Source organism: Quercus suber, unplaced genomic scaffold, assembly GCF_002906115.3.
Source record: "Quercus suber isolate HL8 unplaced genomic scaffold, Cork oak 2.0 scaffold_256, whole genome shotgun sequence".
Taxonomy (NCBI): Eukaryota; Viridiplantae; Streptophyta; class Magnoliopsida; order Fagales; family Fagaceae; genus Quercus; species Quercus suber.
This window is the reverse complement of record NW_027069712.1, coordinates 152,581-224,169: the sequence shown is the minus strand read 5'-3', so window position 1 is coordinate 224,169 and position 71,589 is coordinate 152,581. Positions and strand designations below refer to the sequence as shown.

At 35.0% G+C, this 71,589-nt stretch overlaps 4 protein-coding genes across 7 annotated transcripts; 3 read left to right on the top strand and 1 right to left on the bottom strand.

The window, feature by feature from the left end:
* Positions 1-2,682: 2,682 nt before the first annotated feature.
* Positions 2,683-6,191, top strand: LOC112036361 (29 kDa ribonucleoprotein A, chloroplastic). Its single transcript, XM_024069170.2, has 5 exons — positions 2,683-3,136; positions 3,350-3,451; positions 4,063-4,380; positions 5,397-5,505; positions 5,889-6,191. The coding sequence occupies exons 1-4, from the start codon at positions 2,777-2,779 to the stop codon at positions 5,460-5,462; spliced, it is 846 nt and encodes a 281-aa protein (XP_023924938.1). The 5' UTR covers positions 2,683-2,776; the 3' UTR covers positions 5,463-5,505; positions 5,889-6,191.
* Positions 6,192-9,296: 3,105 nt separating this feature from the next.
* LOC112036363 (protein CNGC15b) lies at positions 9,297-15,054 on the top strand. 3 transcript variants are annotated; one of them, XM_065781081.1, is made up of 8 exons: positions 9,297-10,041; positions 10,561-10,636; positions 10,802-11,348; positions 11,805-12,017; positions 12,216-12,508; positions 12,874-12,985; positions 13,414-13,650; positions 14,029-15,054. In XM_065781081.1, exons 2-8 carry the CDS (start codon positions 10,608-10,610, stop codon positions 14,725-14,727), a joined length of 2,130 nt encoding a protein of 709 aa, XP_065637153.1. In that variant the 5' UTR covers positions 9,297-10,041; positions 10,561-10,607; the 3' UTR covers positions 14,728-15,054. The 3 variants fall into 3 exon arrangements, with proteins under 3 accessions (XP_065637153.1, XP_065637154.1, XP_065637152.1); XM_065781082.1 differs by having other exon boundaries at positions 9,297-10,636; positions 12,877-12,985; XM_065781080.1 differs by having other exon boundaries at positions 9,297-10,636.
* A 27,370-nt stretch (positions 15,055-42,424) lies between these two features.
* On the top strand, positions 42,425-47,597 carry LOC112036359 (cytokinin riboside 5'-monophosphate phosphoribohydrolase LOG3). Of its 2 annotated transcripts, XM_024069168.2 has the most exons (7): positions 42,425-42,819; positions 43,533-43,630; positions 43,795-43,825; positions 44,598-44,697; positions 46,595-46,665; positions 46,854-46,997; positions 47,243-47,597. In XM_024069168.2, the coding sequence occupies exons 1-7, from the start codon at positions 42,700-42,702 to the stop codon at positions 47,333-47,335; spliced, it is 657 nt and encodes a 218-aa protein (XP_023924936.1). In that variant the 5' UTR covers positions 42,425-42,699; the 3' UTR covers positions 47,336-47,597. The 2 variants fall into 2 exon arrangements, with proteins under 2 accessions (XP_023924936.1, XP_065637151.1); XM_065781079.1 differs by lacking the exons at positions 43,533-43,630; positions 43,795-43,825 and having other exon boundaries at positions 42,590-42,819.
* Positions 47,598-66,294: 18,697 nt separating this feature from the next.
* LOC112036369 (BTB/POZ domain-containing protein At5g03250) lies at positions 66,295-71,130 on the bottom strand. Its single transcript, XM_024069175.2, has 4 exons — positions 70,873-71,130; positions 69,023-69,092; positions 67,624-68,841; positions 66,295-66,883 (listed from the first exon to the last, which is right to left on the bottom strand). The coding sequence occupies exons 1-4, from the start codon at positions 70,932-70,934 to the stop codon at positions 66,452-66,454; spliced, it is 1,782 nt and encodes a 593-aa protein (XP_023924943.2). The 5' UTR covers positions 70,935-71,130; the 3' UTR covers positions 66,295-66,451.
* Between the last annotated feature and the right edge of the window lie 459 nt (positions 71,131-71,589).

The window sequence follows — 71,589 nt, the reverse complement described above, 5'->3', positions numbered from 1 at the left end:
CAAGAAGTTGTTTATGGCTCACATCATGATTTTGTTGTCCAAGTTTTATATATATATATATATATAATCATAGGTTTTGAAGGTTCTATTTATAATCACAACATGGCAAAATACTTTATTAGTTAAGCTAATTGGAATTCATATCGTGTGTAGCAATAATTATCTTATACATTTAATATATGAATGATATATCTTATAATACGTAGGTCTCTAGCCTAATCTAAGTGTATATATATGTAAATTTTCCTCCTAGAGGTTTAAATCCTGACCCTTGCCTCCACAGCTCACAAATATTTATACTTGTGGAGTGACAATCGCATCAAAATGGTGCGATTGTCACTTTTGATTTTTTAATATGCGACTAATGAATTCATTTTGATTAAGATCAAGCTTGTTCTAAATCTGCTAAATTAAAGGGATTGTGTCAATGGGTCCAATATCAGCAGGGCCTTCTATTTTTTTCTTGGGCTATGTATAATGGACTTGTCAAATATGGGCCCTAACAAAATGTTTAAAAGGAAATGTGGAATTTATTAAACAACTTAAAAACTCTGCCCTTTCTTTGTCAAGAGCTTATAGAGGGCAAACTCGATGCAGGCTGTGTATCTATTTATGATAAAACTGAAAACATTTGGCACAAATACAATAGGCACAAATACAATAGGAGAAAAGCTCAAACTAAGAGAAAACATTGAGTACAGTCAAAGAGTGTGTATGCTGAAGCAGGTGTTGCACTTGCACCATCGGTGGCTCTACCCACTTCCATATTTGTGTCTCCCCACAGTTCCTAGCAATTTGCGCTACCTCATGTGCCAGTGTGCCACCCTACCCTATTATTCTATCTTCTCTTATGTTGGAACTTCCACTATCTGAAACAATTCAAGCCATTTCATTTCACACTTCCTTCAAACTTTGAATTTCAAGAGCTTTCATGTAAGCTTATACAAAAATTAATGTTTATTTTCTGAATAAGAAACTACTATTTTTCTATTTTAGCCAACCATTTTTAAAATTATTTATTTTATACTCTATTTCATTTAAATATCAAAATTTTAAATATATTTTAATCATTTCTCTCTTCACTTTCTTCCTTCATCTTCGGAAACACAAAGAAATAATAAAAATATGTTTCACATAAGCTACCTTGCCTCCTAAATTTAGGCAAGCGCTACAACAAAATCTTATTTTGCATAAACAGTTCATGATCTGATGCGGATGAATTTTGAGTTTTGTTAATAAGAAAATTCTTTATATTACTAGACTTTTCACCTAAGAAGTAAGGACACAGGTACATGTATGGGTACGATATGAGCAATTTATAAAAAATTATAACATGACAAAGACGGTACAAAACTAGCATAACACAAGTATGACATGAATAAGGGCCTATTTGGTTAACTCATCACTCATAATCTGTATCCTATATCTCATAACTCAATTTTCAATTTTTGAAAACTCTTAAAAGTTGTTTTCAGTTTTCATGACTCTTACTCACTTTTTTGAGTAATGAGTCATGAGAATTGAGATAAAAAATTGAACCAAACAAGCATCCTTAAAGTGGGGCCCACGAAATTTGAGAATTGAGTGATAAAAATTCTTAAATCAAACACCCCCTTAACTTCTGCCATGAACTTCAGAGCTTGAATTTTTCAGAAACAAGACTTATTATTTTTTTTTTTTTTTGGGGGTGGTGGTAAAACGATGAGACTTGAATTTGTGACTGATCTTTCCACTGGCCCAAGTTAGGCCTGGAACTTGGCTCAAGTTTAAAGTTTTATGCTTAAAAATCTGACCAAGCTTTGCTTTTATCACTCAATATGCAAGAAATCTGCAAAGTATTAGCTGTTGCTAAGAATTGAATGGGCTGCAAGCTGAAGCCATTAAGCCCATTTTGGCAAACTTGGACCTAAATAAACAGCAAACCATGATGCTGCAGCCATAGGCCCAAACCCCCCTTGATCCACTTCCTTTCCATAAGATGTTAATCCATAAATCCATTTGTCAGTAGAATATCTCCTTGGTTTTGTACATTAGCTCAGCTCTTCCATACTCTTTAGTCTCTCCCTCTACTGTTGTTAGTAAGATTAGATACGTGCCTCCTTGATAGGCCTTTCAAATTGGATGGTCGTGATCCTCAAATCTCTCAGTCCGCAGTCCAAGCGGGCCAAAAAAGCAAACACCAATTCACCAACCAACAGACAAGTTGACACACATTTTGTGAACTGTGAACCCTCACCACACCCTATCCTTCACTCTCTTCCAAATTTCAAACCAATGTATGTAATAATAGTTTCAAATAAGCCTATGTTTAAAATAAATTTCACAATTTTTTCACAACATGAAATTGTAATTGTGATTAGTGTATGACAGAGGTGATATTAGTATTAGACTATTAATTCTTTATAAAAATTATGTTGCATTAGTTACAGTCTATTATCTCAATAATAAAAATAATAATAATAATAAAAAACTTATCATCTCAAATATTGTGTAGTTGTGAAATTTTATCTCCTAAAATTCAAATTCTCACCCAATTGTTGAATTATAAAAGAAAAAAAAAATTGTGAATTTTTTAAAGAAAAAGGTCAATTGTAAATATTTTATTTATAAAACTCAACAGGATTTTTTTCTAGATCTTTTTTTTTTTGACTTTCCCATAAATATCTCTAGGTTATAAGTATGACCGAGTGTGTGAAAGTGTGAGCATCCTTCACTTCAAAACCCTCTCTTCCTTCTGCTTCAAAACCTTATCTGTTTAGAAACAGAGAGAGCAACCATGTCTACAACAGCCTCTTCCTTAGCTCTCCAATCCCTCACACCCAAAACCCTTTCTCTCTACAATCCAAAACCCACTTTGGTTTCTCTCTTCTCTGTCTCCCCCTCTACTCTCAGGCTTCAATGCAAGCCCATTTCCATTTCCGCTTCTTTTTCAGGGTTTCGGACCCTTTCGTCTCGGTTTGCCCGAAACGTTGCCGTTTCGTCTGAGTTTGACCAAGAAGAGGACCTCTTGAGCGATGAAGACGTGCCTGGCTTCGCACCTGACCTCAAACTCTTCGTGGGTAATCTTCCTTTCACTGTGGACAGTGCTCAGCTCGCTGGTTTGTTCGAAAGCGCTGGAAATGTTGAAATGGTCGAGGTATTCTACTATTATTCATTTCCAAGTTTGGTTTTTTACACTGTTTCTGTGTATATTTGGTGAAAAGAAAGATGGGTTTTCTTTTTTGTTCTGTTTTGGGGGGGTTAAATTGTTTGTTGTCCAACATTGATTTTGAGAAAGTATTGTAGAAAAGTTGAAAGTAAAGAAAACCCAATTGGTTAAATGTGCTGAAGTTATTGTTGTTGTTGGTAGGTGATTTATGACAAGACAACTGGAAGAAGCAGAGGATTTGGATTTGTGACCATGTCTTCGGTTGAGGAAGTTGAAGCTGCTGCTCAACAGTTCAATGGCTATGTAAGTAAATCATTTTCTATATACTTGGTATGGTAATGAGTTCTATTTCTTTATGGTATTGTTACTACAATTTTAAAAGTAAAAAAGACAAATTTATGGCTTTCGTATTCCACTATATACCTGTTTTTTGGGGGATGGTGAACTTCTTTTTGTTTATTTACTTTACTGAGTTCAAGCTCAAAAACATTCTTGTGCCCCAAAATGAATTATTTCTAGAAGAGTTTGGTGCGATGGCTAGTGCCTCCCACCAAAGGTGATACGTCGCATGTTTGAGTACTGGTTTCAGTCTCTTCAAACAAAAATTGGGGGGTAAGATGGTCTACCAATCACCTCTCCCAGACCTCGCAAAACTGGGACCTTTGTGCATTAGGTACAATTTTTATTTTTGAGAAAGTTTAATCAGAGCTAGAAACTAGGCCAAGTTTGGTTAAAGTTGAATAAAATTTGGTTTTGAAGCTTTTTTGGTGTGAGGCAGGCGTTGCAACCGGGTTTTGATTGTAGTAATTGCTTAATGGACAAATTTTTAGTGTACTTATATTATGGTTTATTCTTCTTGAGCATGTGACTGATATGGTTACTGCATCTGATCATAATTTCATAACATTTGGCAGGAACTTGAGGGAAGGGCAATAAGGGTGAATGCTGGACCTCCTCCACCTAGGAGGGAGGATTCCTCTTTTAGAGGCGATTCTTCTTTTAGAGGTAACAGAGGTGGGGGAAGTTTTGGTTCTGCCAATCGTGTTCATGTGGGTAACCTTGCATGGGGCGTTGATGATTTAGCACTTGAGAATTTGTTTAGCGAGCAAGGAAAGGTTATGGAAGCAAGGGTGGTTTATGACAGGGAGAGTGGTAGATCAAGAGGTTTTGGTTTTGTAACCTACAGTTCTGCTGAAGAGGTCAACAGTGCTATTGAATACTTGAATGGTGTTGTAAGTATATTATCTCTCCTTTCTCTCTCTCTCTCTCTCTCTCTCTCTCTCTCTCTCTCTCTGAGGATGTCATTTTGTGGGCAGATATGTTGTTACATATATGTATGTGTGTTTCTTTTATTTATGAGTTGCTTGATACAACCAGAAGCCTCATAGAAATAATTAATTATCACAATGTCCAATATTGCTAATTAGCAATATTATTTAGTTTCTATTCTTTCTGTTTGGTCCATTGTTCAACAACATTTACCACATTACGAGTCTTAGTGTATAATTAAAATTATTTGGTAGCCAGTATTTGCTTTATGATAATTTACCTGTTTGTCATCTGAATGATGGTTATGCAGGGCACTTGATTAGTTGATGTTCACTGAAATAGTACTTTTACAACCAAAATTTTTGTCAACATTTTCTGAATTTCATTCATGTTCAGTCCACGAGTGGGGTTGTAAGATTCATTATATTCATGCTATATGCTTTTGTGTGTGTGTGTATTAATTATGAATTATTTGATTGTATCTTGTTACCAACTGGATATTATCAATCTGATACATATGTCCAGGTTAGGTTTATGAGAACTCTTGATATATCAATATAGATAGCCACTAATGTTGATGGGCATATAACTCTGAGGATGCAAACTAGTTTGTTTAATATGTGGTAGGCTATTTAAAAAAATGTTTCAATTGAACTGATGCTAATATACGATATGTTTGTAGATCAGTGATATATTTATATAGTGTGCATTCTGAGATTAGAGTGTCATTCATTCTGCAAAACTGAAACTCTCTTAGAGTTTGGAAGCTATTTTTGACATATTATTGAAATATTTTAAGATATGGTAGATAGTAAATACGTGTTACATGTCTGATCTCATTTCTTACTACTAAATTGAATCACCATTCATGGACTGGATCTGATTTTGGTGACTGCAGCTATGCAATGTCACAGTAACTTGTTTATATCTTGTTTCCAAACTTATTTACATTTTTCTCTTTGAAAATTTGTTGGTGTAGGACTTGAAAGGCAGACCACTACGAGTCAGTCAGGCAGACGCTAAGCCCCCAAGACGTCAATTTTGAGTTTTGACTCATTCGAATGTCCTTGACCATCAAAAGACGTGGGGTATAACTCTTAACCTACTGTAATTAAATTGGGTTTAGGAGTTATTTATTTCATGAAATCATTGTGTTCTAGCCCCACTGTTCTCAATCCTGTGATTGTGTTTACTTTGATATATAAAAGAGAGAGAAAAACGAAAAGGAAAAAAAAAGAAGAAGCTGCTGTAGATCTTTTATTTTGTTTTGTTCTTTCTTTAGCTGCTCAGGTTCTAAGGTACTAACAGTTTGTTTTCTAAATGGTTATGAACTTACCTGCTTACCTTGGTGCTGCAATTTTGCACCCAATGGGTCTTGAATTCGCAATCCACAATTCACCTTGAACTTACAAGGGGAAGAGTATTTTTTTTTCCTTTTCAAAACCATGAAATATGCTTATCTTTGTTACAGGGACTTGAAGTTGTGCAAGCTGGAACCTACTGCTGTCCATCAAGAATGTACAGAAAATGGTCCTCGCACTACTGTAGTTTCTGGGCCTACAGATGGACGAGCTGATAAATGTGTTTTTTGAAAGTTGATTATGTATGTTCTGAGTATCATAATCCTGATAAGAAATTGATATGTTGCCTATCTGTTTGACTTTTGGCTGATCCAGTACATGGGTATTTTAATTGTTTGTCTTTCCCAAATATGTTTTAGGTGATTTTGTAATTGTAGGATGAATGAAAGAAATGAATTTGATAATTTCTTGGATGAGTGTTCTTGTGAGAAAAAGTACCATGCTTTCTTTTCATGGTGAGCCCACTGGAAGGCCGTATTGATTTCACTGCCAGTTTCTAGGACTTGGCCTGAAGAAATGACCTAAAGATATATATATATATATATATAGGGAAGAAAAGGAGTGTAGGGTTCTATTTTTGGTTTTGGAAGCTAAGAGGAGTGTAGCTTTAATGGTAGGGTATTAGGGTTGCATAGTATAATAAGGTCTTCAGGTTTCATTTATATATTTTTCTCTCCTCTCCTCTGTGAATAGTAGGCTGTTGTGTTGAACTAAAGAATTCCTTAGAGAACGAGAGATACTAGCTGGCTATAGTAGAACGCTTAATAAATTGTAATAGTGAGTGGCTCACAATCCATGTGATTGTTAGTGTGGATGACTTTGGCATGGATGTCTTAATTTCCTGTTTGTTTGATTAATGTCTATATTCTTTGGCAACTTGGGTGGCTATGGATTGTCTTTTATGGATGTTATGGTTTTGGGTGTGGCTGTCTAGATGATGACTCAAATGGACTTGAGATGATATCAGTTGCACAAGCCCTTTGGTTAAACCCAATTCAGCCCATCTGGGGGTTCCACCCAAAAAAAAAAAAAAACTACATTTGGAAGTTTGATTGTCAGTCAACAATTGGTCAGCGATAATCAATATTGAAGGAGTTTATTATTGTGAAACTGGTTTGTGGTGATTTCTTAAGGTGTGATATTCTGAAGAAAAAAAACCTAACTGAACAGTTTTCTATTGTACTAAACTCTAGCAAATGCGAAAAATGTTTTCTGATTGAAACAAAATGGAACTTACAGTCACAAATTGAGTTTAACCAAAAAAAAAAAAAAAAAAAGAGAAAAAAAAAACTTATAGTTACAAATTGTTTCTTTGTTATGCACGCACGATTTACATGTTATTTTGGTTAAAACATATCCACATTATGTCATTATCTGTGTTTTGGTATAGTTTTATTGACGCCTCCATTTTTTAAGTTCTCAATTTCCCTAATCATGCACTTTCTTTGGCACCAATTGTTTGTTCTGATCAATTACTTTCTTCTACTTCGTCAAAATTGTTCTATAGCCTGCTCTATCTGCTAGCTGGAAGAAAATATAAAAAAATGTTGTTTACTGATGGAAATTAAATAGAAGCTATTGCCTACTGGTGCAGCGTGGTGCTTCCCAATAGGCCTGTTGGGAATTAATACTAGTACTTTTGTTTCTCCATTCTCGAATTAAATTTGGGCAGTTAAGCTTTGATGCATGGCCACCTCTGTCTTCAATGCAGGTCGGCCACAGTTGTGCAGTCACTCATCTGCCTTGTACTGATTCCCCTACTCCCTTTCATATCACATTCACAATTTGCCTTTTTTTTTCCTTCTATATATAGCCACGGAATTAGAAACCAAAAAGTGGCTTTTCAAAGGGCAATGAATCTACTTGTATTTATTAGTTTGTGCATACAAGAACATTGATTGGTGATCTAGACTTCTAGAATTTCTAGTTTTAATGTCCGGTTTAGCATGATTAATTTTGTTGACTTATTTTATTATTCATAGGTCCTATTGCACTTTTTGGTACTATTTATAGGTTTTACTATATTATTTCAACTAACTTTTACTTTTATCTACAGTACTTACAGTAAAAAGTTTTCAGTTTCAACAAAATAAGCGGATCCTAAATAGACCCTTAGTGAATGTTTGGATACTGTTGAAATTTTTTTTTTTAGTTGTGTCTAGCGTCTATCAGTGGGTTCCGTGCACTATTCATGAGACTCACAAACCTCTTTTTTCAACAAAATTTTTATTAAAAATGGGTCTCATGACACTATTTACACATTTAAAAATTATTTTGTTACAATATTTTCAGTTTTTAACTTTTAGTAATAAACGGTATTCAAAAAAGCCCGTTGACTTTTACTCATACAGCAGGACTGCAAAATTAGTAATAAACGGTATTTACTTTTACTCATACAGCAAGACTGCAAAATTAGTAATAAACGGTATTTAAATAGGTTCGTTACTTTTACTCATACAGCAGGACTGCAAAATTGCCGTTTATTGTTTATTTAAAGCAAGCCCAAGTTCAAAAATTGGAACTCTGACTAACTAGATTGTTGTCTTGGATTCCTATACTGTATACCATGACAGTGATCCAACTCTCCAAGGCTAGAATAGTACACGAGCTATAAAATCATGCAGGTTTATAACAAGAAAATTATTAAGTCAAACCCAATTACAGCAGTGTTTAAAGTAAAGCTAAATAACTACACACACCATACACATTACACACACTGTGCATACACCCTTCTTTTTAACTGAAACTGTGAAGTAACGATTTCAATTAAAAACAAAGATGTGTGTAATAACCATTGCTCGTAAATAAAATTCTGTCAAAACGCTGGACTCGAGCATAGTAAACGTTGGTAATGATAGTAAATGATGGATAGATATACACAGCTGTAAAATGACTTTGGAATGTGGCCATGTTATTGTCATCTTACTGTCAAAACCATAGTTCTTCTAATAATTATGACATCCCAAGCAATTCTTAGTACCTCACTTTCTATTAGAATTTTAGAACTTAATTGTCCTCTTCAATAATTTTTACACCGGGGACCAGTAAACTGTTCTAGAATGCTAATCTCCCAGTGGCTAATATTCGGTCTCCCGAATCAATGTGTCATTTTAAAATCGACACAAGTTTGACGCAAACGCCCACGTGAGAAGAAGATAGTTAGATAGATACTATATAATCTAATAAACGGCAGCTGACTTTAGTCTTTACCATGTCTTTATGAAGAATCTTTCATCTTTCTTACATTTTTGCTCAATAGCAAATCTATAGCTTCATGATGAAGTTATGTGTAGCTTTTGCAAATTACTTTATTCTGTACAACCATTGTTCCCTACCACCAAAAAAATATATATGTATGAAATTAATCTTACTCAAGATTATATTGAGTTTTACAGTACAATAACATTATCTAAAATACAGTAACTATTTTTGACCAGAAAAGCCAATAAATTTTAAGCTTTTCCAATATATATATATCTATCAGGTTATGATCAACTAGAAATGACAGATTGTAAGGGGAAGCATATCAGCATGGCTTGGACTTTGGTGTGGAAGTCAACGAGCAGTGACCACACAACTCTTTTTTTCATTTATTTATATTTTTTCAAAAATTCGATTCCCTCCTCTGTCAGTAAGGAAATAGTGAAAAAAGAAGTCCCAACTCAACATCAAGTGGGTCCTCTACTTCTTATTAAAACCGCGTGCTTCCTATTTTTTGGCTGGAACCTGAAGCTAAGTTTTAGCTCTTTCATTCACCTAAATTAAAGTATCTTCTGTGTCCCTGACCACTGGTTTTAGTACTTGGGTACACATTTCCTTTGCCGAATGTTGTACAGTTTTAGAATAATTCACTTTCACACATTTTTTGCCACAATTATCTTACGCGATAGATTGTCATTTGTTGTAATATGTATTCAAGTATGTGATACTTGAATTATTCATAGTTTTAATGTTATTTTTCAATGGCCAAGATGCCAAAAAATAGATAATTTTGAAACCCAAAAGTCCAAAACAAGTTGGGGTCGACAAAAAAAAAAGAGTGGTTACTAAACAAAGTAGGAAAATTACAAACTAAAATGAGTAATACGTTGTAGTTATGTGAACTGCCCCATAATCCCATATGCCTTTACCTGTTTTTTTTATGGGTTTCTTTATACATAGTTATAAGTTCCATGAGCTTCACACTCCCTTATAAAGGTTCCCACTGAAATGGTGAAAACCCATAGATGAAGAAATAGAGAGAATATTCAGCATTCCTTAATTGTAAGTTTTCATGTCTGTCCTTTTGAATTGTTCAGTGGACTCTGTGCCTGCTTGATTCTTAACTTCATGGGTTTTGTTTTGTCTAATTAATAGATTTTTTTTCTTCTTCTAATTTTCTGCTTTATTATTGTTATTTTGAGTGGCCCTTTTCTCCTTTAAGCTGGCATGTTAATGCAAGAATTAGTAATGACCACTTTACATTGTTCAAGATTTTTGTGGTTCTGAATTGCATCTGGTGTTACTTTACATTTCATCTGAACATGAAACAATGTTATGAAACAAACTAAAACATTTATTTTGTTGCAACTTGCTAAGAGCTAATGTGACGAAACTCACAGGTTAACTTCACTTTCTACATGAAAAACAAGATAGTACTTGTGGCTCATAAAAATTTGGTGTACTTTTCCTTTCACATGATTCGTAACAAGTCTATGTACGGAAAAAGTTGCTTGACTCGTGTGTTTTGGGTGTTCTTGTGGTGGTTAATAAATTTGGTGCTGCGGTATATTTTCATGGCAGATCAAATCCACTGATTGAAGACACATCTCTGCTTTTTCTCAAAAGCTATGGCTACTGGGAGATCAAGATCTGTGAGGTATGTTTGTTCTAGCAAGGATCATGACGTAAAGCTGATAATATTTTAGTAATAGCATGCACTGATAATCACTTTGAGCATTGGTCATCAAAAGTGTAGAGAATTTGGTACTCACAATTCCTCATTCAATATTGTACTGAAATTCTTAACATTTTGAACTTTCAGATTTCGAGATGATCTTGAAACTGCAAACTGTACACCACCCAATGATAGTCATTTGTTAATGCCAACTCGTAACATCAATGATAAACAGGCACCTGATATGTGCCTGAGGAGTACTGAGAAAGATGCAATAGGCAAGTACTCTCTCGGAAGAGAACTTTCCAATGTCTTCTCTGAGGATTATGATGTGGTGGAGAAGATAATATTGGATCCTCGGGGACCTGTTTTAAACAGATGGAACAAAATCTTCTTGTTGGCGTGTTTGCTTTCTCTTTTCGTGGACCCCTTGTTTTTTTACTTACCAGTGGCTAAGGAAGAGGCGTGCATTGATGTTATGGACTCCCTTGAAGTAGCCCTTACTATCATTCGGTCAATGATTGATGCATTTTATGTTGTTCAGATTTTTGTTAGATTTCGAACGGCTTATGTTGCTTCTTCCTCTCGAGTATTTGGGAGAGGAGAGCTTGTTATTGACCCTTCAAAGATTGCTTCAAGATACCTTCGCAAAGGCTTTTGGCTAGACCTTGTGACTGCCCTGCCCCTTCCACAGGCATGTAGCTAGTTTTCTGTACATTTATGCTTTGAATATACCAAGATTGGAATTCTACTTCTTCTTGGGTTCTTGTGCAAACATTGCTTGAAAAGAATTCATTCTTCTGTGTTCCTTTGCATTCAGAAACTGCATAAAGGCCTGTTTGTAGGTATTCTTGGATACTATCCAATTATACTGTCAAAAAAGGACATGATTGACTCAACAAAAAAAGGGGGACACTATTAATTGATTAGTCCTCTTCTGATTTTCTAATATATGTTTTGAGAATTTATATTTTTTGCCCTTTGCTAAATTAAACTTACAATGCCACCATTACAGAGAATGCTAAGTAGGTTCTCTAGACACAGTTGTGAACTTGTAATATATATTTTTTTAAATTTTTATTTGGATGAATGTAAACTTGTAATTCTAAACATCATAGCCTCATATGTTTAAGCTTCCATATTATGGCAGATATTGATTTGGGCTGCAATCCCAAATTTAAGAGGTTCAGAAATTACCCCTACAAGTATTGTTGTTCGCTTCCTTATCATTTTCCAGTACCTCCTGAGATTATATCATATCTATCCGCTCACATCTGAAATTGTCAAGGCCAACGGGGTTATGATGGAAACAGCATGGGCTGGAGCTGTATACAATCTGATGCTCTGTATGTTATCAAGTCATGTAAGTTACAATTAAAAATGACTTTCTTGACTGAGACTTGTGATGCAGCCAATAAATACCTGTAAATGCTAAAGTATTTTTAGACAGTCTGCTTAATATTTGTGAATGTGGGATTTCTTATAAGCTTGATTGGTTTCTGTGATTAGTTCAGAATTATGTAAATTTGACTCCACTTGTTCTTTCTTTTTTGTTGAAAAGGTTTTAGGATCCTGTTGGTACCTCTTATCCATTCTACGACAAGAAGAATGTTGGATGAAAGTTTGCAGTCTTGAACAACAAGATTGCAAATATTGGTTTTTATATTGCAGTGATGCAGATAACCCTATAAGAGCTGCTTGGTTCAAATCCAGCAATATCTCAAGTCAATGTGATGGAACTAGTGACTTCTTTCAGTTTGGCATTTATGGTGAGGCAGTGACTTCTGGAACTACAGCCTCAAGGTTCTTCAACAAGTACTACTTCTGTCTTTGGTGGGGCCTGAGGAATCTGAGGTAACTATCTCTTTGGCTGGACTAGACATTACAGGATGAAAACTGCCAACTGTTTCATTACCTTACTCATTAGTTGAAGGAAATATCCATCCTTACAAATGGTACTATTACAAGAGAGAGGATCAGTATCAATCCCGATAATAAATTTGCAAAAATCTCATCCTTTTGGAATTATTAGAGTGAATTGAAATTTGTTAAGTAATAGTTTCATCTCAAATGCTATTAGAAACAAGATGCATTCATCCTTATGTTTTATGCAATGCAATATAGAATGGTTTATATCAAATCTGATCCCCCCTTTGCTCTCAGAAAATGAAACCACTATCCCATGTTTCTTATTCTAACCAAATCTATAAATTTTGCAGCAGTTTGGGACAGAATCTCTTCACAAGCGAGTATATTGGAGAAATAAGTTTTGCTTTTGTCATTGTGATCCTTGGATTGGTGCTTTTTGCACTGCTTATAGGGAATATGCAGGTGGGTCTAGCTGTTAGAGAACATCTTTTCAGGTCCTAGAAATTCATCTTCAGAATGTATGGCTCTGTGCTGCTAGTGTTAGGCCTCATAAAAGTTTCACACCTAGATAAATTTATATGTTTTTATGCAAGGTTCATACTAGTTCTTAGTTGATGCTACATTCAATTAATTGTAAGTTTCTTTGGTGTTCTGTAAAATCATTCCATAATGACAGAGAAATAGATGTTAAAACAGAATTGTTAATTAGTAATTGAAAGATCACTACTTTCAGCACTGCTCTGTTAAATTTTGCAGTAAAGTTTCTAACTTAAGCTGCTCAATCTCGGATTTTTTTCCAAGCTGATAGAGTTCATTTTCCTTTGTGAAGGTTATTCACACACACTCTCTATCAAAATTTTTAAGTCCTCTTTTGCCATTTATTTTGACAGATGTACCTCCAATCCACGACTATGAGACTGGAAGAGTGGAGAGCTAGGAGGATTGATACAGAACAATGGATGCATCACAGGCAACTACCACGTGACTTGAAGCAGAGTGTGCGAAGGTATGATCAATACAGATGGGTTGCAACTCGGGGAGTTGATGAGGAAGCCATTCTTAAAGATCTCCCCATGGATCTCAGACGAGAAATCAAACGCCACCTGTGTTTAGATCTAGTTCGGAAAGTAAGTTTTGGTTTCCTCTCTCTCTCTCTTTTCCATTAATAGAACAATTTTGTGAAATTCGCAACAAGTTACTTAAGCTCAATTCTTGATGGTGATTAAAGTAATCTATTTGTTATAAATAATTTACTAATGCATGGATGGAAAACAAATATCACATTTTCTGGTCAGAGTACAATGTACGCCTTGTTTCATTTCAATTCCTTCCTTGCTTTAAATAATACCTACATGACATACTATAGTAGTTACAATCAGAGAGATCCCTTTCTTATCCATCTTTTTTTTTCAGATTAAATGTGTCACAATGAACTTGCAATTACAAACAAAACAGTCATTAGACCTTATTCTGATTTTGAACTTTTTGTTACAAATGTAAAACAGGTACCACTTTTTAATCAAATGGATGACAGGATGCTAGATGCCATCTGTGAAAGGCTGAAACCTTGCCTATGTACACCTGGCACTTGCCTAGTTCGCGAGGGTGATCCTGTCAATGAGATGCTTTTCATTGTACGAGGCCACTTAGACTCTTGCACCACCAATGGTGGTCGCACTGGTTTCTTCAATTCATGCAGCATTGGAGCAGGGGACTTCTGTGGTGAAGAATTGCTAACCTGGGCCCTGGACCCTCGTCCAAATGTTGCGCTTCCTACATCTACACGCACAGTAAAGGCCATCACCGAAGTTGAAGCTTTTGCTCTCATTGCTGAGGACTTGCAGTTTGTAGCAGCCCAATTTCGGACTCTGCACAGCAAGAGAGTCAGGCAGACACTTAGGTTTCACTCTCACCAATGGAGGACATGGGCTGCATGTTTTATACAAGCAGCTTGGTTTCGATATAAAAGACTGAAAGAAGCAGCTGAGCTCAAGAAGAGGGAGAGTCTGGTGGCATCTGTGCCTAAATCTGCACTAGAAGAAAGTTCATCCTTCCCACCATACGGCTCAAGCTTTACTACGTATGCAGCAAAATTGACAGCAAGCACTGGGAGAGGTGGAAGCAAGAGGCGTGGAACTCAATTTGACATTCTAAACTCATTACAGAAGCCAGTTGAACCTGATTTTAAAGTTGAAGATAGATGAAGAAAAATCCTTGTATTTGTGAAGTGCCAAATATCAGTATATATATGTATTTAGTTCTCTTTTGTGTTACCTTACTCTTCTGCAATGCCTTAGTGGTTAAGTCTTTACATTGATTATTCTCATGTAGGTTTTGTTGCTTAGGCATTGTTTTATAGTTAAGAAGGATAACTTACAGGGTATTTTAGGTTATTGTTCCTCATCTTGTATGCGTGGCATCAGTAATGGATGTAACCACACTTACTCTTTACTCTTCTTTTCCTCCTATTATATTGTTCCTTTGTTTGGGAGATGGGAAAATAAAACATAGCCTGTGTACTTCCTGTTGGATATTTTTTCTTCTCTCTTATTTATTTGTCTGAAATGATCTTGCTCTACTAGCATCTTTGGAGTTAGGAACAAACAAGGGTCATGTAGCAAGCACACCCACAGAGTGATCACAAGCAATTTGAATATTTACATGCGACAATGTTTTGCTGGAAGAAAAAGGGAGAAGGAGACCAGTCATGGCAACATCTATCTATTGATGAACCAATACTGGAGAGGCCTAGACAATAAAGAATTTTACATGTGACAATGTTGTTCAAAACTATTCTCCAACTTTCATTGACTTATGCTAAAAAAAATTATTAAAAAAAAAAAAGACAACTTTCATTAACTTAAATGGTAGACATGAAAGCTAGAAACATGCGGCCCTGTGAACCACTAAAGTTGTGGACTCGCCGTTAAGAAAACTAGATGATATCCAGCACGATGTGGGGACTATTTTACAATTTCATTAGAAATCATTTTTATATATATTAAAATCTACATATAATACTTAATACTTATTTTGTTGTATAATATTTATATTTGCCCATAATATTGTTAAATACTTTGATACTTGATTTTTTTTTAATTCATAATTTATTTTAAAAAATTGTATAACATTGTAAGATTATAATATATTATAATATTTACCGTTAAAAATAGATTTTATTTTTCAAACTGATTAAATGATTTTGAAATCTACAAATAAGAATTTAAAATATAAAATACTTTTATATCCTAAAATTATATAAATTTAAGTAACCTACACTTTCTCAATCACTCTATTCTCACAATCAAATATGGAGACCTTGATCATAAACACCTAATTAATTATCTCAATGGAATTAAGGAAATCATTTGTAAGTATCAACATAAAGAGAACGTGATTAAACAAAGAGAAATTTGCTAAAAACACATTTATTTATCAAAATTTAATTGACTTTAGTTGGGCTTCTGTATCCTTTAAAAAAAAAAAAAAAAACTTTTAAGTCACCATTGATTTTTGTTTTTACCACCATGGCTACATACAAAGAAACCTAAAAATTATGAATTCTAACACAATTTAAAAAAAAAAAAAATCTAACTTCATAAATAATCAGTTGGAAGGTTTCTTTCTCTTTCTCTTTAGTTCTAAAATAAAATACATTTATAACTTTCCCAAACTAAAATCTAAACGCTCAAAGACTCCAAGTGAATCATAACATTTACAAAATCTACAATGTCTGACTTCAATATCAAAATTGTAAGCTACTGTCACTAAATAAAAAACTTAAGCCCCCTTCTTTGGTCATAGCCTACTCATACGGGTTACAATCAAATGATACTGTAACGTTAGAGTTATGTAGATGTTATTGAAAGGTCGAAGCTAAATGACATCATTTTTTGTCTAGTGTATTTGAGATAGGATGATATGAAAGGTGTAGGGGTGGTTTCTTGCGCGTAGCCACGTGTCCTTCATTGGAGGTGTGACTTTGCTAGGCCTGGATTTGTTTTGGGGAGTTCAACCCGGAACTCGACATTGAGCCACATAGACCAATTGCTTTCGGTGTATTTTTAAGCCTACAAAATAGATAAAACCCAAAGTCTTAGAATCATGATAATGGTTGAAATAAATAAATAATATACTTAGCATGATAGCTTTGATTAAATGGTGAGTTGATACGTTGTTATTATGTTTATTAAGTGATGTTCAATATTAGAAAGTGGTTAATTAGGTGTGTAATGTCCAACAATGGGATGAGTCCAATAGTCTATGTCTAGTTGTGGTTCATGATTCATGTTCAATATAATAAGGTATATCCGGCAATGGTCTGTGTGCAAATAATATATATCCAATGGTAGTTCATTTCTAAAAAATATGTGTTCAAGGGTGGTTCATGTCCAAATAATATATACGCAATGATGGTAGATCGATTTATTAGTATGTATGTTCATTAATAAAGCATTAGTGAGATCATGTTCATTAAATAGTGAGATGATATTAAAATAGCTTGCATCTAGCAGTAAAATAATAATGAATTAACATATACTTAATGATGTAATTTCAAAGATGGAGAAAGATTAACTTATCTTCACAGTCTGTAGCTCCAGCCATAGAATAACACTTCATATTTTGTAGCTCTAATCGTAACACATCAGTGGACTTAACATTTCAGCAACCTTCATATTTGAAAGGGAAAAATGGGTGCAACTGGAGGGAGAGAGAGCATGTCCAACCATGTGCATTGGTTGGTTAAGTTTGTCCCCTTAATCATGCACTTAAATGATTTTCTCCATGTAATGCTCTTTTAGTTTTTAGTCAAGTATGAGTGATGTTGCCTTCCATGAAAATGACTTTTAGTATTTTGCCTCTTATAAGAAGGGCTTTTGGCATTGTAAATATATATCTTCCATGAGAAAGGGCTTTTAGTAATAAGTTCTTGGAAGAGTGTTTGATATGTTTTAAGATGTGTGGAGATGGTAAGAAATACATACATATATATATATATATTTTTTTTTTGTGAGATATGGTGTTTGCAATATGTAAGAAATTATATGTAGATGCTTTGTTGGACATGAATCTTGTATATGTATACTTTGTGAGACATGGAGTTTAAAGATATATGAGGAGTATGTATGGGTATTTTGTAAGGAATGTGTTTGTGAAATATATGGAAGTCTGAGATAGATGATATGAAGGTTAAATGTAGTAAATACATGAGATTAGAGCTGCTGTTTGAGTGGTTTTTTGTGTAATGTCATGGGTTATGTTGCTTTCTAAAAAGGGAGATTTTGTATAAGAAATAAAGAATGAGATGGAGATGTGTTTTTGGGCAGCAAGATAATGAAGTTTCAGAATAATGGAGTGTGAGAAAAATGGATAACGGATAATGGTGTGTTGTAATATGTGTGTTGTGTTGTTATCTATGAAAATGGATTTTGCAAGAGAGATGGGGAAGTATAAAAATGTGTATGTGGTAGCAAAGTGAAGTTTCAGAATAATGTGGTGAGAAAGGGATGGATCAGTCTGTCCTTTAGCGTGCAGCTTGGTCCTTTTTATATAGAGACAAGCTATGTAACTAGATCAAAACTTAGTTGAAGGGAAAATTAGCAAATAAGGAAAAGTCCTTGACAAGGTAAATGGTTTCATTAGAGGGATTTTGTTTTTTAGCCAAAAGAAGAAAGCTAGAGACTTAAGGCTGATGTTATAACTATAATAGCTATCAATCACAGTTGTCACTGTTGAATGATATCATCCAAATGACATCTTGCTTGGAGGAAAAAATATTTGACATTAATTCATGATTTGGCTAAAAATAGCAAGATAATCTTTATGGGATCCTCTTGTTTCTTTGGGTATGACAGCAAGCTGCTGGGATTGGGCATTAATAGGCAAATGACATCATTGTAGAACATGTGTCAACCTTCTGGAGCTTTTGCAGCTTTTGCTGGAGCTGTTTCAGCTTCTGCAGAAGCTGTTTACAACTTCTTCTAGAGTTGTTTCAGCTTCTGCAAAAGTTGTTGCAACTTCCGCTAGAGCTGTTACAGCTTGTGTAGAAGTTGTTGCAGCTTTTGCTGGAGCCCTTTATGGTATTTTCGGCTAAGTTTCCTCTCTTGGAAAAATTATATGTTTAGTCCATATATAATTTTGGTAAGTAATAGATTAGTTGGTTGATATTTAATGAAATTTTAGAGATGTAATTATGGTTTTTTTTTTTTTTTTTTTTGTATTTTAACCAAATCTTGGAGAATAAAGAGAGCATTTAATACTAGATATGAGATACTAATATATATTTAGCCATGTGCTTGGAAATGATTTATATGAAAATAATAATATGATATAATTATATTTTAAAACTTATATTATATGATGGACACGAATTTTTATGTAAAGAGCATGGGGAGTTTTATCATTTTAAGTGTTATGTGATATGGGGGCTTACCAAATGTTACCTTTTGCACACTGACTTGTCAGAGTTCAGAGAATTGGGAAAGATATGCCAAGTAACATGCTTTCTTTTATCAACTTTGAACCATTGGAGCTTTACTGAATATACTTCTTGGCCCTTCAAACCACGACTCCCAAAATTCCCCCGATGAGACTCATGAGCTTGGATTATGAGCCAAAAATGAGATGATGTGTTATGAGCTTGAATCATGGGCTTTGACACATTTTTTGTGTAAATATGGGCTTTTTTGGGTTTTAGAAGAGATTTTTCCAAAAATCTCTTATAGTGTTGATGTGGTGCGGGTCGCTAATGAAATGAAATCATGTGGTGTGAAAAATTTGTTCTCAACAAAAGGCTATGGACATGTGTATATAAATGAGTAAAAGTGAAAAGGATGAATGAAAATGTAAAGAGTTTTTTGTGTGTGTGAGAGATGGAAGGTCTTGAAACATTGAACCAAATAAAATAAATAGTAATCTTAAAACATTGAATAAAAAATGTAATAAAAATTAGTTTTGAAACATTGAAGCAAAGGAAATAAAGGCTATGGACGTGTATATAAAGGAGTAAAAGTGAAAATGATGAATAAAAATGCAAAGAGTTTTTTGTGTGTGGGAGATGGAAGGTCTTGAAACATTAAACCAAATGAAATAAATAGTAGTTTTAAAACATTGAATACAAAATGTAACAAAAATTAGTCTTCAAACATTGAACCAAAGGAAATAAAGGCTATGGACATGTGTATATAAAAGATAAAAGTGAAAAGGATGAATAGAAATGCAAAGAGTGCGGGTCGCTAATGAAATGAAATCATGTGGTGTGAAAAATTTGTTCTCAACAAAAGGCTATGGACATGTATATATAAATGAGTAAAAGTGAAAAGGATGAATGAAAATGTAAAGAGTTTTTTGTGTGTGTGAGAGATGGAAGGTCTTGAAACATTGAACCAAATAAAATAAATAGTAATCTTAAAACATTGAATAAAAAATGTAATAAAAATTAGTTTTGAAACATTGAAGCAAAGGAAATAAAGGCTATGGACGTGTATATAAAGGAGTAAAAGTGAAAATGATGAATAAAAATGCAAATAGTTTTTTGTGTGTGGGAGATGGAAGGTCTTGAAACATTGAATCAAATGAAATAAATAGTAGTTTTAAAACATTGAATACAAAATGTAACAAAAATTAGTCTTCAAACATTGAACCAAAGGAAATAAAGGCTATGGACATGTGTATATAAAGGATAAAAGTGAAAAGGATGAATAGAAATGCAAAGAGTTTTTTGTGTGTGGGAGATGGAAGGTCTTGAAACATTGAACAAAATGAAATAAATAGTAGTTTTAAAACATTGAATACAAAATGTAACAAAAATTAGTCTTCAAATATTGAACCAAAGGAAATAAAGGCTATGGACATGTGTATATAAAGGATAAAAGTGAAAAGATGAATGGAAATGCAAAAAGTTTTTTGTGTGTGTGAGAGATGGAAGGTCTTGAATCATTGAATCAAATGAAATAAATAGTAGTCTTAAATCATTGAATATAAAATGTAACAAAAATTAGTCTTGAAACATTGAATCAAAGAAAATAAAGAGTCTACATTTTTAAATTTGTTCTTATCTTTAATATGGCTTAAGGGTATCTCAATTTTTTTCAGAGTGCTCCACATGGCAGAACCTCGTGCTCTTTTGCATGAGGTCTCTGTTTATATATATATATATATATTGATTGATTGATTTTCGCACTCCATAAATTTGATTTTCAAGGAGTGGCCACAAAATTTTTGTTTATATTTCCTTACAACTGCAAGTAGTATTGGACCCAAAAAAAATTGAAGGCATGAGTATAAGGGCCTATTCAGAGAAGCAGCTTTTGGATCCATTATATTCTGGCCCAATGCATTAGTGCATCTATTCTTTTTCTTTTTGGTTAGTACTTCTATTCATGTAGATTTCAGTACTTAACAAAATGATGTATATAGTCGAATCCAATGTTGACTATAAGCAGTGAGCACTTTTAGTTGCTTCACATACTCTGCATTGAAGTTAAGGGAATCATGCTTCACAAGTTACATTGTGATATGAGTGTACTCAATACTTATATTCTTCATTCCCCTATTGAAATTTTCTTGTCTTTTGCTAGGTCTTTATTAGGATTGTTAAGTTTTAGGCTGTCCAAGTAGACCAAAATGGAAAATAATTGTGAGCTTAATGATTCTAGAGTAACTTTTGAAGTTCACAATCTTTGACTTGAAACTTAAGAGTTAAGACAGGTGATATCAAATAATTTTTAATGTAGTCCAAAGCTTTGCTATATTTATTTATAATATAAATGAGTGACGGAGAGCCAATGGTCTTTTTTATTTCAAATAAATTATATTATAGCTCTTGTCCTTACTGAGTTTTCATTTCTTTATTAGCAGAAACTTTCTCTCAAATTGATGATGGGAAGAAAAGTTAATGGAAGAGGTGGAATCCAATGTCTATTAAACTAGAAAAGAGGGAAACCTGTCCTGAATTGTTTTATGTGCCTTTTCTTATAATGGCTAAGCGCCAAAGTGCTATTCCAATTTGGATCACAAGATGAAAATACTCATTGAAAGGGAAAGAAAAAAAAAATGGAAACTGGTGAGAAATACATTAACCTCAAGTGCTTATTTTGTAGAGGAACAAGTCATATGGCTGTGCTTCATTTTTCATTTTAAGTAATCATATTTCATGTCAAAAAGAAGAAGAAGAAAGTAATCATATTTCACAACACTTTTTGGAGCTGTCCCTCTAAACATGAATTAATTACGACATGAAGTCCACAACAGACATATTTCTTTTTCCATGCATGCTTTGAGAATGAGTATTAAGCTGAACCCAATGAAATCAAAAGAGATTAAAAAACAAAAAACAAAAGTTTATGAGCTTACGTTTCCTAGAGATTAGTAGGGAAGATTGGTTGAGATGAAAAGGGAGGTGGACACCTTATGATGGTGGAACATATGATAGCATCTAAAAGTGGGACAAGATCAACAAGTAGGGGAAACAATCAAGGGTCCCTAAACCTAGTCAAAAACTTCATATTTCTCAATCAAGAAACCCTCTCTCTTTCTATTAATGTTTTTCCAGTAAGTTTCTAAGGATACACAAATTTTCATTAGTAGTGATTGATTCATAATAAAAATAATGTATTTATTTGAAAATTAATACTGTTGTATATCAATTACAATTTATCGTTTTAATAAATTATAGAAAAATTGTGTTCTTAGTATTACTCTTTTATGACCTATTATGTGATACTAAAAATTAGAAAGATAGTTATCAACTTATTAAGTCAAATGAAAACAAGAAAACATGCTAAATCTTGGGAAAAAAATGAAAAAGACAAAACGCTGAACAGTCAGTCTACATACATTCAAGCAATATGAAAGGGGAAAAAAAAAAAGAGAGAGAGAAAAGCAGAAGGAACAAAACAATATATTAATAAGCAGAAGCAATGTTTGTAGAAAGTGAGCAGTCGATCAAATTTGAAATTCATATGCTCCTGTCCATAAGACCCTTAGACTATAGAAACCACTGTGATAGAGAATAGAGACACATCACCTCTAATAACAAAGATAATTTTGGATAATGTAGAACCCAGGTCCCACAGGGACATGATTAATTGCACATTTTTTGGACTAGTAAATTGTCACTTTGCCAGGTTCAAGAGAGGGTGTGCCGTGTGGGATGAGGAAGGAAGCCACTAACAATTGGCATTGGGTAAGGCTATATATTGTTGCCTATTTGAGTGTCACGTTGTGAGGACTCATTATTCATTATAGGGTTGGAATCCAAAGGCATCTGAATTATGTCCCTTGACCAACAATGCAAGGTTTAAGTGAAAACGATTACCTAACTGTAATAATTGTTTTATCTTCCAGACCAAGTTTAACATTTGATTTCTTTTACCTTTTAGTAAGTGAATTCAATTGCAGAAAAATATTCATAGATTAATAAAAATATTACTTTGTTAGATATAGATTTTGCTAGAGGCCAAGAAAGAAGTTTGACTCTAATACTATGTTAAATATGCTAAAATTGATGCGAAAGTAGAAGCAGTAGCATAAAATAGAGTAACACAAAAAAACAAGGGTTATGTGGTTCAGTTTAACGACTTAAGTTCATAGAGAAAACTTTTAAGGGCTATATTTTTATTATTAGTGTAAAGTACAAATCTTATGTTATAATGAATCCAACATGGGTATATATAGTAGGCTAAATCCAAAACTAATCATATATATACTATGGTTAATAGACTCACGGCACAAGTAAGAAACTTAACTTATATATAAAGTAAAATTGAGCTTGGGTCGATACTATTAGGCTAATATATCTGTAACATACTTTCTTTTGTAATCTCATGAATTTCTATGGTTGAAATGGGATTGTAGCTTGAGATTGCCTTTTCTTCCACTTTGATTTAATAAGTTATTCATAAACTATGTTTATTATATTTAAGTAAACATAAAAAAAAAAAAAATAATACTTTCAATTTAGGCGCAGCATTCAATAAGCAAAATAAAAATTGAAGCATACATCATTCTTAATTTTTGAATATTAGAGACTTTCTAGCTAGGCCATCATCAATATTTTTGTGCAATGTGCAAGATGATAGGACCAATAGAAGGAGTAGATGAACACAGAGGCAAAATGCCGGTGGCAAGGGAGTCAGGGACCACGACTTGGCAGGACTGTCCTCTTGGGAAAAGGGACAGGTGTTGATGATTAGACTCTGCATTTAGAGACCAATAATCCCTACAACATCCTTTCAGTTGTATCTTGTAATCAAAGAAAATACAACCCACAAACCCACAATAAACTTTCTTTTCCCCCCTTTAATTTATGAGGCAAACTTAATCATCATTTCATGCTATTATGCCATAACTGACAACATAGTCGCAAAACAATAATGCATGCATGCAGACATAGTCATTCATATTCTATTATATTATACTTTATTAAAAATTTATCAACTAATTTAAGTCAATTTCTTTGAATCATTTAACAAAGTTTGTTGCTAGTATATGATAAAATGGGCTTTGATTAATGTACGTACATTATATACTATATTTTAAAAGTTGAGTTTTCTTATATAGTTATATATTCTGTTTAGAACTTTATATCATATTGCTCAATATGCTTTTTGTTATGAACGAATGATAATTGTGTTAAAATTATTAGTATATTTTCTATTGCTTAAAGGTATATTTGGATACCGCTCATTTTGCTGAAAAATGAAAATTTATTGCTGAAAATACTGTAGCAAAATATTTTTTAATGATAAATAGTGCCGCGGGTCATGAACAGTGCTGCTTATCTGCGTTTTTGCTAAGTTTTTGGCTGGGTCATGAATAGTGCCATAGGACCCAGCCAAAAACGTAAACGCACAAACACTAACATTCATTTGCACGCAAACGCACACTAAGTGTTGAGAAGTTTAAGAGATGAAATTGGTGCAATGAGAACACTATAGCAAAATATTTTTTAATGATTAATAGTGCCATTGGTCGTGAACAGTGCCGCTAATCTGTGTTTTTGCTGAGTTTTTGGCTGAGTCATGAACAATGCCGTGGGACCTAGCAAAAAATGCAAACAACACAAACGCTAACATTTATTTGCATGCAAACCCACGCTAAGTGTTGAGAAGTTTATGAGATGAAATTGGTGCAATGAGAATGGAAGTTTATGCAGCAAAAGAAGAGAGATGAAAACAGAGGAAAGTTTGAGTACGCTAAAAAATGAGAGAAAGAATTCACTATTGCACACACTGATTTTGTAGGAATTTTTTTTAAAGAGAAATGTTAGAACCTGAATATAACAGAAACACTAACAAAAAAACTATCTATCTAACAACTTCAACCCTCTAGAGCTGACGACATCTCGTTTAGCAATATTCAACTCAGAGAATAACACTTATTTGCTAAAACGACAGCTAAACTTTTTGTTCATCGGAACAGGATTTGTCGTTTGGGCAAGAGCTACGCATCACACTTCAACTGTTTAACGACACGTCGACCATTATATTTTGTTCTAATGGGCAAATTGGAATGGAATTGAATTAAACCAAAAACAGCTCAAGTACTTGTCGAAAAATATAAATCCCATTGCATATTGTTTTTGTTTAAAATTAAATTTGAGAAGAACCCCTAACCTTTAAAAACCCTAAAAAGAAATTGATGTGCAAATTGTTACGAGGAACATGTAATTGGGTCTCTTATTTTGGGTGTATTTTAGTATCTTAGTACATAAGAGGCATGCAATTGGCTAAGAAATCAGACGGGATGTAAATGATCTGAGACTAGTATTAAAAGTTCATGATTGATCATTTAATTCTGTTTGAACTCATTATCAAATTGTCTTGAAATTGAAGAAAGACGTGTAGTCTCGAAGCTATATCGAAATGCAAATTTTCCATCAAACAAACAGCCTTACGGTGGGATTTAATATGCTTTTAAGGTTTAGAAACTCTCAAAAACGTGTTTTGAGTTTACTTAATTTTGTAAATCTAAATAGTTTCAAAAAAAAAAAATTGTAAATCTAAAGGTTTTTGCTAAAACATTAAAACTCACCCAAAAAAGAAAAAAAGAAGAAAAAAAGAAAACGTTTAAATTGTGACTGATGATGTTGCCTGGGGAGGGCAATAAATCTCGGAATGGCAACAATCTGAAGATGGAAAGTCCCCTGGATCATCAATGTGTTCCAAAAATAGGAGACATTTGGTATTTAAGGAAACCATATCAATCGCTCCTCATTTCTATTGCCCGCTTTTTAGATTCTTATAAACTTTCTGAATTCCATATAATTGGTATCACTTTCAAAGTCAAGGTGAGTTTTTTTTTTTTTTTTTCCTTAAATTATTTTATCAAGTTTAAATTTATGTTTCTAAATTATGCAAAAGAAATTAGTTTTTTTTTTTTTTAGAAACAAGAAAGTAATGTTTAAGAGTGTTTAGAATAATTTATTTTCATTGACTTATTTTTATTTCATGTGCTTTTTTTTTTTAGGGAATTAAAGTTTTTATTGTGTAACAATAAAAGTGTACTTAGGAAAAATAAAAGGTTTAAAACAACCATATCTCAAACTTATTCTTATTTTTAAGCTTAAGCGAACAAATGTCAAGCAATATTGAAAATCAACTTAAATAGAAGGACCAAGTTTAACTAAAAACAGTTCCTCAAACAAAAAAAAAAAAAAAAGTTTAACTACAAACTTATTTGTAACCAATGACTACAACTCCATTTAATATCTTTTTAATAGATGTGAATTTTGAGAAATTCACCATTAAATTACATGTTTAAAAAAAAAAAAATATATTCTTCATGCTTACAAAATTTTCAGAAGATCAAAGATAAATATCTATGCATGTCATCAATCGAATATTTAAATTTTAAATTTTTATAGTCTAAAATTATACATAAAAATAAGTTTATGAATCAAATATTAAATTATTTCTGATTGGCATGAACTTAAATGTGCATGTTATATAAATAACATGAAAATTCAATAGTTATATTTAAAAATATATATATAATAATGTTAATTTTTTTGTGAGAGTTGTAACCCAAGTTTGATTGATGAGGGTCCTGCAATCTATAATAAGAGAAGCTTGATGTAAGGTACTATTAAATTCTTCAGAGACCCAACTAGGCACAGCTTTAGCATCAAGCTCTATTTCAACTGCCAAAAGTTTTGAACCAACACAAAGCATCAATCCATACTAGGGGTTTTCTCCTAACTACTCTAACATGTCTATTATGAAGTTCTACGTAGTACTACCACCACCGCCAACAAATAGATACTAGTGGGCCATAGAAAATCCGGAGCTAGATTCAGGTTTATTCTCCTTAGATCATTGAGTAATGCTATAAATGGGGTATATACAAAGGTTGAAAGTTTTATCTTTTTGTTCCACCCCCACCTATTAATATCCAAAGTTTCTAGAATTCTCATTAATTCTTAAAGAACAAAATCTTCTTTCAAACCCAATTAAAAATTTTTCTTTCAACTCATTACACGATGATTCATAATTCATAATACCATTTTCTTGTATTTAATTATATGAGACATTATATCATTTAATAAAAGTTATATGATTTAAAGAAGTTATACTACTGAAACTACATTTGAATGGTTTTATGAACCAGTACCATAATATGGTACTTTAGGAGGAAAAATATTTCATGCCTATTTGAAGGATGTATTTGCAAGTCTTTATGGACATATTAATGGTTGTTGTGAATGTTTTTAATATGATTCAGTTTATTGAAATCGATTTGTGGTGGATTTATTTCGATCAAGATTGATTTGTGGGTTCTAGTTAGTTTAACTGATAAAGTCTCTAATAGTTGAATAAGAGATCTAGGGTTCAATATTTGCCTATACCAAAAACTAATTAGTATCTTGATTTGATGATAAAGAGTTATCATCATAAGCGAACGCTATAGATTGAATTTTTTTTTTTTTTAAGGACCAATTTGTGGATTTGTTATACGGTTCTTTTTGTGTGTGTATTTTCATGTATTTATTTTCATTATTTTTCAGTATATATTTTCTTTTTTATAATTGTTTTTCTCTCTTTTTCTCGTAAAAATAAAAATTACATCATATTTGGGGGTTAATGGTAGAAGGGTTCACATGAATATCATTAATTCATTATGATATTTGAGGATGTATTTGTAAGTCTTTATGGAGAAATTATAAGGTCCACATAATGTACAAGTGACGTGGTCTGCCATTTCGCTAAAAGACTCACACCTGTTTAAAATTGCTGAGTTAAATTTTTTTTAAAAAAATAGAAACTGATTACTGACTCAGTAATTTTAAACAAGTGAAAATCTTTTAGTAAAATAGTAGACAAGTGACATAGTCCAGAGACGTATAATTTGTCATCTTTATGGTTGATGGGCAATGTGCAAGTAACATCAAACTTTGAGGATATAAAATTCATTATAGCCCCTCTTTTATAAATTTTAAAAAAGTCTACCTATAGCCTTTGTTTTTATATATAATAAAACTTCTTCAAAAGTATTATGAGTTTTATGTTGAATATCAAAGGACGCATGCTATAAATGCCAAATATAGTTTATACCTAATCATGCTCTTTTATTGTCGGCAAGCATTACCAGTCACTCATCACATTTTCGAGGAAAGCAAATAAAATGGAGAAGCGTATACGGAGTACACTCAAAAGAGAGTGGAGCATTTGCACATATATATATATATATATATATTTTTTTTTTCTTTCTATTTTAGAATAAGAACCCATTTTATCTATTTTAATTACTCACTTTTTAAAATATACATTTGCATATATATATATATATATATTTTTTTTTTTTCTTTCTATTTTAGAATAAGAACCCATTTTATCTATTTTAATTACTCACTTTTTAAAATATCTCATATTAAATTATTTATTTTATACTATATTTTATTAAAATATCAATTTTTTTTTAAAAAATTTTTTTCTTGTTTTTCACACACGACAACATCATCTACTCTATTCATTCATTTTCAAGATACATAAAGAAAGAATAAAATATTAAATGTGAAATGAATAATATCACTGTAAATTTATACAATTATTGTAGCGAACATATGACTTTACACAATCAATTATACACTCACTATACATGAGTCATTGTACACTTTCATTTTATTTTATTACACACCCACTGTTTGTAAGTGATCTGAACTGCTTGCAAATCTAATTCCGTTACCCTTAATAATTAACCAAAGTTTTAGAAAAGTCTTGATCTCTATTGTCAGCACAATTTTGCTTTTTCTTTCATTCAAAGTTCAAACGCAAAGCTTTCTTGACTTGGCAACAATGAAACCAGTGAAAAAAGAAAGCTCGCTTTGTTGATTCTTCTAAAGTGAAACAGCAAAAAAAGAGATCTGTTTGGGCTTAAGTACAAGATGAGGTAAAAAGCAAAATAGAGAATACCTTCTTTTTTTTTAGCAAATTGGTCAAACCCCTCGAAATTAGGCTTTTGTGATTTTTCATTTCTTGGGCAGGGTGATTTCAGAAAATCCACTTCCCTTTTCCAGCATTCCTTGCTAGCATGCCATCATGCACATATAATAATAAGAAGTCTAAAATTACAGCTAATCCTATCAAAATTAGTGTTTAATTTTATTTTTTTAATTATTACAATTAATCAATTTTTAAGGATTTAACTTCATTTCATTTTGGGTCCGTTTGAAAATGGTTTATTTAGTTGAAATTGAAATTTTTTTGCTGAAAATACTGTAAACAAAGGTAAAAACTAGCTGAAATTATATAGTTGGACTCATGAATAGTACCAAAAAATGCAGTGAGACTCATAAATAGTAACAAAAATAAACTGAATCGTACCAAAAATAAACTAAATAGTAAAATAAGTTAATTTTAAACTCTAATCGCAAACGCAACCTTCATATAAAAAATAATTATTATACATCATAATTAATAATGCTTTACAAAATTTGTCTTAAAGCTATTAAGCCTAGATAAATATATATATATATATATATATAATTATTCTTAGTATGCGTTTGGCTCCAAAATAAAAAGCTAGCCCATTTTACTATTTAACTTATTTTTGTTACTATTCATAAGTTCCACTATATTTTTTGGTATTATTCATGGGTCACACTGTTTTATTTCAGTTAACTTTTATCTTTATCTACAATACTTTTAATAAAAAATTTTCAATTTTAGCAAAATAAACGAATCCCAAACATACTTTTAATATGTTAATATTATAGATTAATAAACTTAATCATTCTTTATTTTGAAGCCTAGACCTATTATAACTTTACACAGATTACTGTTCACAGTATTAGAATTTCAACTAGGCTTTCCTTTTTTCTTTTTCTGGGTAAATAAAGGAGCTAGGATAATGATTAAGAAATGATTCGGTCAAAGTACAAGCCAGAACTATCCAAAGTAACAAAAACTTGATCTAACATAATATCTTTCTTAATTAGCGTTTAGCAAGTAGATCTACATTTACTCTCTGGGTAAAGCTAGCATGAGGTATTGTGGTTCTATGAAAGAGATGGGACCCACAATCATCAACAATAATAGAGTATGAGCAATGTAAGCAAATGGAGTCAAAGAAATTTTTTAAAAGTTAAATATATCAAAAACAAATTAATCGAAAAAAAATACTTTATTATATATGTGGGGGGAAAAGGCCCAGTCTAATGTAGCGAGCCTAGAGCCCCATGTGAGGATTACTATGCGTCCGAAGAGAAGGAGAGGTAAGGGCAAGGCCCATCTGGAAGAAGGACCCCCAGAAAGAAAAGTGATTACAATCTGAAGAGGTCGCCTTCTGTCTGAAGAGATTATATTCCTCTGACGCGAATAGTATGGATCAACTGAACGTATAAAAGGTCAAAATGATTTTCCGAGGACTCCTTCTGATCAAGATAAGTTCTGAGTATACCTGGAGACGATAAGAATGAAAAAATATCTAAAGAGAAAGCTGCTACTACTGTATTTAAGGCTCTGCAGCAACTTTTCTGGCCGCATTTATGTGGAGAAGACCCCTGAACAGTGTAACCTCACTTACCTTCACTCACACAGAGTTAAAGGAGATGCTTGACATGGCATATACTCAAGTAGGCTCACGGACGAGGTACAAGTGGACAATGGAGATGAGGAGAAGGGAGGATATATAAAGGAAGGAGGCTCCTGAGAAAGAGGAGGGAGAAAAAAAAGGAAAAAGAAAAGAGAAAAGAAAAAGAAAACCTTACTGTAGTTTTAAGAATTGTAACCACTATATGATTAATGATATGCCTCTTCGGAAACCAAGTCATTCCATTTTTTAGGAGTAACTTCATGTTGGTTTATGCGTGTAGGTTGTGATTAACTGTTGTCAATTCCATAATCAATCTAGCTCTTTCACCAATTCTCTAAAAATTCATTGTTTTGGGCTTGGGCCACAAATCCTAACCCTACAATATATATATATATATATATAATATATTTGTAACATAATTTAATACATTTTATTTTCTCATATATAACAAAAAAAATTACATGAAGTGTGCGTTTGAGAAGAGATTAAAAATGAAAATTATTTTATTATTCAACTTATTTTTGCTACTATTTATGGGCCTCATTGCACTTTTTGGCACTATTTTTGAGCCGCACTGTACTATTTCAACGAACTTTTACATTTGTCTATAGTACTTTCGGCAATAATTTTTCAGTTTCAGCAAAATAAGCGGTATCCAAACACATCCAAGTTAATTTTTACATAATTAAAAAAAAAAATCATCAATTAGTTTATAACATGTGGTCTTTGTTTTAAAACATATTGATCATAATTAATATTTTTTAAACAAGTTAAATGGATCAAAGATTTTTGTTAAAATGATAAGCATATCTGCCGAAGTAGCTTTAGCCCAAATTCCCATGTGCACAAGCACAATCCTTGTCCATGCAAATAATGATGTGGAAAACATGATCATGATGCTCGGGTGACGACCAAATGAGAAAAACAAAACAAAATAAAAGGATAAAACAAAGAAAAATAATCTATAAATCTAGACATACAATATGCTTTAAAAAAATAACAATAATTATTGGTCACATATTGTAATCGTAATTGATGCTTAAATGATATTACTTCAAGCATAATTTATCATTTAAGCATCTTTGTAAAAAATACATAGTATTAATAATTGAATCAAACCAAATTGGCTGGTTCCACCCTAATATAGTCCAATAAAAAACCTTAAATTGATATAATTAAAATAAAAATAAAATAAAACCTATCAAAACCTATTAAGAATCAATAAAAATTAAAAATCGAGATTTTTTCTGATTTTTTGGCTGTTTCGATTTTTAAAACCATAAACGTGTGTTGCGAGCATAAAAGCAACATTGCTGAAAAAGGGAAAAAAGTGACAGTGTGTCATAATGCACAGCCCAGACAGAAGTGCTCTGGTTGTGATTGCCACGTGGAATAACCCTTTGGACGGGGTTGAATTTCTGAATTTGGGCACGCTTGACCTTGCCCACATTCACAGGATTTTATTTTCATGGAACCTGAAATTCAACCACAATAGCATTAGCAGAGGGTTTTGTCTTCTTTGTTCTTTTCCACCAAAAAGCATGAGATAGAGAGTACCCCCTTGCCTCTAGTACATGCTACCCACTCCAAGGCAAACAACTTTGAACATCCTTATCTTTTTCCTAATACATATATGGTACATCATACATTTTTTTATACAATAATTGTTTTGTGTATTATTGTTTCTACTTGAAATATTGAATAATATTTTGAACCTCAAATTATTTTCCTCTAAAAAAAAAAGGAATTAAGCAAAAGTTTGTGTTTTTTAAAGTACTACATTTTTTTTAAAGATACAAATGTATTTCTTTTATGGTTAACTAAATAAGTGGGTAAAAACCAAAGTTATTGTTCCACTAACAATTTGCAGCGTAGCCACTCTAGTGTTTTCAAAATATTCGAGATTTAAAAAAAAAAATGGCTTCATGGAATGATCTATATTTTTTTAGTTACGATATTTTGCTAATCCGAAAGTTCGAACTCTTTTTCATCTAAGCCTTCAAACACTTCACATGTAAGAAAGTATTAATTAAACTAAAAGACTGTAGACAAACCCTGCTAGAATTTACAAAAGAAACATTTCAATTCTCTTTTAATTGTCCTACATGAGTGGAAATCTCATAAGCAGACAAAAGCAATCCAAAATTTCGGAGAAAATATTAAAGACCGAAATGGGTGGAATTCCATGAAAAGGAATTGAAACATGAGTGACATTTTTGGCTGACCAAAAGATGAAATTTAAAAAGTCTATGTTGAGCCAACCCCTATGTTTAGGGACAAAACGTGACCTCCCTTATCTTCCAAATCTTGTCCAAGAATGCAACAAGTAAGTGTGAAATGGCGGAAAGTGTCTAAAATTTAGAAGAGATTTCCCTGTTGTACCCTAATTTTGTTGTTTCTAAAATAGCAAGATTTTTTTCTCTTGGCGAAGCAAGAGTATAGTTTTTTGTTTTTTATTTTTATTTTTATTTTTTTTTGGTGTTGTTTTGTTTTTTAAGACGAAGCAAGAGTAGGGTATAGTTGAAGTCTAGAAGATGTTCAATTTTTTTTTTATTGGTCTGTCTGAAATGATACAGTTAACTGACAAATGACCATAAACAATAGCAGAAAAAGAAACTAAACTAATACAAAGAAAGAAAATTAAAGGTGTACAAGTGTTTTGTATTTTCATACTTGAATCCAAATAGTTTAGTTAAAAAACCCATTTTTGTATTATTATTATTAGTAGTAGTAATAGTAGTCTCCTCCCTCTCTCTCTCTCAAAATGGGTCGGCATCTCATTTTAAATTAAGGCATTGACAACTCTGCCCATTCAATACTTCTATTAAAAACTAAAACAATACAATAAAAAGTTTTGATGTTAAAGCTTGGGAGTTTTCCAAATTTAGCATAAAAATATATTTTTTAACTTTTTTGGGGGGTAGGGTGGGCTAGATATGTAGGGTAAGTTTTGTTTTGCCATAGAGCATTAGCCTCTCATCAAATTTAATGCAATGCCAGATAGACCATATTGTGGTGATGTGACATCCACGTTTACTTGCCTACACAATAATGGTGTAGTTTGCCAATTAAGTTTTTCAAAGTAGTGTTTTTGATTTTCTTGGTGAATTAATGGTGATATACTTTCATAGTTACCAAACATGGATTAAGTATATATGGATCCATTTGAGGAGTTTAAATGGCCAAGTCACAGTTCTAAAGGTCCAATGTTTAAGCCAATATATTATGAATAACCATTGTGTAAAAATAAATGGCTGAAGTTATAATTGAAATGATTTTTATGTTGATTAACTTTTCAATACTTTTTAAACTGTTTAAAAGTTAAAAACTGGTCTTTGACTACATTAAACTAAGCTAAAATAAATTATTAGTACCAGTCTATCGGCCACATGAAGCTTTTTAGTACTATCAACAACTTTTGCCATGTGTACAAAGGCATGCAATTAGGACACTTTTGGAAAAATTGAGCCCATATGATTATGCTTAAATAACTTGATTGGTAGTTCCAGTTATGCTTTAATTTGTTGGTAATCAAGTCAAAAAGAAACAAATGACCAATCAGACATTATAGGTTTTTGTTGGTATGAGAACCCTCTGAGACATGTCTGCTTTACATTTGTTATTTTGGTTTGACACACAGACCCTTCTCTTGCTCCATCTTTCTTGGACCAAGCCAAGAAAAAGATAAAAAGAGTTGCAATTTTTTTTGAATAAGCACACTTGGATAAAGGTGACATATGTCACTTCTTGTTGGGGGCAGGAAACAAAAAAAGCCCGCCAACGAAATTATATGCAAATATGCAACTTCTTTCCATGTCATTTGCCAACCTAATTAGTGAACAAACGTCCTCTTTTTTTTTCCTTTTCTTTTTTTAATGATAAAGTTTTAACCTATGATATCTGCTCTACGATAATTGTTTTTCATTATCAGACAAAAACATTAATTGATTTTTTTATATAAGTGGGATTTGAACTTCGAATCTCTTATTTAACGACAAAATTTTTTACCAGTTGAGCTAATTAAAACTTGCAATTAATAAACGTATCAAGCATGACCACTTTTCAGGCAAGGTAACTTGAGTAATTATGTGATGGACGAATATCATGGCCTGCCTTTGAGACAAACATGACTGCATTGCAATAAGTTAAGGTTATAATATATGGCTGTCTCTAGATCTTTGAGTGAGTGGCCCAAGGATAAGTGTCCAAGAGTATAATTGCTGCTGCTAATTGCGACCTATTAAAAAAGAACAAAAAAACATGGATCCCTACAGAAAATAACTACATTGTCAACTTGTAAAGAAACTCACAATTTACACTTTTATTATAGTGTTGGCTGAGAGAGATCCCAACACTCAAATTCATCAGTTTTCAAATAATTGACTGTACTATTAATTTATTATATAAGAATTCAATTCAAATTAAGTTATTGAATAAAAAAATACCGAAATTCCTAGCTCCTTCCCTTTTATTAGGAATGGGTATGGGATCATTGTTTTTATTTTTATTATTATTATTATTTTTTCGAGATAGGGATCATGTAATTGAGATAAAGTGAAAAGTGCATACTATTATGGAATATGGAGTAATAAAATTAAAACATATGTAAAAGTTAACTAACCTTCTGTCTGGACCTAAAATTGACCAATTGAATGACCCTGACTAGTGTTCTTACTCATTCTACTATATAAATACATGCATGGATAGAGAGTAGAGACATTTTTATGCACATAATTAAAAGATAAAATTATACTTAAAAAAATAATTAAAAGGTAAAATACATGCATTTTTAAAAATATTTTAATGGAATATTTCTCTAAATTTGGATTATTTTTATTTTTTGTGATCATTAACTCATGTTAACTTCTAAGAAATTTAGTGGATAGATCTTATTGATTTCTCATGTTCATTGTTGTATATTTGTGAATATACATGTAAGTTGTAATATACGAGTGATCTTACTTTGAAAGTATAATAAAAAAAAAAAAAAAGAAAAGAAAAAAAAAGACAAGGAATTAATGACTCGCACAAACGCGAAGTCTCTATGCAAAGTAAAAGAATAAAGAGATGTTAAAAAAAAAAAAAAGAAAAAAAAAAAAGCAAAATCACTATGCAATGGGATGACAATTAGGAAAAACAAATGGTTGTATTATGTGGGTGATTTGCTTGAGACACAATAGCAAAATCAAATTGAGTGGGGAAAAATATCATCTTAAAGAAAATGATTAATTCGTCCTCCACTCCTACTTTTATTTTATTTTTTAGTTAACTTATTAGTTTTATTAGCTTCTTTGTTTATATATAATTCTTCAAACTTTAAACAAATAAATAAATAGGTTTCTCAATAATTTTTTTATAAAAAGTTAATCTAAAGATTGCAAAATTACTCTTAAGTCTTAACAACTCCATGAAGGAAGAGGTCAAGGCCATAAAAAGAAGGTTATCGTTATATAACTAAAAGTTAATCCAAACTTTCTTAAAACAACTCCATGAAGAAAAAGGTGAAGGTCATAAAAGAAGGTTCTGGTTTTACATTACCTTTTATGTGCATGCAGAAAGATAGTAAGACGAGCGAAAATCCGGATTCAACATTCAACATTTTTTAACTTTCCAATGCACCAACCCAAGAACCAATAAAATATCAATTAGGTGTGAGATATGATTATGGTAAAGATAAAGCACAGGGCATGTGTCACTTCTTAATAATAACAATTTAAAAAAAAATCAACTCAATTTTGACTTCTAATTTCATTAGCCATTTAACGTACATTTGTGTGATGTACTTATTGTTTGATTTTTTAGGTTTTTTTTTTTTTTTTTTTTAACCCTTTGGCTAAAGATTTCACTCTAAAGCTGCCAAAAATCTCTGCATGTAAAAAGACTACATTTTTACCATACTTTCTACTTAAAAAAATGTAGCAATTTAAGGACTTTACCACCAAGATTCAAAGTCTCACATCGGGAAATGGGGGCAAGGTATAAAGGAATTGGCCAGGTGCTGGTAGGTGTAGGACTAGAAGTTGGTGACAAATCGACCTCACACTTATGTGTTTTGACTCAAATTCCTGCAAACACGTGCATGAAAGGTTTCGTATATTTTGGTAAGAGCAATTATAGTTACGCATCGAATTTGTAATTTTGTACGGGACACACCATTCTACATTTGCTGAAATAGTATTTCAAGATTTCGCTATTTCACAATTATAATTAAAATTGTGCTTAGAAAATATGATTTCAAAGTACATATTATATATAATAATGAGTGTGTAATAAGATTTAACTGTATTAATTTAATGGCAATTACTTCTTGATAAATTTAAGTGTCTTAAGGGCTAACTCTTGTGTTTATTAAGCACCGGTCTTTTCTAAAAGTCTATTTTTTTATTTATTAAAAAGTAGTTAAAGTATAGTTTTACTAAGGAAAAAAAATGAGACTTTTAAAAATCTGTACATAACAAATAAGTTAAACAGCTAAGGAATCTATATTATGATTTTTTAATGTTAGGTTAATTTCACTGTAAATAAATTTGTAATGGTTCAAAATGCGTTCAATTGTATTTGTATGGTGTAATTGAGTTTGAAGACTAAAGAATTGTTGTTCATTGTGTTATTATGAAGATGTTCGCAAAGTTGTTTGTTAGCGAGAGAAGAAAGTACACATTTATGATACTTCGAAAGTACACAATAATTTTTCCAAATGTATTAAGATTTTGGATAGAAAGTTTCTATGGACATTTGTGCTACTTTCAGTCAATTGAACTTATTTTAGAAAAGCCACACCGACCTCAGCTTTCCCAGCTTTTTAGTAGCCAATCAAACTTATAAATATACACTTATTTTAACTACAATTCAATTCTAATTTAGCATGAACAAACACGACCACACAAAACTAAAAATACCTAGAGAAAACCTTTCTCTGTCTTCCTACCTCTCCCATTGAATATCCTTTGAGAGGTATATTCTTCCAACCACAAAAATGACCATAGTTGTGTTTGAATTGTTGTTAAAACTAAGGAGACTACATCAAATCTTCAATAAGTCTTGAAGTGATTGAGAGATTGACTTTGCGGACAACATATCAACTTAAGGCAATAAGTAACCTTGAAGGTACAGTACCTCAAACCTGCATTTTGCAATTACAAGTTGGAGTTTGGAAGGTTTAGGTACTTAACTGTACAAGAAGTGATATGAGTATCGTTTGTATTGAAACAACCTTCAATTGAAGACTTGTTAAGTTGGGCTTGATCCCATAGTGTTTTTACCGTTTCCGTGAACAAATTATATCCTCTACGTGGGTGTGTTTATTCTTCACTGTTTTTCATGTGTTTAGCCATAGTTATTAGTGTCTTTGAACATTGACTAATTATACTTGGTGAATGGTTAAAATAATAAGTTAAAATTGGTGATTAAGTTGTTATAAGGGGTCTATAAATAATCCTCAATATACGTGAGCCACAATAGTTAATTTGGATCTTAAAGGTAAATGAACCTTAAAACCTCACATTTAAGGTAAATTTATGATTCAAAGCATTCCATACTGTGCTTTAAACATATTTCTTGCTCATTTGATAATTAATTCAGACCACGTCCAACCTTAAATGGAGTTTTTCTAGGATTAAAAGCATGTCTATGTCCATATATATGACCAAAAAGAAGATTGTGAAAAGCGATAATGGCTGAAAGGTATTGAATAAATTATCCTCACAGCAATGCAGATCCAACCAAAGGAAGAAGGGTGATGCGTTCACTTCCAATTAAAACTCACCCAATTTCTTCTTTAGGGTAAATAAGAATTTTATAATTTTATATAAAATAATAAAAAACCGAAATCATGTAGCCATGTACTATGAAACAACTTATAAATCGTCACAAACACGCACACACACACGCACTCACAACTCACAAACACACAAAAACATGCGTCAAAATGCGCATGCAGGCATGTAGGAGTTTACAAATAATATACAAGTACGACCTCAATCCCCCTATTAAGAATTGTAATTATGAGTTTATAATCTCTAAAAACATAGGGTATGGACAGAAAGTAGACAAGCAAAAGAGAGCAGTAAACAAAAAAACAAACAGAAAGGCCAATTTTGGGGATTGGGGATGTTCAATCAATAAAAAAAACATACTCAGTATTATTATAAGGGTATGGTTCAGTTCCTGCAATCCTGGCATTGTAGAATAGAGAGAGCAAAAAAAAAGAGTAGGGACATGAAGTTAATAATTATATGAAGAGAGAAAAGAATAAGAAAATAGCAAATGGGGTCAATATAAAAATGGTGTTGAAGGTATAAAAAAATGTGGGTTAGATGTGTGTGACAGGTGGGAGCTATGTGGGTAAGAGAGAGCAAAGCAAAGCAATTAGTGAAAGAAGATGAATGGGTTTGGGGACAGCATGCTTATAGAATTGAAGTGTGGGGAATATGGGGAAGAGAGGGAGCGTGTGAAATAAAATGAAAATGTTTCCTGTGCATACAGCAAGTGTGTCGACTAAGGAGTGTGAATGAGGGTACAAGCTGATATGCTATAACCCACTAATGTTTTTATTCAATCATCAATATGCATTGCACATTGCTTAATAGCTATAGCATATATAGCAGTATAGCACCCATCTGAATCTGATCATTCTTCAGAAATTTTAGTCATTTTCACCCATACTTACTTGCAATTGCTCAGATAAATATATATGTGTACTTGCCATTATTTTCTATTAACAAAAAGAAAAATAAAAAAGGAAAAAAAGAGAGAGGGAACATTTGGTCAATAATGGCCATTTCACAAGCATTAAAAAAATACACCCATCTTGTTGGTCCATTATTTATTTATTTATTTATTTATTTTTGCTTTCTTTTGATTCTTCAGGTATAACTTTCTGTCTGTAAATTAGAAGCGGCATGCCAACGAGGCTAAAATTATAAAAAAAAAAAAGAAAAAAAAAAGAAAGAAAAAAAAGTTAACGGATGTCACAAGAGTATTGATTTAAGAATTATTTTTAGAAACTTTTTATGAGAAAAGAAAAAGGTAACTAGCTTTTTTGATAACTTTTATTTTTCCTATGAAAATGATATTAAAATTTTATAAAATGATTCATTAATAAATGTCTTAATTAAGGGCGTCCGTTAATGGGACGCAAAAAAACAAAATGAGCAAATTAATAGATAGTTAGATACTAAGGTTGCGTTTAGGATAAGTTTATATTGAGCAGTTTCTTTTACTGTTTAGCTTATCTTTAATACTATTCATGAGTCTTATTGTACTATTTTAGTTAACTTTTAGTCTTATTTACAGTACTTTCAGTAAAAAAAAATTTAGTTTCAGCTAAATAAGTTATTCTCCAACGAATCCTAATAAAATAAAAATATTTCATGTTGCCACTTGTAACACTTTTAATCTTGTTCCATTGTGAAAAACCTTTATTGTCTAAACAATGAAATAACTGATTTAATTGCATGGTTATGTGTTTTTTTTTTCCCTTTAAATTTATCTATTGGAAAGTACATGAATCACTTATACAGTCTGGATTTGGCCACACACATATATTGGTTGTTTGTGGATTGGCCTTATGGTTTTCTCGAGATACTTTCACCAACTTGCCTTATAGTTAATAAAATGAGTGGCGGGCACAAAGGGTGTTATCTTGAGAATTTTATTTATTTATTTTCATATTATTAAAATTTGTAGAACATATAAAGTTGCTTTTTGTTTTTTTTCTAAGCTTGAAGAATGTATAGGCATGAATTTATTTATTTAAAGAATATAGGTAAAAACTCGACTTGGCCTAGTGGTGTCTCAAAGAGGTGAGTTTCGGTCCGAGCCACCGCTTCTCCTTGAACTTGACTTCCTTTAAAAGAAAAAAGAAAACTTGAAGATTGTATAAATATATAATTTTTTTTTTTTGGAGATAAAATTTCTTTATTATAAAATTTTGTACCAATGTTGTAACACGGATTAGAATGTCTCACATAGATGGAGAAGATGACGTAAAACCAAAAAAAAAAAAAAAATATCTTGGGGTTAATTTTATATATATCTATATAAATAGATGGAGAAGATGACGTAAAACCAAAAAAAAAAAAAAAATATCTTGGGGTTAATTTTATATATATCTATATATATATAATTTTTGAAATTTTAATATTTAAAATTTAATTTTCTATATTTTAGTTGTTTTTAAGATTCCTTTTTTTTTTTTTAAATTTTTTTATGAACAAAAAATGGGTAGAGGGAGGCGACCTGAGTTGCCTTCTTCCATCTGGACATGACCATAATAACACTTTATCCGTTGAGCCCAAGCAAGATCCTAATCAAAGTATGGTCTTGTATGGTATTGTATTAGTTACAATATTCTTCTTCTTATTATTATTATTTTGTGTGTGTTGAATAATGAGTGTTTTACCTATCTAAGTAGGCCTATGAAATCAAAATAAGTTGTTCGTTAGTTAAAAAGTGTATGCTGTGAGTATTATATTTGCTCTATAATCTCTTAAAAGCTATAGTATATTTTGAGTAGAATTTATGGTATACTTTTATATTAGAATCAAATTCCTACACAAGCTAGATTGTCTTCATTTCTTTGGTGGACCTGGAAGTTCTTTTCTTCGTGGATTTAAGAACATTTAAGGAATCTACATATTTGTATCTAATTAATGAATCTAGTTTGTTTACGTCTTTCATTCTACGTCAGATCGAAGCAAATGGTTAGGATGTAAGGAAATAGTGAGTGTAGCTTTCATTCCATTACAATCAACCCTTTTATACAGGTTTACGTGCACAATAAGAAAAGCAAAGACAATTATTCGAATCCGAATAATTCCATGAAATTATAAATATATAAACAAAAAGAATTCAGTCTTTGAGTTTGTACCATAAAAGATTCTTTCTTTGACTTCCCTTTAAAATTGAAAACTTTCAACTCCTTCCTTTATTCTCATGAACTTCTCTTGGCTGCATTCTAATCCTAATTTCATCTAGAACAAAGGAAGGAATGAAGGATTAAAGGAACTAAGGAAGAAGAGATTGTTTTTTTCTGGATTCCTGAAGTAAGAGAATTATATATATATAATACTTTGATAGTGGGATTTTTTAATTGGATAAAATTCTATTTGGATTCCTAAATTTTACTAAAAATTCTTTTTTCGTCTCTAAACTGTTGAAAATGTTTCACTTTATGTCCTTAAATTTTAAAAAAGATATTTTTTTTATTCCTAAATGTGTCTCTAAACCATTGAAAATAACTCTTTACAAAGTTTAAGGATGAATTTTTTTTAAAAAAATTTAAAGACAAAAAACAAACTTTTAATAAAGTTTAGAAACCGAAATAGTATTATATATATATATATTATATAAATGATTAGAATGACATTAACATATAAACCTTAGAAGATTTTCCTAAAAAACATGCAAAAAATATGGATCGAATTATGGGCCAATTTGGCCGGAAGGGCAAGGAGGGGAGAGTAGAGTAATTTCTAGTCAACTCTACTATATTCTTCTCTACTCCCTTCATCCAAATTAGTCAAGACTAAGACATATTTTCTAAAAACATAAAAAATAAAAAATAAAAATAAAAGAAAAGAAGGGTACCAATTTAATTATAAAGCTAAGAGAATAAAAAAATAAAAAAAAATATATAAATAATAAATAAATAAAAAAGAAAAAAAAAGTGGTCCACGCATGCCAAATGCCCACATAAGGTTAAATGTGTGAGCCGGAAGGTGCAAGCGTGCTAAGTTAGAGTCACGTGTGAGAAGGTTTATATATTACGCATGAGCAGGACGCACTAAAACAGCAGAAACAAAAGAAAAGAGAAAAATATAGAGTTTGTAGTGGTCAGGGTCAAGTCAGGCAATCGGGTCTAGTTCATACTCGATCGTATTGTTTTTTGTTTCTGCAGTGACATTTTATGTAAGGTTAAGAATTTCCAAAAAAAGAGAGACACAACCAAAGAGCAAGGGAGATTCTTGTTGTTTAAGGGAGATTCTTCTTGTTTTTCTTACAGGGAATCCAGACACAGAGCCAAAACAAACATACACAAAGTCAGATTCTCTCTTTCTTTGTTTTCTTTCTTTTTTTTTTTTTTTCAAGAAGAAAGAAAAACAAAGCAGTGTGTGTGTGTGAGAGAGTTAGAGTTAAGAGCAATGGAAGTAGGGAGTGAAATGAGGCAATCAAGGTTTAAGAGTATTTGTGTGTTCTGTGGGAGTAGCCAAGGCAAGAAAAGTAGCTATCAGGACTCAGCCATTGAGCTTGGCAAGGAACTGGTATATATATGTTCATTGTTTTTTGTGTACTTATTATGGTCTCCATTGTGGAATGTTGGGTCTTTCTCTAATGCCCTTATTGGGTTTTTGTTGAAATTTGTATGCATGATATGGATTGTGCAAGAAACCGTTTTGAAATTTGCTCAACCATTGTGTTTATTATAACTTGTTTGTGACTTGGTTGATAGGCTTTTTTTTTTTTAATACATTTTTTGAAAATTTTTGGTTTTTTGATTCCTTCAATTTGAACTTTCTTCTTTGTTGGGTTTGTCTTTAGCATAAATTATTCAATCTCTCTGTTTCTCTCTCTCTCATGTGTCTTTATCAGGTAACTCAGCTACGTTCAAAATATGCCATTTTAGAGAAGAACAAGTTATACCCTGTTTCCATTAAATATGTTTGATACTTTTCCCAGGTGTACCTGTCCCTACTTTCATTTTTGGGTACCTCTCTCTGTTCTTCATTTGGCTAAGAGGATGAGAGTTAAATGTTCTAGTCAGTGCCATTCTGGTTGAATGAGCATTGAACAATCCCTTTTCAATCCTTGTTTTACTTTCGCCAAAAGTCAAGGTGTACAGTGTACTCCTTAAGTATACAGTTTTTCCAAATTGGTTTATCAAGAATGCATTTTGAGCCAAAACCCACATAAAAAAATCCCTACTTTTTTGCTCGTTTAGTCTCTCTGTGTTGATTTGTGTATGGATTCTTTGAAGGTCGCAAGGAACATTGATCTGGTCTATGGAGGGGGCAGCATAGGTCTAATGGGTTTGGTTTCACAAGCTGTTCATGATGGTGGTCGCCATGTCATTGGGTGAGTCTCTCTTTTTTCTTTTGCTTCATCCTCAAATCTCTAATAAAAAAGAAGAAGAAAAATATAAAGATTAGGAAATAAATTATTGACCTCTTTCTGTTGATATAGGTGGTTTTGTTTTCCATTACAACTGATTTTTTTGTCATGTAATTGTCTCTCTGCAGAGTTATTCCCAAGACGCTCATGCCTCGAGAGGTATGTCTGCTACAACCAGAAAAAGTTTTAAACCTTTTCTTGTTTTTTATTTTTATTTTTTATTTTTAAGTCGAATTGTTTATTTGCTTTGTCTCCACCATGTTATTGGGTTTAAGCTTTATTTTATTTTTTTTTGTTGGAGAAACTGAGTTTAGAATGATGTTTTCATTTCTTTTCTAGCTTACTCTTTAAGACTTATTTCTTTTCAAATATTTTGATTTCTGTCTTTGCTCTTATTAGGCTGTTAAGTCTTAGCCTCTTAGCTACTTTCTTTAATCTTTTACACACTTATTTCTGACTTTTTCTTTCTTTCTTTTTTCTTCTTATTTTGTACATATTCATATAGCTATTTACGGTACTCAAGTTCCTTTTTTTTCTTTCTTTCTTTCTTTCTTCTTTTGATGAATGGTTGGCTTAGTAGTCTTATCCACGATACTACTTGAGTTGTTGACACTACCTCATTATTATGTGTATATGATGTTCCCTCTGATTTCTTTTTACTATATCAACTTTATGTTATCAGTTAAAGCAATGAGTATTCTCTTGTGTTTTTTCTCCTTTGGCTTTTTCTAAATTCGAATTTTTTTCTTTGATAAGATATTAAAATTACTGGCTAGGGAGTCACTGAGTTAAAGATTTTAGATTCATTAAGTCCACAATTCCTGCAACACTCATCATTTCTCTCTTCACTGCACAAAACTCCAAATCCTTTCTCTCTCTCATTTTCAATTTCTAAAATTTTGGTTTTCCTGTGCCTTGGTACCTTTTGCAGTTAACTGGTGAAACAGTGGGGGAACTAAAGGCAGTTGCTGATATGCACCAAAGGAAAGCAGAGATGGCTAGGCATTCTGATGCCTTTATTGCCTTACCAGGTTAGGCTCTCCACTGCAAAGTGATATCCCCACTACGATTTCAAGGCAAATTAAGAAAACTTAATGTCCTTTGGGACTTAAAAATTTTACTAATTTTAGCTTGTAAGATTGACAATATCTCATATTTTGATTCTTTTGAGAATTTCAGAAGTCCCATTTCTTTCTTTGATCTCTCAGTTGCTTTTTTTTTATTTGCTCTAATCTCTAACTCTCAGTGGCTACTTTGTACTCAAGAAACTAATTATGTGAACAGAAATGAAAGCACTGACAGTCTCAGAGTCCAGCCACAAAAAGTCCAATTAGTAATCTGACTTGGCTTCAGTTTACCCCTTAAAAAGTTGCAGCCTTTTTTTTTTTTTTTTTGATATGATATGAATTTTGTTGCAGCCTTTTTATTTTGTTTTAAATGGAAAAACTGATCTCAAAAGATAAAAGAACTTAGCTGGTCTTGTTTTCAATGCCAAAGCTATTGGTTATTTATATTACTAAAAATACTTTGCTTAATCCTTAGACATGATAATGAAAAGTATAATGACAATTGAAAGGATAATCTGTTTAGTTTGGATCTTGTTGATCATTGAAAGGATAATCTTGACCTTTCCTCAACTTAGCAGATACTTGCGCATATTCTTCCAAGAAGGCCCTGTTAAAGTGTGGAAATTTTTCTAAAAAATAAGTCAAAATCTCGCGATATTTTGCTACTGTGGCTGTTTTTTATATTTTATGTTATACTATCATATATGTGGTATTGATAAATGCTGTGAAAGGTACTGGTTGAAGCCTACAATTTGCAAAAGTTTCTTAACCTTCTTGCACAAACCCCTAGACTCTTGATGCCTTTTGAACCCTAGTTCTTGACCCATCAACATCTTACACTGAAACTATTGCTACTGATGAGCCCTGCTTCTGTGGTTAATATCCTTTTTTCCTCTAATGTAGTACCATAGCCTGTGACATCTCTGTGCCAAATGCCATACATAAGGAAAAAGACACAAAGCCATAACTTTCACCAAATGGTCTCGCCAACTTGCACCTGCACCTAAGAAGGAATGATTTTAACCCCATTCAAGGATCTCTTATTATCCTTTTTACTTTTGAGTTGGAAAATTCATCAATAAAATGGAGGACATGCAGGGGCATAATAGTAGTTATACTTGTATCTACCTTGGGAATACCCACCTTCTCTCACCTATTGGGGACACCTCATGTAGGTAGGATAAAAAGGAAAAAGAATATACAGCTTACTAACATGATAGTTTGAGACCCATTATTGCCTGCATGGGTTGCCAGAAGAGTATGCCTCAATTTTCACAAAACGATGGAAACAATAAATACCATGTTTAGGGGTTGCAAAAAGCTAGAGGTTCAATACTCATACATGTGACATGAGTTAAAAACTATAGCCATCCAACAAATGGTGGAACAAGTGGTCTGTGAAAATACTGTAGACTTCTACTGTAGTCAATATAAGTCGTTCCAAACTTCAAATGTACAGTTTCAAAACAGAGTTCAAACAGCTTTTTTCTTAAAACTATTTGTACCAAGGATGTTCTGATTCTAAATGTCTGTTCTATTTTTCTTTGGCTCAAATAAATATATGACCAATTCAGCAAAAAAATAAAAATAAAAATAAATAACCAGACCATCATTACTACCACCAATAATGTCAGTCTTTTAGCTCTCTCTCTCTCTCTCTCTCAAAGGGTCTGTAGTCCATATATTTACAATGTTGCATCTACTTGTCCCTGAAATGTATTGGGCACTAATAACGTTGGAAGATTTGTACTTTGGATGATATGATTGTTGCAAACGTAAGACATGGTCTTTTTTTAAAGGTATTTGATGATGACTTAAAATAGAACTTTGGATTAACAAAGTCCATGTGATGTTTCATTAGGTGGTTATGGGACCCTGGAAGAACTGCTTGAAGTGATAACCTGGGCTCAACTTGGAATTCATGATAAACCGGTAATTTATGTTTTAATTGAGTATCCATAGCCAACCTCAACAATTTGGGACTAAGGCTTGGTCATTGTTGTTGTCCACAACTTAAACTGCTTTAGTCTATGGGAGTTTTATTTTTACCTTAACTTTTACAACTTCTTTGTTTTACTCATCTATATAACTACTAACATAAACATTTCAATAATCTGCAGGTGGGATTGCTGAATGTTGATGGATACTACAATTCGCTTCTGTCATTTATTGACAAAGCAGTGGAAGAAGGGTTTATTAGTCCCAGTGCCCGCCAAATAATTGTATCAGCACCAACACCAAAGGAATTGGTGAAGAAACTGGAGGTACTCAAATGTGTCATATTGTTATTTATAAATTAATGCAACTTGTTGCTAAAGTACAGGCATGAAAGCCTAAATATGCTCTGTTCCCTCTTAGTAATGTTAGGGAAATGAATTACAACATAGCCTCATTTATTTTCCAATTTTTTGAGCTGTGAATATTTTGCTTTATTGTAACTTGTTTGTTAATTGTTCAGGGATAATTACATGTATCTTACATTTTTCTTGTTTATGGCTTCTTGTTATAGGAGTATGTCCCCTGTCATGAAAGAGTTGCATCAAAGTCAAGCTGGGAGATGGGACAGCTTGGCTACTCTCAAACCTATGATATCTCTAGGTGATATGGTTCTTACTGCATTGAGGAGAAGGTGCATGGAATTTTGGAAGTGGCAGGAGCTAATTTGAAGAAACTCAATATCTGTCATGGAGAATTCTTTTGTCTTAATTTTGTAAATTACTGCAATTGACCACAATATGTGAAGCTTCAGAACTCCTTTTCAGAACTTGATTTCCTTCTAAGTAGTTAAGTACTACAGGATTATGAACGCCCCCTTTACAATGTTAACTAATTATATGATTAAATGATTATTAGCCTTCAAATCTTATGTTCACTTCTTTTTATCGCCTCTCTCTCCATCCAAAAGAGAGGGATATATGAATATATATATATATATATGGCACAATTTCTCCTCAAAGACGTCCGCCTTTCCTCAAAGTTGTGATTCGTTTCAAATTAAACCCTAAACTTCAAAAAGTTCCAATTGAAATCTTAAACTATCTAAATTGTTTTAATTCGCCTTTTAAGTGAATCCCTATTAATTAAAGGTAATGAAAACACTAAGCATTTGTGTAAAAAATGATGGCATTTCATGTTAAAATTCAATCCTATAATTCACGTGGATAGATTTATGGTGTTCAATTGATTTCTATTATAGTTAATAGTGCCTCATTTTGGGAGTGAATTGAAAAGATTGCAAAAATTTAAAATTATAATGAATACATTTAAAATTTAGAGTCCAGTCTATTCGAATTAAGGAAAGATGTATATACCATCAAAGAGGAAGATTGGGGGTGGGGGTGATTTAGAGTATTCCCATCAGCATAACATAACCATTTCACCTTTAGTTTCCCCCAAAATATTAATTGTTCCATCGGCTGCTTATAAAGAGTAAACTTTTCTAATTGTTGTTCCATTAGGCTACTTATAAAGAGTAAACTTTTCTACTTGTTGCATTAATTTTTCATAAGTCTTGTAGTGCAACTCGCACTTGGTAGTATTTCCAATGGAGATGCCCAAGGTTCAAATTCCTCCACCCCTAACAATCAAATTATCAAAAATGAAATTCTTCCTTTTTTTATATTCCTTAATTATAAATTACACCGTCTAAGTTTAGTTTATTTTCTATTGGGTGCTTTAGTTTGGCCATGAGGAGGCCAATCTTGGCCATTGAGGGGTTGATCTTGTCGGCAAAGTGGCAACTTGGCTATGAGATGGTCGATCTTGGCCATGGAATGTGACCAAATTTAGTAGTTGTGTGGTCAATTTGGCTATGAGTTAGCCTATCTAGTCTAGTAAATAAAAGGGTGAGTGATCTTTGTTGTTATATTTGGAATACATAATTGTGAATAAAAACGAATAAAATAAAACAATATATAAATATAATCAAGGGCCGAGTGGAAGTGTACGTTAAAAGTGAATTAGTTAGGGCAAAGCTTGGGTCCAGTGCTCTTGTGCGCTGAGCTCGACAAAACGCTAGCACGTGATAAATGATAATTGTTCGATACATGTCAAATCCTATAAGATCCAAGCCATGTCCCATTAATTGATACATGAAAGTTAGCTTTATAACTAAAATTTAGCTAAACTTTGAAAAGAACGTGATGTGAATGCCCTATAAAAGTGTCATTGACGAAGAGAAGAAGAAGGCGGCAATTATGTTGTGGCAATTATGTAACAACATTGTTGTCCAAAACCTTCGTTTAGTTGTTATCAAAGTACCTGTTTGGGGTGTAGTTTTCCCTTTAGAGACAACAGACAAGAGTAAGTGAGTAACCCAACCAACGACCAGTAACGGAAGAGGGCCCAATTGATGTTGGCTGAAAAGAATGAAGAGAGCCGGGGTCCTCTTTCTGCAACCTCTTGTGGAAATAAAAACAAGGGTCCATAAGTCTACCGACAAATGTGACAATGACTTGTGTTGGATAGGGTCCACTTTTCATCAATGTAGAATGAAAAATAAGGCTTGGGCTTGTGCTACCACAGAATATTTAGGACACTTTTGATAACCATTCAAGGTCCCAGCTTGTTCTTAACATTTTCTTCTGGTTGACTACACTGTTTGTACCATTGTTTTGATGATCAACCCCAAGAGCATTTGGTGGTTGAGGTGTCAATTTTTATAGAGTTTTTTTTGGGGTTTAGATTAGTTATAATGTGAAAGCTATATGTTAAAATGATGTTTAAACGTGGGATAAGGGAATTAAAGGACATTACTTCAATCAAAGTCATTTTAAACTGTTTTTTGGACTTGTCAAAAGTGCCAATTTGCTATAATTATGGATTTTGATTGGTTTCATTAAGCAGAGAACCTCTTGAATTGACCTATGGAGGGAAGACTTTTGAATGAAAGCTACATGTTTGCCATAACACATTCCCTACCTCAATAGAGACTAAAGCATCGTGTTTATGCGTTTAATGTAGGAAGACCATGGAATAGTTTCTAAAAGCCGTGAACAAGTTTGATAGGTTTGGATTAAAGAAAATATCCACATCAAGGAATAATCTCAATCAAAGTTCAATGCAATGTGAAAGAGATTAGCTTTAAGAGACATTGGCATGTGAATTTAGACCATACTGTGAAGACATTCCGTGGAAATTTGGAAAACCGACAAACAAGTTCATTACTAGAGTTCCCATATGGAACTCCAAGTTTATAAGCAAAGAATCTAATGCTAAACCCAATTGTCTATACATGTGAATTATTAAATTCCCACCCCCCCGTCCTTTTCTTTAAAAAGAATTTGATTTAAAAAAAAAAAAAAATTCGTAGTTACAAAGGAGAACAATAAATTTATACTCTGAATATCTCTATTAGAAATGCGAGTCAATTGAATTACAAAGCTCTCGACAAAAAAGATTTGAATCTTAGGCTTACTTTAATCTAGTTTCATGTCTTATCAACTATCAGAATTGATAGTTGGGTTTTGATATTTTCTTTTGGGGGGAAGGGCTGTCGGCTTTGTGAGTGTCGGGGAACCTGAGATGCACACATTGCCATTGAGCTGCTAGGCCCATGCCTGTGTTTCTTATCATGAATGTATGGTTGAGGTCGAGAATGAACTTTGGCAGAGCTTTGAATTGAAAAGATTAGCCCAATCTGCTACCAGTCAACATAACAAACCTGTGGCTGTTCGAAATCGTGGCCTAGAAAAAAAGATAATAATGTTGATACTTGAGGCAATGGGTCAGCATAGCAGTCTGGCTGTATGGTCGACTTGCCGAGGCCAAGAAAAACATAATACACGAAATAATGGTGCCAATAAGGCAATGCCTGAGGCGAACAATTGTTGAATCTATAGTACTCTGCTTTCCAATGTAGGGCTTATAATTGATCCCAACTTGTAAGAAATGTTTTCCAAGGTAGGGCATATAATTGAACCCAACATGTATGAAAGGTTTTACTGTAGAAGCAACAAATTATTGGTATGTATTCAGCAAAAAAAAAAAAAAAATAGTGTATGAAAATAGGATCTTCTTAATCTATATCTATAAAATATCTAAAACTCTTGTTGAACACATCGTAGCTTTACGATCCAGTTTGTTTCATTCGGACTATTTTGGTCCATCCAGTCCACTTCGGTCCATTTGGGTTTATTTGGTCTATTTGTTCCATTTCGGTCCATCCGGTCCACTTCACTTCATTTCTGTCAATTAGGTCCATTCGGTCCACTTCAAACTGTTTTAGAGAATGAACCAATTGGAAGGAGCAATAGAAACAAATTCCAACCACATTATATTATTTACAAAATATCTCACCTTAGATAATAATTGAATGAAAAATATATTATGTTTCCTTGAAGGAAAAAAAAAAAAAAAANGAAACTAGCTAAAAGCTAAGAGCTGAAATAGAAATACCAATCTCTAAAGTGTACTTACACTATGAGAAAATGAGAAAAACTGAGAGTGATGTTCTAAAACACTGTACATAAACAAAAAAGCTAGTGGCAAATGAACCTTAAAGAGAGTGTTTTACACACCTCAACGTCATTATTGATTTTATGATCATCTTCAGCTTCCTCAAAAGTCGAAACATCCACGAACACTTTGTTATCTCTCTCAGCTTCAATTTTCACATTATATATTAAAAGTTGTTTAAAAATGTGTCCATCTCTATGGTTTAATATTTCCTTTCCAAATTGTAGTAGTCTTTAACTGAAATTTGCTTGGCAGCAACAAGTTGTTTTGCTGCTAGTCTAACAGGTATTCAGGATATTGGGTGAAGGAAAACAACCAATTAATCCATTTTGATGCATTGGACGAGTACTTTACAATTTGCTCTCCAACAAAAAATGAAAGTTGCTACAAAAGGATGCCTTTTAACATCAGTGTAGTAGTAACTGTAATATTGACTTGCCCTATATCTAAGAAGGTCAAAAGACAAATAGGGAATGGAGAGAAGAAAGAAGTTTATAAATCAGATGGATGCAGTGGACTGAAATATGGAAAGAATTTGAAGTAATGGGCTTTTTCTGTCGTACACTTTACTCGGCCTAACCCCCTCCATTACTGGGCCACAAGCAGCAAGTGTTTTTCCTTGGACTATTTACTGAATTGTTTTAACCTCAACAGGGTTGTGGTTTCGAGTGACTGATCATATTTCACACCACTCCCTTCCCTCAACCAAAAGAGAAAGCCTGTATATGTCACAGTGGTATGTTTAATGTGGTTATTATTACTAGTGGCTGACATTTGATGATTTGTTCTTTGTTAAGTGAAAAATAAAAATAGTAGATGGAGATTTATAAATGTTAGTTCCAAACTCTTCTTAAAGTAATGTGATTATTTTCTAACAAATTATAGTTGATAGTTTGATATAATATATTATATTTTCTAAATTAAGCTATTTGTATTTGTTATTTGAAAGTGTTTTAAATTTTGTAAGGGGTTTTTTTTTTTTTTTTTTTCCTTCAAGGAAACATAATATATTTTTCATTCAATTATTATCTAAGGTGAGATATTTTGTAAATAATATAATGTGGTTGGAATTTGTTTCTATTGCTCCTTCCAATTGGTTCATTCTCTAAAACAGTTTGAAGTGGACCGAATGGACCTAATTGACAGAAATGAAGTGAAGTGGACCGGATGGACCGAAATGGAACAAATAGACCAAATAAACCCAAATGGACCGAAGTGGACTGGATGGACCAAAATAGTCCGAATGAAACAAACTGGATCGTAAAGCTACGATGTGTTCAACAAGAGTTTTAGATATTTTATAGATATAGATTAAGAAGATCCTATTTTCATACACTATCCACATATTGTGGTCTAAGCTCTAGTGGTGAAGGTTTGGTTTGTTGAAAACAAAGCACCTAAACTTCAGAGCAGGGGTCACTCTAGTACAGAAGACAACATTATCACCGCAAGGAAATTAATGTAGCTGACACAGCATGATAGTGAGAGAAAGGTAGAGATCTAAAGACTAAAATGCACTAGATGAAAGAAAAAGAGACTGAAACAAAATTCAAGGAAGCTGTGGTTTCTGTGTTGTGATTCACTCAACTTATCCACATATTGTGGTCTAAGCTCTAGTGGTGAAGGTTTGGTTTGTTGAAAACAAAGCACCTAAACTTCAGAGCAGGGGTCACTCTAGTACAGAAGACAACATTATCACCGCAAGGAAATTAATGTAGCTGACACAGCATGATAGTGAGAGAAAGGTAGAGATCTAAAGACTAAAATGCACTAGATGAAAGAAAAAGAGACTGAAACAAAATTCAAGGAAGCTGTGGTTTCTGTGTTGTGATTCACTCAACTTATCCACATATTGTGGTCTAAGCTCTAGTGGTGAAGGTTTGGTTTGTTGAAAACAAAGCACCTAAACTTCAGAGCAGGGGTCACTCTAGTACAGAAGACAACATTATCACCGCAAGGAAATTAATGTAGCTGACACAGCATGATAGTGAGAGAAAGGTAGAGATCTAAAGACTAAAACGCACTAGATGAAAGAAAAAGAGATTGAAACTTTTCTTGATATTATTGACTAATGATTTTTGTGCGCACCTAAAACGAGATTGACGGACTTGCTCACTCTTGGGCTCACAATCTATTTATAATGTGGGATTTAGATTTCCTACTTTGGGTAATTCTATCTTAGAGACCCAACAATATCTCTCCTACCTTTATATTCCTTCCCTCTCACTCTTATGACTCCATTGCTCTCAACTCTAGGCTTCCTCCAGAACCTTTCAACAACCCTTTCCCTTAGTTTCTCATATTTATAGCCTGAAATTAGTGGAGGAATTATGATTACTCCTATGGTTAGTGGGAGAGGAGGTCTAATGTTGTTACTGCTAAGTGGGTGTTTAGTTGGGAGTGGGGTGTGGTGAGAATGGCATTGGAACTGGTTCCCACTTAAGCAGAATTGCTTGGCAGCAATGTTCCCCACAGTGCTGCCGCGCAGCCGAGAAGAGGTAAACCCGAGTAACTGTCTTAACGTTCGGTAAGGGGTTCACCGAGTGTGATCCGGGTGATTAAACATAGTGCGTACTAATTAAGGTCGTTGGCCCAATGAGCTTTAAAGTGGCCTGAGGCTTGGACCTACGGGTAGTATGGGCCATACTGTCAGGCTAGAGCTCAAGGCTCAAATGGTCCTAGATATCCCAAAGCCATACATTAGCCCCCCCTTGATTCGTGTTCAATTCTTGGGGATGAATCAAGGAATCCAAGAGGCAGTAACTATCAGGGAAGCTCAATGGGTAGATATTGGACGGTTGAGAAACCCATTAATGTGCCCTCAAAAGGTGCATTGCATCTGACTGCTGGTTCAATCGTCATCATTGTCTGACGGTTTGTGAACCAAGGCAATGCGTGTGTGGTAGTTAAGATAGGGATTTGTAGGGTTTCTTGCTTCTCAATTATTAAATGCCATTTATTTCCCTTTTGGCTCCTATAAATAGGCTTCTTTGAGTCTCTCCTTCACTTTTGCATTCCTCATCCCTCAAACTTTTACTCTGTCGAGCATACTCTTTTCGTGCGTTCATCCTTCAGCCCAGAACATTTTTCCTCCTTAGAGTCCACAGTAAGTTCCCTTTTCCTTTCCTTCTATTCGTTCTATTTCTTTATGTTCTATAGTAATCATAGTTCTAAGAATCCTAACTTAGAGAATGGGCTATTCTCATCTCCTTTCTTCAGAAGCCTCTTTAGCTACCTTTAGGGCTGCCTACAATGTCCCTGAGGATGTTGATATTGCCTACTGTCCCAAGGGCGATATCAACATCCAAAGATGCAGTGGTGTAAATACAATTTTCTTTCCCTTGATGACAATTCTTGAGGGTGGGGTTAGGTTCCCCGTTGACCCCTTCATCCTAGGTATCCTTAGATTTTACAATCTCTGTCCCGACCAACTCCCCCCTAACTTTTACCAAGTAGTGAGTTGTGTCAGTAGGTTGAACTAGTTGTTCGGGTTGCGATTGGATTACCATGACATTAACTTCATGTATAGTTCGTGCGGCAATTAAGTCAGATTATTACTTAAAAACAAGAGACATGAGGATGCGACTCATTTCATGCCTACCTGACTCTAATAGGAACTCGGCTGGAGAGTTCATACGGGTGAGCGGCAACTGGTTTGCCGAGGAGCTCCCCTGCGTGTTCTCACCGCGCGATGTTGGTTGGTACCGAACATACTTTATTAACTGCCTTCTATTAATTTCAATTTGATCAAACAATTACTAACCGATTTTTGTGTTGCTTCTGTGTAGAGAGCAAAAGGTTTAAGCCGGATCTTAGAGTAGTACATGTTCGGGACCTAAATTTTGTGCTTAGGTCAGAAATTTTTGTTCATTGGGACGGACAACTCTAAGCGTCCTATTTTATCCTCGGTGTTGAACCTGTGTATTCCACTTGGCAAGCATTCGGCCAAGCTTTGTTAGTTGACAGTCCCCTCTTTTCCTATATCGATGTACAGCATGCGAACTTCCTCCCTCCAAGATTTACAATAGGCGAAGCTCGTGACCTTGGTCTGCAGTATTCCTGCTCCAACGAACTTACACCCTTACGGGACGAATTAGCCAAACGTGTGTCTTGACACTGCCGAGAATAGGCACACGTGCCGGTCCAACCTGAAGCCCCCATTCAACCCGAGGTCCCTGTAGAGCCTGAGGCTCCTGTTGGACCTGAAGCTCTCGTACAGGTAGCCAAGACGACAGCCATTGAATCAGTTAGCTCTTCAAAAACTGAATTTAATCAAGGTCACGACATGGTGACAAGAAGAACGACGACAATCAGTTTTTTTATGCCAAGCGCCTGGCCAACCGCGCAGCAGCAAGAACCTCTAAGCCGAGATCAAGCTCGCCCTTCTCCTTCTCCTCCTTCCGGCCACTTCAGAAAAGACAACGGACAGCCGAACAAACCCCAACTGGATCGGGTGATGCACCCACTAGGACCCCCCCACTACCATCAAAGGGTATTGTCATCCGAAAGCCAACAGCTCAAACCAAGACGAATGTGGCGTCCACCTCCCCAGTCGCATCAGAATGGCGACCTTCGTTCTTGTTGGATGGCAAACCCCTCATCGCGACTATGAGTGTACGAGTGTTGGAAAAGGTGAAGGGTATCATGTTGCTCAAAGTTTGGTGCACGGCCTCCTGTTGCCTGAAGACGTGCACACCTTCGAGGATGGGACTGACAAGTCACTGGGCAGGTGGTTGCAGTGGCACACCATTGCGGTAATTTCTTGTCCCCTGGTTTCTTACTAACTTTTATACATATGTAGTTTTTGTTGTCGTACTTATCATTGTTGTTTCATCAGGCTGCTTAACTGACTCACATTCTAGATGGGTAGCTGAAGGAGCTTGCCAAGGATGCCAATAGGGAGAAGGCTCTTAAGGACGTGGCCAAGGTGACTGCAAAGGAAAAAGCCAAGGTTGCCGAGGCCGCAGAAAAGAAGGCTGTTGCGTCCGAGAAGGCCAAGGCATCGGGGAAGAAGAGGTTCTCGGAGTTGGAGGTTAAGCTGGGCGAAACTGCGCTAAAACTAGCAGAAGTTGTGAGCTTGAACACTGTGCAAGTCGAGGAGTTGGCTAACTTGAAGGTAGCTTTGGAGGCGTGCGAAAATAAATGGTACAACGAGGGATTCACTGATGCGGAGAACTCGGCAGAGCCCGTCATCCAGGAAGCTCGGAAGCTTGCCTTTAGGGAGGGTTGGTTGGTTGCACTACAAGTTTTGGGAGTCCTCGAGGACTCTCCTTTAAGAGATCCTAACAAAATCCCTTTTCCAGGCCCTCTTCTTACTGCATAGAACCCTCTCGGTGCTGCTGTCAAGGAAAAAACTTAAAGTATGAGGGAGTTGATGGAGGCAATTGGATCCCACATGGAGCTAGTTGACCTGGAGGCCACCAGCAACCCCTGTGCTAGTGATTAGCCTGGTGAGGATGTTCAGCTTCAGCCACCTTCAGCAACCTAGCAGCCACCTGAGGATGTCGCCCATCTCCAATATGCAGACCTTACAAGTTAATTGCCGAACTAGATTTCTTCGATCTACTTTACTTTTCTTTTGTTTAAATAGTTTCTCTTTTCGGTAAGTTTGCCTATGTCACTGGGCTGTGGTGACAGAACAATTATTTTTCCCGGGTTTAACTTTTCTATAGTCACTGGTTTAGTTTTTATATGTTGGCTTTAATTACATTTATGAATGTTTGCTATTATCTTTCCTGTTGTGCTCTTTGATTGTTTTATGCGTGTATTCTAGATGGCTGGGTAGTTTAATTCTGATTCGTTATAAAACGGAGATTGAGACTGCTTTCTTTTCTGCTTGCAAAAGGCCAGGTAATCGCCGGCCATGCACGGTGACCTGGTTTACCCTAGACAGGGTCACTTTTATCTAGAAAGAATTGGCTCCTTGGCGGTAATAACAAAATTTGACATGCGTTGATCCTTCCGTACTTAGATAATTTTTTAGAATAGGTTTCCTCCTGTCCGATGACAAGAATCGAATTGGGGAACGGTTTCTATCCTTAGAAAAATTTGGCATAAGGTCCCCACCTGCTCGGCGACAAAAATCAAGCCGGGAGCAAGTTTCCATCCTTAGAAAAATTTAGTGCAAGGTTTCCACCTGCTCGGTGATAGAAATCGTACCGAGGACAAGTTTCTATCATTTGGGAAAATTTAAGGTTTCTTCCTGCTTGGTGATGCAAATCGAACCGGGAGCAGTTTTCTGTCCTTAGAAAAATTTGGTGTAAGGTTTTCACTTGCTCGGCGATAAAAATCGAGCCGAGAGCAGGTTTCTATCCTTAGAAAAATTTAGTGCAAGGTTTCCACCTGCTCGGTGATAGAAATCGTACCAAGGACAAGTTTCTGTCCTTTGAGAGAATTTAAGGTTTCTTCCTACTTGGTGATGGAAATTGAACCGGGAACAATTTTTTGTCCTTAGAAAAATTTGGCGTAAGGTTTTCACCTGCTCAGTAATAAAAATCGAGCTGGGAGTAGGTTTCTGTCCTTAGAAAAATTTAGTCAAGGCTTCCACCTGCTCGGTGATAGAAATCGTACCAAGGACAGATTCTGTCCTTTGGGAGAATTTAAGGTTTTTTCCTGCTCGGTGATGGAAATCAAATCGAGAGCAGTTTTCTATCCTTAGAAAAATTTTGCGTAAGGTTTCCACTTGCTCGGCAATAAAAATCGAGCTAGGAGCAGATTTCTGTCCTTAGAAAAATTTGGTATGAGATTTCCCATCTGTGTCGACCGGAGCTTAATGAGTTAACGACAATAAATTCACAAGTAATGATACACCTGCACACATAGATATCATCATCATATTAGCTAATAAAATGTACATCTAAGATTTTATTGAATTCACACTCCCATGTACAGATGATCAATGATAAAAAATTTTCAGATTATGAACATTCCATGGTCGGGGAAACAGTCTCTCATTTAATTCTTTCAAATAGTACGCTTTTGCGCTAGCAATGGCTGTAACCTGTAAGGCCCTTCCTAGGCTGGGGCAAGTTTCCCAAAATTTGTATTCCGTATATTCTCTACTGCTTTCTGTAGCACAAGGTCCCCAGCGTTGAATTCCTTTGTCTTTATGCCCCGGTTATATTGCCGGGCAAGTTTTTGCTAATACTTTGCCAGCCGTATAGTCGCTACTCCTTAGAATTCTTCCAGCAAATCCAAACGTTCTACCAGTAATATATCATTTTGGGTAGGGGAAAATCCTGCAACCCGTGCACTACATAAATTTACCTCAGCCGGTATTATAGCTTCTGCCCCATACATGAGAGAGAATGGAGTTTCCCTAGTAGACCTTCTAGTAGTTGTCTGGTATGCCCACAAAACGTTGGGCAGCTCCTCGGCCCACCTACCTTTGGCACCATCTAACCTTTTCTTTAATCCATTCATGATTGCCTTATTGGTGGCTTTTGCTTGGCCATTGCTCTGAGGATACGCTGGGGTGGAGTATCGGTTCTTGATGTTGAGTCCACTGTAAAACTCGCGAAAGGCTCTACTATCGAACTGCAATCTATTATCAGATATAAGAGAGTCTGGCACCCTGAATCTTGTGACTATATTCCTCCATACGAACTTCTTAACATCCACATCCCGAATATTGGCTAACGCCTCTGCCTCCGCCCACTTGGTGAAGTAATCGACAGCTGCCAAAACAAACTTTCGATTGCCCGTAGCTCGGGGAAACAGGCTGAGAATATCCAGCCCCTATTACGTGAAAGGCCTGAGGCTGTTGACTGGATTCAGATGGCTTGTTGGTTGGTGGATCAATGGGGCATGCTTTTGGCACTGTTCACACTTGTGCACATACTCGGCGGCATCCTTCTGTATTTGTGGCCAACAGAACCCCTAAGTCATTGCTCTGCGTGCTAATGAGCGTCCCTCCACATGACTGCCGCACACCCCATCATGTAGCTCGGCCAAGAGTTCAATAACTTTCTTAGGGTATAAGCACAAAAGGTACAGCCCCCTAAAAGACCTCCAGTACATCTTATGATCTGACGACAACCAATACCGAGTAGCTACTTAGTGAACCTTACTAGTTTCCTTCTCATCATCTGGGACTCGATCGTCGGCTAAAAAGTCAATGATTGGGTCTATCCAACATGGCTCGGTTGTTGAAATCACTACAATACCAACCGCCATATTAATGCTTGGCTCCACTATGAGCTCTACCTTGATTAACCAAAGCACATCCTCCATCATTGATGATGCCAACGTGGCTAGAGGATTGGAATGTCTATTCTGTCCCCAGGCAACTTGGGTCAACTTTATCGTACAAAACTTACTTATGACCTACTTTACCACTTGTAAGTACTCTTTTATTTGAGAATCTCAGACTTCAAAACTGTCCTGCACCTGGCTGACAACCAGCTGGGAGTCCAAATAAACCTTTATATCCTGGACACCCATACCCATGACAGTTCTTAACCCGGCAAGCAAGGCCTCATACTCTGCCTCATTGTTAAAGGCCCTGAACCCCAATCTAAAAGAATGCTCCAATCGTATTCTTTCTGGGGTGATAATGACAATCCCGGCATCGGCCCCTATAGCACTTAATGCACCGTCGACAAATACCTTCCACGGGCGACATTTCACATGACAAATCACCTCCCTTTCGTTCTTAGGAGAAAACTTTACAACAAAATCAGCAAGAACTTAGCCCTTCATCAAACTTCTCGGCTTGTACCTTATATCGAAGGATCCTAGCCGAGTCCCCCATTTAGCTATCTGGCCCGTAAAGTCGGATCTCTTTAATAACGACTGTAAAGGGTACTCGGTCAAGACATAGGTGGTATGAGCTTGAAAATAATGAGGCAACTTCCTCGTAGCATGCACTAACGCTAACACCAGCTCTTCCAAAGGTAAGTATCTTGTCTCGGCATCAACTAAGGTTTTACTAATGTAATACACAGGCTGCTGCACTCCTTGATCCCTTAACAGCACAATGCTTATAGCATGATCAGATACCGAGAGGTACATGAATAAGTCTTCCCCAGGTTTTGAGGCTGTTAATATCGACGCCCGTATCAAATACTCCTTCAAATCCTGAAAAACCCTTTCACATTCTTCATTCTACTAGAACCCCTTCCACTTCCTCAAAAGTTGGTAGAATGGACGATAGCAATCGACAAACTTAAAAATGAACCGATTAAGGGCAGCTAACATTCTAGTCAACACCTGCACTTCTTTTGGATTGCACAGTGGCTTGAGGCACTACACGGCTTCAATCTAATCGGGGTTGACCTCTATCCCACGGTTAGTGATTAGATAACCTAGGAACTTGCCAGTTCTGTTCGCGTTCAGGCGTAACTTATGTCGCCATAGCACTTCAAATATCCCCTAGAGAACTTTTATATGTCGTATTTCTTGTTTACTTTTTATCACCATGTCATCAATGTATACTTGAACTGTATGCCCAATCTTGTCTTGAAACATTTTAGTCATCATGCGTTGATAGGTTGCCAAAGCATTCTTTAACCTGAAGGGTATCACGGTGTAATGGTAGTTTGCATAGGGGGAAATGAATGTCGTCTTCTCTTGATCCTCGACATCTAGGGCGATCTAGTGATAACACTAAAAGGCATCGAGGAAACTCATCCTCGGGTGCCCATAGGTGGCATTGACCAACTGGTCTATCTTTGGCATAGGAATGGGTCTTTTGGGTATCCTCGGCTCAAATCTGTGAAATCTACACAAACTCTTCATTTGCCATTCTTCTTCCTGACCACCACGGTATTTGCCAGCCATTCCAGGAAGAAGATTTCCTTTATCGCCCTTGCCTTTTTTAACCTCCCAACTTCTTGTCTCATTGCCTCAACGTGCTCCTTTGCTAACTTTCTCGGCCTCTGTTTCCTTGGAGGAAATGACAAGTCTATGTTAAGCTTGTGAACAATGAACTCGGGATCAACCCCGGGGACCTCATATGGGTTTTAAGCAAAACACATCTACATTTTGAATGAGAAATAACAATGTTTCTACCTTATCCCCGTCTTTCATACTTGCCCCTCTTTGAAAATATCGGTCAGTATCCAGTAGTATCTTTACTCTAATAAATTCCTCAGCACAACTAGCCCTCATTCCTTCTTGGAGCTTCTGTGATTGCTACAAAGGGAAATCCTCAACGATTTCCTTCTATTTATCTTGCTTGTACTTCCAATCAACCACGACCACTAAACATTGCCTGGCAACTTTCTGACTTCTCCTTACTACAACAACGCCCTTTTCATGTGGAACTTAACTTTCACATGCAGGGTAGAGGGGACTGGCCCCATTATATGGATCCACAGCCTTCCTAGAATGGCTGTATAAGGAGAGAACAAAGTGACAACTATAAAAACCACAGTTACTTTCTTTCCTTCCATATTCATGATATTTGCCCCTCGGGAATCACCACCTGGCCATCAAACCCGACCAGGTGCGTATCATATTTTGAGAGGTCCTCCTTCTTCAGTCCGAGCCCTCTAAATAGATTTGGATACATTACATCGGCACCACTTTATTGATCTACCATTACCCTCTTTACTATGAAACCGTTTATCCTGGCCTTCACCACCAACGCATCGTCATGCGGCTGAATTGTTCCTTCTAAATCATCGTCGTCAAAAGTGATGGGCTCCTGACCAATCTTCATTTTCTTCACAAGGGGTTGCTCACCCGAGCAATTTCCCACGGGTGCTATGGTCAACACTTCTCTTCTTCTAGCCACAACAGTACCTCTCAGGGTGGCATGGATGACTTCAATCACTCCCAATGGAGGCAGGAAAGGGTTCCCTCTTTGTTGATCACTTTGCCTAGTACCTCGGTTCCCTGAATCCACCACAGACTCCTTTAGATATCCCGCCTTCACCAATTGCCCTAAATGGTCTTTTAACACTCGGCACTGTTCAGTGGTATGCCCCTTATCCTTGTGATAGGTATAATAAAAATTCTGGTTTCTCAGAGACAATTTACCTCCCATCTTGTTCGGCCATCTAAAGTACGACTCATTCTTGATCCGACCTACGATTCTATGCACCAGCTCCTTAAATGTCACATTCACCTCCCCCAATTGCAACTCTGGCCTTTGTATCCTTAAATCCTTTCGAAGTCTTGGCTGAAAACCGCTATTTCGAGGATGATTTACTAACTGGGCCTTACCCTTACTCTACAACCGATCATCCTCCAAGTATTTGTACTCCTCAATACGCCTCATAAGCTGCCTCATATCTTTGAGAGGCTTCCTCGTCAATGACTCCTACAGCTCGGAGTCCTCGGGCAACCCTATCCTAAAAATGCTCTTCGCAATCTTCTCGTTGCCCCTACCAATTATAAAGCTCCCAATACCGACTGGCATAACTGCAAAGGGTTTCCCCAGCCCTCATCTTCAAATATAGTAATGCATCCACTGGTTGCAACACCCAGCTACAAGTTACAAACTAGACACCGAATTCTTGGATCAACTTAGCAAAATTGTGAATAGAACCCTTCCGCAATCCATTAAACCATCTCATAGCAGTGGGGCCGAGGCTTAAGGGAAATACCTTGCATATCAGTGTGTCATTGTGAGTAGGCAGAGACATCATCTAGATATAATGGCTAACGTGTTCTACCGGGTTTGTTTTCCCATCGTAGGAATTGAATGGTGGGTGTGTAAATCTGCTCGGCATTGGGGTCCATTCAATGTCGTCTAAGAATGGCGATCGAGTAGCTCTGCGTAAGGCATGACTCATTTCGTCCATGGTGGCATTATATGGTCGTCGCTCTTTTGGGGGATTTGAACCCACCACCTACATACTCTCGTGAATGTGAACGGTCCCGACGTTGATGGGACCCTCGTGAATGTGAACGGTCCCGGCGTCGACAGGACTCCTGTGAATGTGAATGTTCTCGACGTCGAGGGGAACCAAATTGATGGGACCCCGTCCCAAAATGATCTCCCCCACTATCAGATCTCCCTTCTCGATTGTCTTGGTCTCTTCTCTGGTGCTTACCCCTTGCTTCTAACTCTAGATCTCTCACCAGTCTGTGTAACCGCTTAAGTTCCTCATCTCTTTCGTCAAATTGCCCGTGCCTTGAAGCACCTGATATTGTCCGTTGGGTTTGGTACGACCCCTCTCCAAGGCTGAACCACTCTTCCTCTTGTTCAGAAGCCCTATCTTCACGCCTTTTGTGCCTCCGTTCTCACCAGGTGGATCCCTGAGAAGATCCTAGCGAACCAGTTTCAGCGTAACTGCCTGAACGTCTTTCAGACATTTTCCCATGCGTGAGTCTCAGTTGAACCATGGCTTTGTAGGAGATTCCCACAGTGGCGCTAGTTGTGCGTGCCCAAAACAAGATTGATGGGCTAGCTCACTCTTGAGCTCACAATCTATTTGTAATGTGAATTTTGGATTTTCAACTTTGGGTGATTCTAGCTTAGAGACCCAACAATATCTCTCCAACCTTTGTATTTCTTCCCTCTCACTCTTATGACTCTATTGCTCTCAACTCTAGGCTTCCTCCAGAACCTTTCAACAACCCTTTCCCTTCCTTAGTTTCTCATCTTTATAACCAGAAATTAGTGGAAGAATTATGGTTACTCTTATGGTTAGTAGGAGAGGAGGTCTAATGTTGTTACCGCTAAGTGGGTGTTTAGTTGGGAGTGAGGTGTGGTAAGAGTGGCATTGGAACTGGTTCTCATTTAAGTAGAATTGCTCAGCAGCGATGTTCCCTACAACACTGCCGCGCAGCTGAAAAGAGGTAAACCTAAGCAACTGTCTTAACGTTCGGTAAGGGGTTCATCGAGCGTGATTCGGGTGATTAAATATAGTGCGTACTAATTAAGGTCGTTGGCCCAATAGGCTCTAAGGTGGCCTGAGGTCTGGGCCTAGGGGCAGTATGGGCCATACTATCAGGCTAGAGCTCAAAGCCCAAATGGGTCTGGATATCCCAAAGCCGTACAATTTTCATTATATAATTTAGGGGCCATATTAAAAGCTCCAAATAAATTGGGGGTAAGATTACTTATCATGACCTCTACCAAACCTTGCAAAAAGTGGGATTTTTATGCATTTGGTACAACCTTTTTTATCAAAGGCTCCAGACATTTTAATTTTCAAGTAAAGATAGTCCTAAACAGATCCTAGTAATATCTTAACATTAAGGACTCTATTTTGATTAAAATACTCAAAACAAGCAAACAAAACCTTGAACTAGAAAATTGGGAATGTTACATAGTAAATGAGAAGAAAATTCCTCCCATGCCCCAGTTCGACGTCCAATGTCAGTAACTACAAATGAAATGAATCTGTATTCTGTAAGGCAAAGATGGTTTATTGGAAATGTTACCATGTACTTACAAATGCATAAAACTCCCTGCCAAGGGTCATGAAGGTTCTAATACAATGGTAAAGTCTCAAGAAAAGCCCCATAATAACAAAATGGTTTTTACTATTTTACTAACAATAGTATACCATTTTTGGAAAAAAATTTATTGGGAGTTGAAAAAGTTTTGACAACTTTTTCAATTCTCGATAAAATTTTTCCAAAAACGGATTTGTTAATGTATGCTCTAAGGACATACATTAACCGGACCCTAACAAAATTCCTGCAGGAAGGAAACCTGAGAGTTTCTAAGTGGGGCTGACAGATTTCAGACACAATAACACTATAACCTGGTAGGCTCCCTAAAAGTGGGGGAAAGTTCTAAGTAGAAATGTCATGATCATTTACCATGATCAACCATTCCCACAATGAAATGAAAGCAGATTTATAATGGCTTAAAAGGCATAGCCATCCATCTCCTACAATTTTTTTTGGAGTGTGTGTTCCTTCTAAACATTTTTATTCATGAATGGCTCATAAGAGCATCAGTAGTGGGCTTGTCATATGCCAAATGTAAGATACATTTAGCATACAAGCTCAACAAATGCTCAACAACTGGAAGGCCAAACTTGGGGAAGGCTAAATTTTTTTGAGATATTGCTACAGTACCATCTTATTTGTAAGATGGTATTGTAGCTGAATGGTATAAAAAAAAAATTAATACTCTCTCCCCTTTTTATTAACCCGGAAATTTCTCTCTCCTTCTCATTATTTCTCTTTCTTTCTCTCTCTTCCTTCTCTCTTTCTCCTCTGCTCTCTACTCTCTTCAGACCCAAGACCCCGTGGCTTCCTCAACGGTGGAATCGGATGGCTCCAATGGCTCGACGTGAGTGCTCTGATGGCTCCAATGGGTTTGAATCAGAGCTCCAATTGCTCCGATAGTGATTCCGACGAGGCATCGGTGGTGGGTTTCTTTGGAGGTGTGGGTTTTGACGACGGTGGGTCGGTGGGCTGGGTTTGGATCGGTATGAGGGCTTCGATGGGTTTGAATCGGAGCTCCGATGGCTCCAATGGTGATTCCGACGAAGCATCGATGGTGGGTTTCTTTTGCATGTTTGATTCGTCTTTTTTTTTTTTTTTTCCTTTTTTGGGTTTGAAACTCTTGGATTGTGTTCTATTTTTGTTTGGTATGAAGATGAAAGAAAATAAGAGAAGGTTCTGGGTTTTGTTGTTGTTTGTGAACTGTTTGGTTTCCTAGAAAGAGCATATCCTTTCCATATACTAGCGTGGTGGTGGCTATTGTGGTTGTGGTGGTGGTTGCTAGCTAGTGGCGTGGTGGGTTTGCTGTGATGTGAGTGACAGTAGTTTTACTACGGTGGTGGTGATGTTTTAGACCCAGAGAGACCTTGCTAGTTGTTTTTTTTCTCTTATCTATTCTTGTGCCAAAGGTTGAGGGAGAGAGCCAAAAAGGAAAAGAGAGAGAGAGAGAGAGAGAGAGAGAGAGAGAGAGAGAAATAGTAAAAAAAAAAAGAATAAAAAAGAATATTTAAATAAACTGGGGAAAAAAAATAAAATTTTGGAATGTTGAGTGTATTAAAAAATGGTATGTTATAATTGATAAAGTAGCTTTTTAGGTGGTAAAATAGGATGGGATGAGATTTCTGCCTGTGAATGCTCTAAGCTTTAGCAATTTAGTCATTTCAAGTAAATGAGAATAAATTAATGAGTGTTTTGACCTACAACCTATATCCTAAACAATACAAAATTTTGTTTTTTATCTAAACTGCACATAAAGAATGGCAGCTATCTGGCATTCAACAAATAGAATGAGAAAAGCAACATTGGAAGTACAAAAAAGATTTGTCCAGTTAGTTGGGCTTTCAAAATTAATGAGCCACCTCACCATTTTCATGACTTTTCTGTTCATTCATAAATGGTACTAATGCCTTCATACCACAGGGCTATGATTCTTTGAACTGCAAGGTGGTGTTCTCCTCCCGAAACCAAGCCTGTGAAGATTGAACCAACCTCTCTTCGGCTTCTTCAATATATGAAGTTCCCTTTTTATGCTTGAACACTCCCTTTCAAGCTTTGAAAGACGGTCATCAACACCCACAACTCGGTCTCTAAAGGATGCATCATTTTTTGGAAGCCCAAGGCTTCCGCTGGGATTTTGAGAGTTCTCAAGATTGTCAACAAAGAACCAGCCTGAAATTGATGTACGGAGTCGAAGCTGTTCAAAGAAGAGGACTTGCACAATTACTCGAAGAGGTAGCCTCTCATTCTGGGCTGCATGGGTGCTGGCTTCCAATGAGAGCTTCTGGCAGTTCATAAGTCGACAGAGCTGCTCCCTCTCAAAATCTGTTAGCCAAGGATGTGCCTGAAGTTTTGAAATATGTGATGTTAGCTTCATCAGAGCAAGAAAAGATTACAAATGAAGTTTTAAAAAAGAAAAAGGGAAAAAAAAACTAATTTAACTTTTCTATAAGATATGTTGAAGATTGTAGTTGTTGCCTCTGAGAGAGGAATTGTAGGATATTATATGCACCCTATTGTACAAGGGCTACCAAACTTGTGTCTTGTGCGTACGTGTCTAGTATTGGATTTGACAAACTTCAAATGGATACCACAAACTTAAGGAATAATTATCTTCTTCAGGTAAATGCAAATGGTTTAGGTAAAATAGCTTATTTGAGGTTGGCACCTCACTTGTTTTCTTAATATCCATAAGATGTGGAGACTAATCATTGTATCAAGCAGAGATTTCTAGTGAATCTTCTCTACTCTTCCTTTGTCTAATACACTTATTTGGCACATATCCCACAGCCATTACCATATCATGTTGCTTTGAGGTTCCAGGTGCAACACATGTGGTGCTAACCAGAATATTCTAAGTCGTCAAATTTTAATGAATCAAACAAAGTTTCACAACTTCATTTTGATTTGGATCCTCTTTGCAAAGTAGGCATTTTTAAAATGTGTATATAACTTGTCAACAAAATGTCTGACAATTTTTGGAATTTCAAGATTCCATTTGAATTTTGGTCTGAGTAAAGTTGATTTGAAACGAAATATGTATATGAGACAATTCGTTTATTTAAGATTGTGTATTTGTGATACCTTCAGGTATATATCCATTGCATGATAAAGACCATCCTCGAGCGGCCTGGCATATTCAGGGATAACAGCAGCCAGTGCCTGAAACTTTGGCAGCTTCAAATTGACATCTGGTGCCACCTCAGCAAGATATCCATCCACCAGACTAGCCACCTTAGTTATAGGTGTCAGAGAATCAGCTTCACTCACCAATTGGCCCCCTTCAATTATGTTTGGAGATGAAGATGCAGGTGCCTGATATAATGACATGAAATGATCAAGAATCCTCTGAACACAGTCTATATCGTAAAGGGTTTCCACTGAGTAACCCAAACTTGGTATGAGAAGATCTACAAGAACAGCTTGGTCCAACTGGGTTCCCACCCGTGTCTCCAAATTTTCTATGCATGATTGACTTGCATGTAAGATCATAGCAGTACGGAGCAGCCCAAGCAGAAACTTGGTGGATGTGACTCCCTTGATAGTAGGAAATAACACCACAATCTCTTCAAGTAGGAACCTTTGATCTACCTCAGGAATAGAAATAGATGTCTCAGGATTTGCATGATTTGCATCATTGAAGCTTGATTGCCTATTCATCAAGGGGAGGTGCCTCCTAGCATAGTATATTAGGGATGCAGCAATAGTCTCAGGCTTCATGCCTTTTAATTCAACAGCTAAAATCAGCCGTTTATACAGGGGAAAGCTAAGAAATGAGACATCCTCAAACCACCAATCCTCACCAAGAGGTTGTGGCCTAGTTTCGGAAGATATACCATTCCACAAGACGGTACCTGTTGGGTTCTGAGAGTTATTGCTTCCAGATAGAGGCCAATTGAATAAGCTTCGGTCTGCACAAGTTTTCATGGCCAAGGAGTCTACACATCTTGAAACAATGTGGAGCTCTTCTGCATATTCTTGTACTTCTGCACAACTCTCAAGAACTTTTATGGAATCTTTCCAATCACCAAAAACTTCATTTAAAAAAGCCTCTGTTTGTGAGATGAGGTTTCCTTCTCCATAATCTTCAGTCATTTTAAGGTACTCTGCCGCACACCTAAGGCTGACTACATTCAAAGCAGTGAACTCTATTTTAACACCATAGGAAAATTTGGCTATAAGCTCAAATACTTTAGCTCCACCAGGCACATCATCAAGTTGCAAAACACAATCTGATTCATCCTCACTGGACACCTCTTCAATAAGCCTCTCCAACAGTCCGCTCCTAGAAATCAATGGAAACTGCAGTAGATGTCAACATGGGGAGGGAATTTTCGAATAGAGAATGAATATTATACTGAGTTGAAACTATGAAGACAAATCATGTAGAAGTTAAGAAAGTATAGAAATTTCAAGCACAAAGATGCCCTCATGCACACATGTACTATTACATCAGAGGTCAAACATAATAATATAAAAGCACCTTATGGATATGAAAAGACATCTCTCCAACTTCGATGATAACATCTGTTGGAAGCCCACTTGTGCAGTACCTGAAGGAAAAATCAATAAAATCCATGAAACTAAAACAAGTTCTTTCTAGGTGGGCATATTTCATTGGTAATAGAGACAAAAAAATAATCCCACAAAATCTTTTAAGCCATCTTTCTGGGAGGTCAATTGACCCACTTCGGGAACCCATAATCTTATTGTGACATACATATATTAATGCTCTCTATGCTGCTTTTAAAATGTGGCAGAGACTCCTAGATCTAAATTGTTGTTAAAAACCTACAATTTTAGTAATCTATCAGTATCACCAATGAACTAATAAATGAAAGAGGTCAAAATAATGCAATGGACTTCTATCAATCCACATTCATCTTGCCAACATAAAATTGATGAGATATGTTATTGATCAAAGAAAATAATACTACAATCTCTTAGAAGTGGTAGCTGTGGGAAGTACCACAAAACCATGTCACAATCAACCTCATAAACTTCCTCCCCCCACAACCCCCCCCCCCCCTCCTTTTATGTCTTTAGCACAACAAGGTCTCATACCTATTGTGCCTAAGACTCCAAGTCCCATCTATCCTTCACTCCACCCTTCCACCTACAAAGAAACATTGGAGATGTTATCTATGATCTATGGCTTTGATGATTTCTTTTAAAGATCATCTTTAATGAAGATGTTATCTCTCTCTCTCTCAATTGTTACAACAAGTGGAGAAGGGGGATTTGAACCCTAATTCTCCTTACTAAAGAGACCAAACCACGCCACTAAGCTACAACACTCTTGGCTTTTTTGGGTACATTCAGGAACATCAAAAGAATTGAAACTTAAACCTACCCAACTCCACCCCTTTAGTGGCCACCAAGTTCACCATGAGATTGGGCATCAGATAAACAAGAGGGCCTTATCTTGCACTTCAGCAGGTAGAAATGCTGAAATAAACAGTCCTAATGAGTAGCAAAAGTTTCTGGCCACCTTTGGCATAGTAGATAGCATACTATAATTTTTCGAACTTTTTATTTCTCGAGCATTCATAATAGGATCATAGAATAAAACATTTACAAGGACAAACTATACTTGGCTGGCATGAAGTTATTAATACCAACCCCATACTGCGATCACTCAAAACAACATCCCATTAAAACTGTGCTTGTAACTCATTGGTATATAACAGAATCAATACATACTGATCCTAGTGACACAATGCCAAGATGTGAAAGGTCACCTTTCATATCAGTTTTGAACTTCCATGTTGTTAAAGTTAAACACAAATAGAGCCAGAGGTATAGCCATAGCCGATAGGGCAGCAAATTTTAACGGAATTGCAACCACCAACAGCTATTAATAAAGCTTAAAGTACACCAAAATTGCAATGAAGACATAAGGCGCACAAAGCAAACTCCATGAAGCCAAAAACAACCAACCATGAAAACATAGTACGAGGATCAAGTGAATTACTTTCTTGGCAAAAATTCAAATAGGATAAAAAATCGAGTTCATCAAGAACCATGAAGTCTGACAGACTAATAAAAGACCTCTTCACAAGTAGCATTTTAAGCTCACATTCACGTGCACATTTTTACAGACACGCTACCTTTTTTTTTCTTTTCTTTTCTTTTTTTTAATATATTTCTTTCTGTCTTTGTTTAAACTTGAATGTCTGAGACAACCAAGTTTCAGACTTCAAAACGAGAACAACACGCACGTAACATATAAACCCACGTCAGAACACAAGGGGATTGATTAAACTAACTGAAAAGTGAAAACCAAAATAGAAAATATATGAGGAGGAATGGATTAAAACATTCAGTGCTTACCAAGTTTGGCCTTCGCGATGAAATGCCTCGGATATAGAACCCAGCCCCATGGATGATGCCATGTGATTGTGTTGTGATTCTTCTGAAATGGGCAAAGCTTAGAACCACCAAAAAAGCATCAAGATGAAAGAAGAAAATGTCAGCAGTATTCAGGTGGATAACGTGCCATTCATACTCTCTCTGCAAAATCTAGTACTACTTTTTGTGAGAGAGAGAGAGAGAGAGGGAGAGAGTGGTAGCGAGTCAAAAGCAAGAAGTGAAGGGAGAGAAGGAAGCGGTTGAATCCAGAGCCAAGTAGTGAGGTACGTGTGGAGTTGCTCTGTTCTGTTCTGTTCCGTATAGTGATCATGAGTGTAGACTCGGTCTGACTCTTGCTTATTCATCTCCGAAGACAGTCACTTTAACTCAGCTTTTTTTACATGTCAGCATCCCCCTTTTTCTTTTTCTTTTCCTTTTTTTAAGAATCAAAAACAAATCCATCTTTTGCTGATTTTTGTGTTTAATTTTCGTATTCCATTGTTATTAACTTATTAACATTTTTTTTATAATTTAATAATTGGGGAGGGAAATTTGAACCCTAATGTGGCGTTTGGTACAGGGTAATGTTTTAGGATTCCTGGGAATGTTTAAAAATTCCCATGTTTGGTTGCAAATCATGCTAGGGAATTAGATGCTAGGGGAATCCTTAAACTCCTCTCAGTAGGAATGTGGATTCCC

Excerpts from the sequence above, each read along its gene's own strand:
- LOC112036369 (XM_024069175.2), bottom strand. The coding sequence starts at position 70,934 with ATGGCATCATCCATGGGGCTGGGTTCTATATCCGAGGCATTTCATCGC. Across the intron at positions 69,093-70,872 it reads CATCGCGAAGGCCAAACTTG|GTACTGCACAAGTGGGCTTC; the intron begins GTAAGCACTGAA and ends TTTTTCCTTCAG. Across the intron at positions 68,842-69,022 it reads TGTCTTTTCATATCCATAAG|TTTCCATTGATTTCTAGGAG; the intron begins GTGCTTTTATAT and ends CATCTACTGCAG.
- LOC112036359 (XM_024069168.2), top strand. The coding sequence starts at position 42,700 with ATGGAAGTAGGGAGTGAAATGAGGCAATCAAGGTTTAAGAGTATTTGT. Across the intron at positions 42,820-43,532 it reads TTGAGCTTGGCAAGGAACTG|GTCGCAAGGAACATTGATCT; the intron begins GTATATATATGT and ends GATTCTTTGAAG. Across the intron at positions 43,631-43,794 it reads GGTGGTCGCCATGTCATTGG|AGTTATTCCCAAGACGCTCA; the intron begins GTGAGTCTCTCT and ends GTCTCTCTGCAG.
- LOC112036363 (XM_065781081.1), top strand. The coding sequence starts at position 10,608 with ATGGCTACTGGGAGATCAAGATCTGTGAG. Across the intron at positions 11,349-11,804 it reads CTGCCCTGCCCCTTCCACAG|ATATTGATTTGGGCTGCAAT; the intron begins GCATGTAGCTAG and ends ATATTATGGCAG. Across the intron at positions 13,651-14,028 it reads GTTTAGATCTAGTTCGGAAA|GTACCACTTTTTAATCAAAT; the intron begins GTAAGTTTTGGT and ends AATGTAAAACAG.
- LOC112036361 (XM_024069170.2), top strand. The coding sequence starts at position 2,777 with ATGTCTACAACAGCCTCTTCCTTAGCTCTCCAATCCCTCACACCCAAA. Across the intron at positions 3,137-3,349 it reads GAAATGTTGAAATGGTCGAG|GTGATTTATGACAAGACAAC; the intron begins GTATTCTACTAT and ends TGTTGTTGGTAG. Across the intron at positions 3,452-4,062 it reads CTCAACAGTTCAATGGCTAT|GAACTTGAGGGAAGGGCAAT; the intron begins GTAAGTAAATCA and ends AACATTTGGCAG.